The sequence below is a fragment of the Camellia sinensis genome, chromosome 5 (assembly GCF_055761805.1).
Source record: "Camellia sinensis isolate YWXY chromosome 5, ASM5576180v1, whole genome shotgun sequence".
Classification (NCBI taxonomy): domain Eukaryota; kingdom Viridiplantae; phylum Streptophyta; class Magnoliopsida; order Ericales; family Theaceae; genus Camellia; species Camellia sinensis.
Genome location: NC_138965.1, coordinates 148,575,149 through 148,647,237, shown reverse-complemented (window position 1 = coordinate 148,647,237; position 72,089 = coordinate 148,575,149). Strand labels below are relative to the sequence as shown.

Below are 72,089 nucleotides of genomic sequence, written 5' to 3'. Positions count from 1 at the left end.
TAAAAAATTAAAAAAAAAAAAAACTAAAAACCAAACCGGAGCTTTGACTTTCACCCTCATTTGCTTAAGTGGAATTTCGCTTTGGAGACAGCCACGTGGGGCTGCCACCCTTTGCTATCACCTGTCTTCTCTTGGGCAGAGAGGGCACTCACTTCATTTCTTTCATTTATTAACAATGTAGGCCTCTTTTGCCAAACAAGTTGAAAATAACAACAATATTAGGGGTTATAATTTTTATGGTCATAATAGTTTAAAATTATTAAAATAATATCGTTTTGGTATATTTTATACCCAAAACGATATCGTTTTAACAGTTTTGAGTCATTGTGGCTACAAAATTGTGGCCCTCAAACATTTCTTTAAAAATAATTTTTTTATTTTTTATTTTTTTAAATTATATTATTTCTTTATTTGTTTATACTTTTTAAATTTTTTTTTTTAAAAAAAAAACTAATTTTAACTTACTCCTCAAAACAATTCATAATTGTATGAATCATTCATTAATTTTTTTTTTTTTTTGTCACATGAAAACAAAAGAATTTTTTTTATGTTTTTTTACTAAAATGTTTAATAGGTTAAAGCAAAACATGTTACACAGAGATATAAGTCAGATTTTCTTTTCTACCTTTATAATATAAGGAAGTATATCGATGTTAAAAATATTTTACAACTAATTAATTTATTTCTTACCAAATTTTATCATTTTTAGTAAAAAATAAAATTAAGAGAATTTTATTTTTAATTATTTTTCATAATTTCTCACTTACTTATCCATTTATCTATCTTCTATATCTTATATCTATCTATCTATCTATCTATCTATCTTCTATACTATCATAAAATGAATATTTTTTAGTGATATCGTGAAGCCTTCTCTCTCCTTATGCTGTCAGCTGTAAAAAAAAAAATTATTTAAAAAAAAAAAATAATTTAGAAGAATGGGACTCAAACTTGTACACCTTTGTATACCATTGACGGTGTATTGAAGCCTAGATAGATGGGAGGAGTCAAATTTTGAGCATCAGACGTAGGGATAGTCATTCATCGGACTAAGTCGGTGCTACTTAATAAGAAGTTTTGTATCTATTTAAGCCTATTTGACCTAAATATTGGACCTATGTAATTAACCCAAGCCTAACTCTAAATAAATTATAATTTTCAAGTCCGTACATTGGGTCATATACATAAGCTATAAAAAAAAAAAATTTAAACATCTTAGTATCTGTTAGTTTTTCATAAATAGACAAAGACCTGCAACTAACCATTAAAGATTTAATACCATACTAATTAAAATGTTACAAAGTTTTTTAAACTAAACAAACCTTTAGTTTCATAAGTTCAAATTTTTTTAAATCAAACAATTAGTAGTACATCAAACTAAAAAAAAAAAAATTCATAGTTTAAATTTCAAATTTCTTCAAACATTTTTGCGTGAATGTTTTCAACAAAACAACTATCTCTTGAACATCTTATAAATTACATGGACAACAATAAAAGAGTATATATATTTTCAATATATTATATTAATTAATTAATTAAATTAAATATGTAGCAAGCCAGGTCGAACCAGTCTGGGCTAAAAATATATAATTCTTAAACCCAACCCATTAATCAATCGGACTAAAAATATCAACTCAATCCAATCTTATGGACTAAAATAATATTTCCAAACCTTAAAAAAATAAGGTTGGACTAGGCAGGGCTAGCGGGTCGATGCCCACCCCTACTTAGACCTTACACATTCTCTTACTACTTAAATGACACACAATATATAGTCAATATTTTATTTCATTTTTACTTATTTAAATTGCACACATGTCGCATGTGTCAACTGCTATAAACCAAATATGTAAAAAGAGTTTTTCTTTACATCATTTCTTATTATTTTTTCACCCAATCACACCACCAAACGGAGTGTAAATTATTTTTGTCAAAAGATATATGAAGTAATAATCATGAAAGAAAAATGCTAGGGTTATTAATACATTTATTAACAATTTTATTAACACACTCACAAGTTAACGTGGGTCTCATATTAAGGCTTCGTTTAGGAATAAATTATTTTAATAACTTTTAATTTTTTTTATAAAAAAACATACAGAAAAATAAAGAGAATAATATGACAATTTATAATAACTTTTTAACTTTTTAATTAAAATAATTACCCCCAAATAAGGCATAAGTGATGAAAGAACTTATCAAAATGAGGGTCTTAAAATGTGTTAATAACCGAGCATCGTTATCATGAAATGGATGCGCGTTTGGCTGAACCATTTTGGTTGTATGTTTATGATGATGTACGTTTGAGTAGCAGGTTGGTTGGTTCAAATATAGAAGTTTATGTTGTGTTTGACACTCCCAGTTGTTGGTTCACACCCTCATCATGTTTGATTTTGAATTTTCAAATAAAATTTTTAAATTTTTTATTTTTCATATTTTGTCACTTTTAATATTAAAAAAAACATATTTTGATCGACATTTTTTAATATTTTAAAGACATCTAAAAATAAGTAAAATATTAAAAAAAATACTTAAAAATTAAAAAAAAACACACACACAAATATACTGATGAATATTAAATAAAAATAAGCAAATGCTAACAGGTGTATTTTGAAAATTAAAAACAAAAATCTCTCAAATCAATTAAGAGTGATAAACTGGTGAAAATAAATGACTTGTGTTTTCTCCCTAGAAATTCAATACACAACCTCACCCTCTAAATTCATAACAAATTATTATTTCTTTCGTTTAAGAAATGGGTTAACTTTTTGACTTTTTGAATTTTTTGACTATTTTAGCCTAGGGTTAAAAAGCTTGATTTGAGAAAGACTTTTATGCTTTCATAATGCATAGCTTTTATTATGATGTTTCTTTCTCCTTTCGGTGCTCTTCTCTATAAATGAGAATCGTCACTCTTGTAAACTACACGCTGAATATAACAAACACTTCATTTAGTCTCTTTCTTTTTCTCTCTCTCTTTACCAATCTTACATGGTATTAGAGCCCAGTTATACACTTCTGGCATTTTTCGTTTTTGGTGCTTAGTCTCGTATACAGTGGCACTACACCAAATAGCTCGAAATCACCTCACGCTTCCAACAGCACCACGCCTGTCACCAGAAACGCCGTCACGCGCCTCCACGCATCACCTTTGTGTTCGGCGCGTCTCAGCTTCCGCCGCCACTCGCGCATGCACCTTCACGTGCCCTCCGTTGCCTGCTCACATCAGTGTCTGACGTCAGCCCTGCTCATTCTTATACCGCGACTGCTGCTGTGCACCTCACGTGCACTGTTCCGCTATTGTACACCCGCATGTGCCAGTGTGCCCCCGTACGCCGCGCGTGCGCTAGTCTGCTACGGTGCGCGCCCTTCCTGCTATTGTGCTCCTCACTACAACCTGTTATCGTGCGCCGCTGACATCATTTTTGCCTCTACTGATGTCATCTCTGCATAACACACATTTCCTAGCTATTTTCGACCTTCCGGACTCACTGGTACACTCTGTTTTACCTAATTTTGCTCCTATAGGTCCGTTCCTATTTATTTAGCCCTACTCAACTATTATTATGGATCGTCATGATGCCTCCCATCTAATTTTTGTTATTCTCAATGGTTCCAACTATGTTTTATGGGCCCAAGTCATGTCTTCCTTTCTTAAAGAAAAGAAGCTCTAGCACATTATCACTGGGGATGTGACCCAATCGGTGAAAGACACTAATGCGACTATTACTGCTATTGCTGCTACTGTTGTAACATATGAAGATCGACTTGAGGAATGGGATAGTAAGAACTACCAGATCATTACCTGGTTTCGAAATACCTCTGTTTCCTCTATCAGTCTTCAGTTTGGTCGTTTTCAGCTTGACTCTGTAACCACATCTGCAAAAGACATTTGGGATTTTTTGAAAGAACGATACCAGACTACCGGTCTTGCCCATCAACATTAACTTTAGAGCCAACTTCACCACATGCGCCAAGAATCTAGTCAATCTATTAATGACTTTCTTTCTCAAATGTATTCTGTTTGGGACTAGCTTGCTCTCTCAGAACTAGCATGGCCTGACTGAGAAGATGCTTCTTTATTTACTACCTATCGTAATCAGCAACGGTTGGTTCATTTTCTCATGGCTCTTACTCCCTCTTTTGAGCCCGTGCGTGCCTCTCTTCTTCATCGCCTTCCGTTGCCCACTCTTGAACAAGCTATTTCTAAGCTGCTATCTGAGGAGACTCATCTTGGTACTCTCCAAACTCATCATGTGGACTCTGTTCTTGCCACTCCTCAGTCCCGGCCATCATTTATCCAGCGGACCACTGCTTGTCTCTATTGTCAGAATCGGGGCCTTCCTTTAACATATCTCCTGGTCCATTGTCCCGTCAGATCCTGCCGATACTACAACAAACTTGCTCCTGGTAATCTGCAACAGGATTGTTTTCGTAATTCATCCCGATCATCCTCCACTAGCCACTCCTCTCGCGGTGGTTCTTCCCGGGGGAGCTCTCATCATTCCGAGAATCAATCTCATCGCACTGCTGTTGCTGCCTCTAAGGATTTCTCTGAGTCACCTACTTCTTCGACCTCTCTTTTTTCTCAAACTGATGTAGAGGCCATGTTCAAACAACTTCTCTCCACCTCTGGTACACCTCCTTCTACTGCTTTGTCTGTGATCCTAGGTAACTCTTCTTGGTATTTTGACTTTGCCTGTTGTAATCATATGACCTCCAGTTCTACTATATTTTCTTTCATATCTTCATCTACTCATATTCCCTCAATTCATACTGCTGATGGTTCTCTCATGTCTGTCCGTCATGTTGGTACTGTTTCCACATCTTCTTTATCTTTACCTCAAGTTTATTATATCCCTGCTCTCACCTTAAACCTTATTTCTATTGGTCAATTATGTGAGCTTGGTCTAACAGTCACATTTTCTGCTACTGATTGTTTGGTGTAAGACCCTCAGACGGAACAGACTATTGGGATCAGCCGTAAACACAGACGTCTCTATGAACTCATTCACTTTCATGTTCCTGACTCTCCTCAGATCGTTGCTCCTGCATCTGCTTCCTCATTATCTCCTTTTCATCTTTAGCATTGTCGCTTAGGGCATATTTCTGTTAGTCGCTTAAAGTTTTTGGTTTCTAGTGGCCAATTGGGTCGTGTAATTCCAGATATTTTCGATTGTATACTCTGTCAACTTGCAAAATAACCTGCTTTATCATTCAATAAAAGTACTTCTGTTTCCCATGCATCTTTTGATCTTATACATTCGGATATTTGGGGCCCATCCCCTACTACTACTATGGAGGGATCTCATTATTTTGTTGTTTTTATTGATGATTTTTCCCGGTTTACTTGGCTTTTTCTCATGAAAACTTGGTCTGAGCTTAAACACCTTTATTATAGATTTGCCAAAATGGTCTACACCCAATTTTCAAAAACCATCAAACTTTTTCGCTCTGACAATGCTATGGAATATCGAGATTCCGATTTTCTTTCCTTTCTTCAGAGTTATGGTACACAGCCTCATCGTTCTTGTGCTGGCACGCCCCAACAAAATGGCAGTGTTGAAAGGAAACATCGGCATATTCTTGACACTACTTGCGCTTCCCTTCTCTCTTGTTCCTGCCCTGAAAACTTTTGGGGGGAAGCTACCCTTACTGTTGTATACACTATCAATTGTGCTCCTACCCCTGTAATCAATAATCAAACTCCCTTTGAATGTCCGCGTGGGACTCCCCCTCCATACACCAATCTTCGGGTTTTTTGGCTCTGCCTGCTTTATTCTGCTTCAATCCCATGAACACACCAAGCTTGAACCTCGTTCTTATCTTTGCTGCTTTCTTGGGTATGGAATTGAACATAAAGACTTTCACTGTTGAGATCCTCTCTCTAAGCGTCTTCGTATCTCCCGACATGTCATTTTTTGGGAGCACAAAATGTTTTCCTCCCTATCCTCCTTTCACTTACCCGCACTTTCCACTAATGTCCTGTTTACTAATCCTTCCATAGATCTCTTCTCTGATGACTTTGATACAGGTTCCTCCTTCATCGAGACGCCCTTGTTGACTTCTGATTCCATCCAGACTGCTCTCCCTGAAGGCCCACCTCTCATTGCGCCACCTCGTTCTTCTCCTCCTTCTCCATTGGCTCTTCCTCCTATCAATCCTCCTACGGGTCGATCACACCGGTTAACTCAACCATCTATCCATCTTCGTGATTATATTGTTGGGTCTACTGCCTTTTCTACTTATGAACCTACCTTCTATCATGAGGCTTGTACTAATCCTCTTTGGCAACAAGCTATGACTAATGAACTCCAAGCTTTGGAGAAAACTCATACTTGGGATCTTGTTGATCTTCCTTCTAGCAAGACTGCGATTGGCTGCAAATGGATTTACAAAATCAAGACTCATTCTGATGGCTCTATTGAACGCTACAAAGCTCGTCTTGTTGCCAAGGGTTTCAACCAGGAATATAGTATTGATTATGAGGAGACCTTCTCCTCTGTTGCTCGGCTTACCTCTGTTCACAGTTTGCTTGCTGTTGCTGCTGCTCAACACTGGGAGCTCTTTCAGATGGATGTCAAAATGCTTTCCTCAATGGTAATCTTTTTGAGGAGGTCTACATGCAACCTCCACCTGGGTCCACTTTTCCACCTCATAAGGTTTGCAAACTACAGCGTGCCCTCTATGGCCTCAAGCAAGCACCCTGCGCTTGGTTTGCTAAGTTTAGTTCTACCATTCATGACTTCAGATTCACCTCTAGCTCCTATGACTCTGCTTTATTTATACGGACTACTCCTCGTGGTACCACTCTTCTCCTTCTTTATGTGGATGAAATGATTATCACTGGTAATGATGCAGCAGGTATTTTCCACCTAAAACATTTTCTCCACCGTCAGTTTGAGATAAAGGACCTTGGCACTCTAAACTACTTCTTAGGCCTTGAAGTCTCCCATGATTCTACTGGTTCCTATTTGTCCCATGCCAAATATGCATCTGATCTTTAGGGCCGTGCTAGTCTTACTGATTGCAAAACTACCTCTACTCCAGTTGAGCCTCAGCTCCGTCTCATTCCTCTCGATGGGGATCTCCTTTCATATGCTACTCTTTATCTCCAAATATGCATCTGATCTTTAGGCCCGTGCTAGTCTTACTGATTGCAAAACTACCTCTACTCCAGTTGAGCCTCAGCTCCGTCTCATTCCTCTCGATGGGGATCTCCTTTCATATGCTACTCTTTATCTCCAACTCGTCGGTAGTCTTGTCTATCTCACCGTGACTCGTCCTAACATTGCCTATGCTGTTCACATTGTTAGTCAGTACATGTCGGCTCCTCGCACTCCCCATTATACTATTCTACTCCGTATCCTTCGCTACCTCAAAGGCACTCTGTTCCATGGCCTCCACTACTCTGCTTCCTCCTCTCTTGAATTGTGTGCTTTTTCTGATGCTGATTGGGCTGGGGATCCTACGGATCGACGCTCCACCACGGGTTTCTGTTTCTTCTTAGGGGATTCTCTTCTTACTTGGCGTAGCAAGAAACAATCCTTTACTGCCCGCTCTAGTACCGAAGCTGAATACCGAGCTCTTGTTGATATTACTCAGGAAGTTCTTTGGCTTCACTGGCTCTTTGCTGATATGGGTGTTTCTTCTTCTGGCACTACCTCTCTCTATTGTGACAATCAGAGTGCCATTCAGATTGCTCACAATGATGTTTTTCATGATCGCACCAAGCATATTGAGATTGATTGTCATTTGATTCGACATCATGTTGCACGTGGTACTGTTCATCTTCTCCCTATTGCTTCTGCCGATCAACCTGTTGATATTTTTACCAAGGCTCATCCTCCTAGGCACTTCAGTGATCTTGTTTCCAAACTCAACTTGGTGGATGCCTACCCTCCTTGAGTTTGCAGGGGGCTGTTAGTATACATAATATACATTAGATATATGCTGTAAAGGAATACATTAGACATATGCTGTAAAGGGAACAACACTAACACACACTTTCATTATTATGCTTTCATAGTGGATAGCTTTCATTATGATGCTCTTTCTCCTTTCGGTGCTCTTCTCTATAAATGAGAATCATCAATCTTGTAAACTACACACTCCATTCAGTCTCTCTCTACCAATCTTACAATGTTCACAGTTAATTGCTTTTCGTTTATAGAATGCATTAAAAAGGATTATGTTTGATTTAGGTAAAAACAAAAATAAAAAACATGTTTGGTGCACGCATTGTTTTGAAAATAAATGCGGGAGTGGTCGGAGGTGGTGGCCAAAAGGAGTTGTCGACAGCCCGAGATGGTTTCCAGTGGGAGGTGGTTGCCCACCACAGGAAGTGAAGGCTTGAAGAGGTCATATGTGACAGTGACCGGAGGAAGTCATCAATGATGGTGGCTGGATATGACGACCGGTGGTGGTGATGAGCACTAAGTGGTGACCGAAGGGAGCAGGAGAAGCAAGGAGTGTATTTGATTTCTAAACCGAGTGTAACCAATTACAATTTTTTAAAACAAAAATAAACAACAAACAAGTTTTTGTTTATAGTTTTTGTACGGGCACGAAATATTCTTCCCGTATAATCCTGTTGATCAAGTCTGTGCTCCTCCGTACGTCGTCGCTTTACTCCCTGAAAACACAAACATGAGCTAGCCGGCTGGTGTGTGCCGGATACCTCTCCGATTCCTAAGTCAGCAAAATAGACAAATAGACAAAAAGCTCTGTGTGTTCAGGAATCAAAGTTATGTTACCTCTCTATAGGTGATGTTATGGGCTTTTATAGGTTCCGCGTGGCACAATCCAAGTAGGCCTCTTACTCCTCCATATAAAGTCCTCCTAGGAATCACATTCTTGAAAGATAATGCTTATCCTTCAATACCCCCCTCACTGCTTAAACCAAGTGAGATGGTTTTACCATGGTTGGATGTCAATACGACCGAGCTAACATGACCATGTTAAAGCCGCAGACTAGACTGAGCTCCAGCTAGCTTGGTTCTTTCTTTTACTGCGTGTACCTCGGTTTGACATACTCTAACTGTGGTGTTTACTTACTACCGTGCTAACCATAGTAAACCCCCGACCAAGCTAATGATAGCTAGGTCCACCGCAAGAAGCCCAAATACTTTGGTTCTGAATACCATGACCGAGATAACTACCTTTACTCCGTCTAGTGACTTTAATCACACTTGGACCGTGGTAACACTTGCCAATCCCTTTTCATACTTGGACCGAACTAACTATGGCGCGCTAAGACCGCGCTAACCAAAGCGAGGTCCACCATGAGAAGCCATCATATCTTGGCTCCAAATACTACGACCAAGCTAACTATGGCGCGCTACGACCGCGGTGACCGTCATTACACTTGGACAGAGCTAACACTTGCGATCCACTTGCTAAGCTCTTTTTACCTCGGCTGACACCTTTACCTCGGCTGACCCTTTACCACAGCTGATATCTTTACCTCAGCTAACATTGCGGTCAACCAAGTTACTTCGACTCTTCTCTCTGTTTGACTACCTTGCTTGGTAGCTCGGCCATAGCGTTGACCGCCACTAGGAAGTAGCTAAGTCCCGTAGCTAGGTCCCGTGGCTAGGTCTCATAGCTAGGCCGCGTAGCTAGGTCCAATAACTTGGTCCCGTAGCTAGGTCTTGTAGCTCGGTCTCGTAGCTAGGTCCGGTAGCTAGGTCCAATAGCTTGGTTCTGTAGCTAGGTTCTATAGCTAGGTCCCGTAGATAGGTCCTATAAACATCTTTGACCGCCACTCTAACCTAGCTCGGTCCAATTTGGCTACACAAATTATCCTCTCAATTGCCCCTTAATTCCATCTGCGTAGCATGATTTGGGATTACCTGTTAACAGCCGAGCTAAAAACTTCAACCCTTCAACCGAGCAATAACTTGGGGTGAAACCAACTCTCTGACTTAGTCAAAATCGAACTAAGAATGCCGCACCATAAGCTTCAACCGAGCCACGAATCCCTCGTTCCACTTAGCCGAGAGAGGACTCCATTTATTTCGCATTTGTTACTTTTAGCACGGTCCAATGATCCGTGCTTAATATTTTTCCTTTTCACTTTGCAGATTGACTAGGTTGGCCAGGCACACCTTTGCATGCTCAACCATTATACTGAAAAGGCCCAACGAAAGACAACCGAACTTCAGACCGAAATAATCCGCCTTACCGAGCTAGTCAAATAAGCGGAAGCAGATAAGCAAAAGGCCCTAGTCGAACGGAAAGACAAGTACCTATATCTTGCAATGTGAGGCTGCCAAAGACCTCTTCTTCAAGTGTAAGTGGAAAGCAGCTGTGGCGCAACTCGGTCATAGCCAAGAGACCGTGGTCTTCTTAAACCCTCCTCCATATTTTATACTGAGCTCCATGGTGGATTATGCAAATGCCATTCAGCAAAAATTTCTTCAAGCTGAGGAAGATGATGTATCCCAAGAGCCTGATAACAACGCCCAGCTCGGTCGCCAGTCCATCTCTCCAACTCCAGTGGTCTCTATCCCTCTTGCCTGTTGTGTCTGATGCGGTGTCTTCGATCGAGCTCAACCAAAGTGTGCTTGCCATAACCGAGCTACCTTTAGGTGAAGCCAGGGTTAAATTGGACGCCGATTTAGATGACCTCTTTGCATGACCATGTACTTTCTTTTCTTTGGATGCTAACTTTGGAAGCTTTTGTAACCGGGCTATGGCCCCTCCTTTTGTAATGCACTTTTGGAATGAAATCTTCAGTTTGGAATGAAATCTTCCATTTTCTCATCTTTCTGTTCGGTTTATACCTGTATCCATTATTCAACTATAATTTGTATGAAGTATAACAATTTCTTTCCGAGATAGTAATCTCGATCTCAACCTTGCAATCTACTTTTACCTGCCAACCACTCTTTAGCCTAGATCCTTATCTCGGCTGAAGAGTACCAAAAGTTGGTTATTCCAGCCAACCACTCTTCAGCCCAGATCCTTATCTCGGCTTAGGAGAGCTAAATGTTGGTTATTCTGGCCAACGTAGAGCTAAGCATTTGGTTATTCCTGCCAAACTTCTTGATTGCCCCCCAAGTCGGGCAAAGACTTGCTAGTCAAACCTGCCAACTTCCTTCAGCCTAGATATCCTTATCTCGGCTTAGGAGAGCTAAATGTTGGTTATCCTGGCCAACATAGAGCTAAGCGTTTGGTTATTCCTGCCAAACTTTTTGATTGCCCCCCAAGTCGGGCAAAGACTTGTTGGTCAAACCTGCCAACTTCCTGCAGCCTAGATATCCTTATCTCAGCTTAGGAGAGCTAAATGTTGGTTATTCCGACCAACATAGAGCTAAGCGTTTGGTTATTCCTGCCAAACTTCTTGATTGCCCCCCAAGTCGGGCAAAGACTTGTTGGTCAAACCTGCCAACTTCCTGCAGCCTAGATATCTTTATCTCAGCTTAGGAGAGCTAAATGTTGGTTATTCTGGCCAATATAGAGCTAAACGTTTGGTTATTCCTGCTAAACTTCTTAATTGCCCCCCAAGTCGGGCAAAGACTTGTTGGTCAAACCTGCCAACTTCCTGCAGTCTAGATATCCTTATCTCGGTTTAGGAGAGGTAAGTGTTGGTTTTTCCAGCCAACTCTGTTTTTAATGCCCCTAGCTCGCTAAAATAACTTTTACAAAAGAAAACAATATATGTTGAAAAGGAAACTACTTGTTTTATTGAGGAAAAGAAAAGTTACAAGTACTCTATAGGAAAGCTAAAAATAAAATAACTTGAGATTGGTAGTGTTCCACAGCTTGGGGATAACCTTGCTATTTCCATCTTCCAAGTGGTATGCCCCATTTCCTGCTAATCAACCACTTCGTATGGTCCTTCCCATTTGGGCCCTAGTCTTGCCATCTCCGGATGCCAAAGTGTTTCCCATTACTTTGCGCAGCACCCAATCTCCAATCTTAAATTGTCTTTTATTCAGCTGCCTTGCCAATATCTGTGAACAGCTCCTTACTCTCGAGTTTTTCCACCAGCTGTACATATCCTTTAGCAGCGCGGCTGCCATTTGCTGTGACGAAGCATTGTTTGGACATAATTTGGTCTCCAAAGACCTCTTCAATTACCCTGGCTTCGTTGGGGAACCGCAATACTTGATGGTAGGTTGAAGCTACCGATCGCATGGCGTGCAACCATGTCCTTCCCAATATTATGTTGTAAGAGGAAGGGACTTTCAATACCCAGAATTCCACTTGTTTTGTCATGGTTCCTGCCTTGACTGGAAGGATTATCTTGCCCACTGGCCACTCTGGCATTGAGTTGAATCCGATCAGGGGAGATGTTGCAGGTGCCAAGTCTTTGTCCTCCAGTTTCAATTGTTTGAAGGTTTCGTAATACATTATCTCACATCAGCTTCCTTGGTCGGTCAAAATCCATTTGATGTTGAAATTCTTGACGCATAGAGTGACGACCAGTGCATCATTGTGAGGGCAGTATATCCTTGCTAAGTCTTTGTCCGAAAAAGATATGACATTTGTGGGTTCTGTTCTCCCCTTTTTGACAGTAGGTTGTGCACTTAGTACCTCCTTTAAGTGCTCAGCCTTTTTGATCATCCCCCTGAGCTCACATACTCGCTCAGGTTCGAATACTCCATGTATTATGTTTATTACGCCTTGAGGTGGAGCGTCGACCGGCATCCCGTTTGGGTTGCTGTGGTTCTGGGGGGCTAGTTGTGTCCCTTCTTCTATGTATTGGTCCAGGTGCCCGGCTGCCACTAACTCCTCCAAATGCTGCCTTAATGGTGTGCAATTTTCAGTGTGGTGCCCCTTTTCATCATGGAAGGTGCACCACGACCTCTCGTCATAGTCTCTTTGCGTTTCTCCCAGTTTAGCAGGCCATCGGACGAAAGGTTCATTGCAAATCTCGCTGAGAATCCGATAGATCGATTTTTGAACACCGTAGTAATGGCAGTACGGGCTCTCAACCTCCTTTTGTCTTGGTCCTCTCTGTTGTCCCGCCTGCCTCGCCCGTTTCTGCTTGGACGTTTTACCGCGTTGACTTTTGCCGTAGTTTTTTTATCTGGTATTGCGGTTGTGCCAGATTTTGCTTTAGCGCGGTTGCCATCTTCCTTCACGCGAATATGTTGGTGTACTCTTTCCATCAAGGCTTTCATCGTATGGGGTGGCGTCATGGTGATTGAGTCCCTCAACTTGTTTCCGACTGGAAGACCTCTTTTGTATTGTGCGATGGCGAGATTGGTGGGGCAATCCCCAATCTGGTTGAAGGTCTCCCAGTAGGGACTATTGTAGGATCTTAACGTCACCTGGTCGATCTCCACTGACGTTTTGGTGTTTGTTCTGAACCTTGTTACGAACGCCTCTGCCAACTGTGCCTAGGAGGCGATGCTGCCTTCTGGTAGCCTTTTGAACCAGGTTAAACCTACGTCGCCAAGGCTAGATGGGAATAGGATGCACATTAAAGCTTCGTTTCGCTGGTATACAGCCATAACCTGGCGAAAGTGGCTCAAGTGTGAGTAGGGGTCCGTCTTCTCTTTATAAGTGGTGAATTTGGGCTGAGGGAAGCCAGAAGGTATGGGCGCGTTCTCAATTGCTGGAACGAACGGCGAGGTCTGCAGCCTTGCTAACGCTTTGTCCGTTGGTTCGTAAGCAGGGCGCAGTATTGGCATTCCTACCTCGACGATTCTATGCGTCCGAGGAGCCAATCGCCGAAGGGCTGAGACTCTGCGCGCCCTGGTATCCTCCTTCCATCGCGCCCTTTCCTCAAGCACAGTCCGCAAGCCAGATGGCCTGGGTAACTCCGTCTGCTTGGATACCGTCTGGTGCGTGCGCGAGGGCCGATGAATGCTTTCCTCAGTATATGACCTCTCAGTTCTCGGTCTCTCAGACCTGGAGTAATGAGTCCTGGAAGTCCTTGTTTGGGTATCGCCTGTTCTAAGGCTTCTACTTTCTACTTGCGATAGCGTGGTATGCCTACCACGATCTTCCGAGTGGCGAGGGGGCGTCTTGCTTTTGCGCCCCTCTCCTGTCGCCACCCATTTTTCTTTCATCTGGCGCTTCATTGATTCCATGTCCGCCGCCATCCTTCGTATAAACTCGTCTTGCTCCTTGACGCGATCCTCTAGAGCTTGAGGGTCGATCCTTCGCCTTTGTCTGTCAAGACTTAGTGAGCGAGAGCGGCGGGGGCTGTTAGTCCGCCTCCTCCCCCTTGCATCCCTCCGGGGGTTCTGCCGCTGTGGCTCCAAATCCGCCATGGGAGGGATGGTAGGCAAACCTTTGCACCTTCCACCTCCTTCTGGGGTTTGTCCGTCGATGGCGGACTGTGGCAAATCTTCATTGTGCGCCATTGCTTTTGATTAGCGAGTTTAACTGGATCAAGAGGTTTTGTTCTTGTCTGATATTTTCCACAAACGACGTCAATTGTATGGGCACGAAATATTCTTCCCGTATAATCCTGTTGATCAAGTCTGCGCTCCTCCGTACGTCGTCGCTTTACTCCCTGAAAACACAAACGTGAGCTAGTCGGCAGGTGTGTATCGGATACCTCTCCGATGCCTAAGTCAACAAAATAGACAAATAGACAAAAAACTCTGTGTGTTCGGGAATCAAAGTTGTGTTACCTTTCTATAGGTGATGTTATGGGCTTTTATAGGTTCCGCGTGACACAATCCAAGTAGGACTCTTACTCCTCCATATAGAGTCCTCCTAGGAATCACATTCCTGAAATATAATGCTTATCTTTCAACACTCCCCTCACTGCTTAAACCAAGTGAGATGGTTTTACCACGGTTGGATGTCAATACGACCGAGCTAACATGACCATGCTAAAGCCACAGACTAGACTGAGCTCCAGCTAGCTTGGTTCTTTCTTTCACTGCGTGTACCTCGGTTTGACATACTCTAACTGTGGTGTTTACTTATTACCGTGCTAACCATAGTAAACCCCCGACCAAGCTAACGATAGCTAGGTCCACCATAAGAAGCCCAAATGGTTCTGAATACCATGACCGAGATAACTACCTTTACTCCGTCTAGTGACTTTAATCACACTTGGACCGTGGTAACACTTGCCAATCCCTTTTCATACTTGGACCGAACTAACTATGGCGCGCTAAGACCGCGCTAACCAAAGCGAGGTCCACCATGAGAAGCCATCATATCTTGGCTCCAAATACTACGACCAAGCTAACTATGGCGCGCTACGACCGTAGTGACCGTCATTACACTTGGATAGAGCTAACACTTGCGATCCATTTGCTAAGCTCTTTTTACCTCGGCTGACCCTTTACCTCGGCTGATATCTTTACCTCGGCTAACATTGCGGTCAACCAAGTTACTTCGGCTCTTCTCTCCGTTTGACTACCTTGCTTGGTAGCTCGGCCATAGCGTTGACCGCCACTAGGAAGTAGCTAATTCCCGTAGCTAGGTCCCGTGGCTAGGTCTCATAGCTAGGCCACGTAGCTAGATCCAATAACTTGGTCCCGTAGCTCGGTCTTGTAGCTCGGTCTCGTAGCTAGGTCCTGTAGCTAGGTCCAACAGCTTGGTTCTGTAGTTAGGTCCCGTAGCTAAGTCCTGTAGATAGGTCCCATAGCTAAGTCCCGTAGATAGGTCCTATAAACATCTTTGACTGCCACTCCAACCTAGCTCGGCCCAATTTAGCTACACAAATCACCCTCTCAGTTTTCAAAACTTTTATAAACATAAACAAAAAAAATTGTAAACATAAATGTTATCAAACAGGTTAGTATTTTTGCTTACCGAGTTAGCTGCCATAAATCCCTAAAACAACCCCCCCCCCCCCCCCCCCCGCGCGACTATTCTTGGGAGTAATCTCTGCAATATACACAACTGCCTGTTTGGAAATGCAAGTCGCATTATGCTTTACATGGGTTATTCTCAGTAAATCAAATATGACAATAGTCACCATGCTTACCGCATATTGAAGAATCCCCAATCCAAATCCCATTGATAATCTTCCAAGGTCAAGTGACCAAGCACCCTTGCAAAAGCCATCAAACATTTTTTTTATATATATATATACTAGTAACGGTTGCACATGTTACGCGCGTGCAATTTATATCTAAATTTTTGGTGGTTTGCCGAATGAGATAAGGGTTGGTTTTGAAAACTGATTTGCAATTATTTACTGGATGTGAGATGTTGATTCATTCAATTAGCAATTTTATGGTTCATTTTTGGAAATCAAAATTGTGTTACAAAACTTCAAAAGTCTTTATGAATTGTGTGTGGTTTTCTATATACAAGAAGGCTATGCACACACACGAGACGGTTGTAATCGTCATCCGGGAAAATAAAACTAAATGTAGATGGAAGCGAAAAATATGATATATACATATATATAGATCAACCTAATTGCAAATAAAAAGCAGAAATGAAAGTAAAAATGCTTTGACTTGATTTGGATTGTGAAATTCGCTTAATTTATTTCATACAATGTTTTGATCCAGTAAGGAACATCCAATACATATAGTATCAGACAAGAATAAAATCAATTACATTGTAATGAACCCCCAATGTCCCACTTCAATGATCTTCAAATTTTAGCAAGGTCAATATCAGGTCTCTATGTATGTGCAACAAATTATAAGTTAATTAAATTTAAAAAAAAAAATCAATTGCACTCCATTTGTTTTGGTGAAAAACTTTTGAATAATGTTAGGAACTCCAAATATTTTATCAACATTTTTACCAAATGTTTCGCATAGGTATTACTCAAAACATTTTTAACATTTTTTAATATTTGGTAATGACCAAAAATGATAGTCAACGGAAAACATTTTTCATTGACTACAGAAAACAAGCTTTTTCCTAATTAAACTCTTACCAATGGCACCACACACCACCACCACCATTATCACAACTTCTAGCGTATTAATTTTAAGGTCTCGACTGAATATTGAAAAATGTTTTATGAAAAATATTTTCTACCAAAACAAACAAAGCCTTAGATTTCATTCTTTTTTCTTCTTGTTGTTGTTGTTCTTTTTTTTTTTTTTTTTTTGTCTTCTTCTTCTTTTTTTTTTTTTTTTTTTTTGAGAAGCAACAAAATAAATTTTATTAATAAGGAGAAAAGCAATAACAAAGGGAGGACAAGATGTACTCAAACAAAGATTCATTCCTTTTTCTTCAAAGAAATATTAATGGTCCTTTTGATGTGTAAGAGGATGTCTGAAAATGGGATGTACATTTGCAGCATAAAATAGTTAAATTTTGGGATAAAGATAGTGAAAAAACCTCGGCCAATAGTATTGCAAGCCACCCCACGGTGACAAATATGGCACCGAACCACATTGCCTGCATTACCAAATCAACACAAATTGAGAAAAATCAAAGAGATATGATTGAGATTAAAATGAAAATGCCAAACTAGACCTAAAGATATCCAGAGCATAAGCAAAAAAACTTACACCTCTCCGGCCAATGAGATCTGCTATTTTGCCACTTACAACTGCACCTAACATTCCTCCAACTGTCATTATTGAAGCAAAAACCGAATACTGCACAATGATAAGGAGATAAATTGAACAAGATCGGGCCAGCATAGAAATGAAAAGCACTTCACACTCTGTTGTAGGGGCGTAATACACTTTGGCCCGGTTGGGGTTGAGAAAAAATTTAACAGAACTCTTCAGTGTTGTTGGTTGAGGAGCCAGAACTGACCACATGTTACGGTTGAATTGTATCAATTTTTGGTTTAGTGTAAATGGGGGATTCACAAGAAGCTTTAAGGAACATGCCACATTGGTCATTTATCTTCTAATAATAATTCTAAAAATACACTATAAAGACCAAGTGTTCTATCTATTCTAGTATTCTACAATTTAAAAAAATATAGTATAAAGAATATAAAAATATTGACATTTAACCGAAAGAAAATGAGGAAAATAAATAAAAATTATAGACCAAGTGTTGGTTCAAGAAAGGAAAAATATAGAATAAAGAGCTTAAAAAACATATATATACTTGATTTGTATGATTTAACACTATAGTATTCAATTAAGGTGGAGGTGGGATGAATTTCACGATACTTGGTATAAGTTTATTTGTTTTGTGGATTTACACTATATTTGTTGGGGTAGATTACACTTTGCCCTTCCATCAAAAAAAAAAAAAAATTGCACTTTGCCTCCTTTATGTTTGGTTAGTTTCCTACTTTGGCCTTTAAAGTTTATTTTTTCTCACTTTGACCCTTCATGTTTCAAATTTTTCCCGGGTAAATTACACTTTGCCCCTTTCATGTTTGGCCACTTTCTCACTCTGGCTCTCAAAGTTTATTTTTTTCCTACTTTAACCCTTCATGTTTCAAGTTTTTCCCAGTGTACTCCTAAAGCTTACTTCTGTTAAAAATTAAATAAAAAATAACACATTAACAGTCACATGACATAAATTTTTTTTGTTATATATAACTCACACCTCTAACACAAACACAAACCTCAATATAATAATATATTTTCTATGTTATGCGACAGTTATCGTGTCACTTTCTATATAATTTTGAATAGAATTTAATTTTAGGAGTAAACTGGAAAAAAAACTTGAAATATAAAGGGCCAAAGTGAGAAAAAATAAACTTAGAGGGCCAAAGTGAGAAAGTGGCCAAACATAAAGGGGGCAAAGTGTAATTTATCCAAAAATATATTATTATATTGAGATTTGAGTTTGTGTTAGAAGTGTGAATTATATATAATAAAATATTTTTGTACCACGTGACTGTCAATGACTCATTTTCTGTCTAATTTTTAACATAAGTTAGTTTTAAGAGAAAACTGAGAAAAATTGAAACATAAAGGGCCAATGTGAAAAAAAAAAAAAACTTTAAAAGTCAGTCAAAAATGAGACAAACATGAAAGGGCAAAGTGTAATTTGTCCATAATTGTTGTCAAACTTGATTTCATGAATAGGCGTTATTTTAGTTTGGTCTTCCCCAAAAAATCACCAATTTTTCCCTAAACGCCATGCTAAAAGTATAAAACAACATAACTATTTTGAATGTTTCTTTCCCTCTAACCTTTTCAAGCAATCAAAAATTTGAAGATAAAAAATTGAAGAAAAGTTGCAATGACTTGGGGTTATGTAAAATTACTAACATGCCGTCTGAAAACCACAATTTACACGCCAAAGTACAACTCCAAAAGGTACTATTACTGACCTCTGTAGAAGAAAGGCCAAGATCTTCCATAATTCCAGACTCGGCAAAGGGAAACTATCTTTGGGACAAGCTCGGTTGACCGTTTTATAGTCGACACAAACTCGCCACTTTCCATTCTTCTTCGGCACCACAACTGTGTTGGAAATCCACCGAGGGTAGTGCACTTTCTGGATTGCTCGTGCCTCAAGCAGGTTCTTCACCTCCTCCGCAACTACCTCAGCGTGATGCAGTGCCGATCTCCTTGTTCGCTGGATGACTGGCTTTGCTCCAGGGAAGACGTTGAGGTGATGACAGATAAAACTTGGATCGAGGCCAGGCATGTCGTAAGGCGACCATGCGAAGACTTCGATGTTGGCCACCAAAAATTCAACCATTTCGGTTCTCTCTATGGCCGTGAGACTTGAGCCGAGCAAGAAGAACTTGTCCGGCTGTTCTGTATCAATTCGCACCTCAATCAATTCCTCAACTGCCTTGTCTTCGGCCTCGGTGCCCACATCATCCAAGACACCCAGGTCCTCCGGTCCCTCAATCATTTGAACGAATCCTTTGGCAGCCCGGCTGTCGTTGACCGCCACGAAGCACTGCTTGGACATGACCTGATCGCCCCAAATCTCCTCGATTGCCCCCATAGCCGAGGGGAATCTCATTACTTGGTGAAAAGTTGATGCCACGGCTTGCATGGCGTGTAGCCATCCCCTTCCAAGGATAAGGTTGTACGTCGAAGGCACTTGCAGCACCCAAAACTCAACTTGTTTGACCACGGATCCTGCTTTGACCGGCAGGATAATCTTTCCCAAAGGCCACTCTGGTTGCGAGTTGAATCCGACCAGTGGCGAAGTTGCCAGAGCCAAGTCTGTATCCCGGAGTTTAAGCTGCTTGAACGCATCATAGTACATGATCTCAACCGAGCTTCCCTGATCGATCAAGATCCGCTTAACATCAAAGTCCTTGACGCGTAGTGTTACTACTAGGGCATCGTTGTGCGGCGTCTGGATACGCTCTAGATCCCTTGAGGTGAAACTAATCACGTTTTTTTCTTCAGTCTTCCCCCTTTTGATGGCAGGCTGTACCGACAAAACTTCCCTCATATGCTCTGCCTTTTTTATCATGCCCCGGAGTTCGCAGACACGCTCCGGTTCCATGATGCCGTGGATGACATTAATAACTCCTTGTGGTGGTGCGTCTCGGTCATCATGTCCCCTGGGATCGACCGGAGCCTGATTCGGCTTCACGCCGCCATCAATGTAAAGGTCCAGATGCCCGGCCGCAACCAGCTCTTCCAAGTGTTGTCGCAAAGGCAAACAATCCTCCGTCCGGTGGTCTCTCTCCCGGTGGAACGTGCAACGATACCGCGGATTATAGCCCTTTTGTCCATCGCCCAACTTAGCAGGAAACCGGACATACTCCTCGTCTCGGATTTCACTAAGTATGCGATAGATTGGAATCTTGAAGACCGTGGTTATGCCAGTCCTTGCCTTCATCCTTCTGTTTGCGTCCGCTACATTATCTCGGGGGTAGTCATCCCGGTCATTACGACGTCCTCTACCCCGGTTCTTACGATTCGAACCACGGTCTGATTCCTCTGCTCGGTCACCTGAGCGACTGGACTCTTGCCCAACTGCGTGCACTTTGCCTGCTGTCTTCTTGTCTGTTGCTACTGGAGTGGCCTTCACGGTAGAGGCTGACGCGTCATCCTCTATTCGGATGTGCTCATTGATGCGCTGTATGAGCTGGCCCATGGAGGTCGACTGGTGCATGGTAAGTGAGTCCCGCAGTCTATGTCCGACCGGGAGACCACGCTTGTATTGCGTGATTGCAAGGTTGACCGGCAGTCCAAGATCTCGTTGAAGGTTTCCCAGTACCTTGAGTTGTATACCTTCAGTGTGTCGCTCGGTTCCATCTTGACACTTAGCAAATGATCGACTTCCTTTGGTGTCTTTATGATGGTTTTGAAGCGTGTAACAAACGCCTCGGCCAACTGATGCCACCGTTGTATGCTCCCTTCCGGCAACCTCTCGAACCACTTTAAGCCCAGCTCGCCTAAACTTGACGGGAAGATTAGGCACATAAGTCCGTCATTGCGCCTATGTCCGGCCATAACCTATCGGAAGTGGCTCACATGCATGTATGGATCGGTCTTTCCGTCGTAAAGTGTGAACTTAGGTTGGTGGAAGCCTACCGGAAGCGGCGTTGTTTCTATCTCCAGGGAAAAAGGGATGGCACTCAGCCTAGCCAAGTCCATATCTTCAAAGAGTGGCACTACTTGGCGGGGTGGAGGCATTCCGACCTCCTCGCTGGCGTGAACCCCGTATGAAAGCCGCTGGAAAGCAGGTATTCTCTAGGCCTCGCGCCGACGAGCTCGCTCCTTTAAGACTGCCCGTAAATCCTCTGACTGAGCGGAGTAAGAATACCTCGACGTCGTCGCCGGACGTGAGGGTTTGTAGGTGCTGTCTTGCGCGCTAGACTTTTCTGCATCCGCGTCGGAGTCACCAACCTGGTAACTTCTGGTAATAGATATGGACTGAGTACGTCGCTGACTGTGACCGTCTGAACGACGGGATGGGGTGCGCTCACTGTGGTCTCCCACTCCATCTACACCCTTCCCTTTGACATGCCGCTTCAGGTCCTCCATCTCCGCCGCCATTCGCCCGATGACAGCATCTTGGTCCCTCAACTTGCTCTCCAGTCGCCTGGCGTGTGAGTCTCTCCTCCGCCGGTGACCATCTGGACTCCGTGAATGTCCATGACTTCTTCCGCGCTTATCCCGCGCGTCTCCTAACTGTCCTCCGGTGGGTGTCCCCAAGTCCGTCATTGGATGGATGGCGAGAGGGCCTTCTCTCCTTCGGGTGAACTCGGGGGTAGCTCCATCTATGGCAAACAACGGAAACTCATCGTTGTTCGCCATAGACGGCGATCAGATGAACCTGGAAGACAAGGTTTTGTCTGTCAAGCTTCCCACAGACGGCGCCAATTGTACGGGGAGCAAATATTCCGGCAAGCCCGTACTCCTTTCTTCCGAGCTCCGTTTATGTCCGATCACCTGCGCTCAAAGAATGGTGAGCTACCCGGCGGTGTGTGGCCGGAAAAACCCTCCGACGATCAAGTTAGCACACACCTTAGGATAGAGAGAAAGAGAGAGAGAGAGGTGTTTTAGTGTAAGAAATTCCTTACAAAGTGTTCATCTGTCGCGTATGGGGGGTGCAGACATGCTTATATACCCTCTGCGACCAATATCCACTCCCAGTCATCTCCTGACACGTGGCTCTGCTATCCCATCTGTCAGCATAAACCTTGCTGAACATCACCTAATCTCAACTGCCTGACTTCACAGTTGGAGCTCGGCAGCCGAGCTGCTCTACCACGGCCATGCTATCCTTCATACCCAAGCACCTCACTGGATAAATACAAGGAGGACCGGGCTTGGCGGCATCTCGGCAGAGCCTAGCCCGAGCACCTCCTTTGGTCGGCCTTCCTGCCGGTCAAACAGTCTCCTCGGTTGACCATGCCTTTCCGGGCGCCGGTCACTCAGCCTATCTGGCTTCAGCCATCCCCTGATCAGGCAGCTCGGTCCAACCAAGCGCTATCTAGCCGAGCTCCTTTTCAGTCCAGGGCGGCTCACACTTGGCCCAAGTTCTGCCCGGCCCAAGTTCTGGCAGCCCATCTCTGGGCGGATAGTCGATCATCTCGGCCCCATACACCGTTGGGCTCTCAACCTGTTCGGCCGTTGTCTCGGCCCAACTCCAGATCGCAAATCACCCTCCCAATATATATATATATTTCTCATGTAAAATTCTTCAACTAAACCAAATATTTAAATCCATAAATTTTTCGTGGTATCACATTATTTTTCTTTAATTCTTGTCATCCAAAACAACAATTATGAAAAGGAGATACAAGCTACAACTTTCACTTGAGCCCCATAACTCCGAATACTATATTTATGGTATCAATTGTCAAAGCAACCATTAGTCATCAGGTTTTAAAGTTCTGTAACTAATTTCATTTATAATTAGATGACAAAAAACCCTATCCCTATTAGATCATATTTACACAAAAAAAAAACTACAGATTAAATGGGGTATTGTGTACATCAATCTTGCACTCCTTAGATCCTGCTGTAGCAGAAGTCTTGTGTACTGGCTCGTCTTTTAGATTTTCTTTTTTCATCAGTTGACAGCAAACTGCTTTAGAAGAAGCAACTGAAGCTTCTGAAACCAAAGGAATTGGCATGTTGGCTTCCAAAAGCTTGACAATTTGGTCCATAGTTGGCCTAGCATGCAAATGTGGATGACAAGCATGAACAGCTATGACTACACATTGCTCCATTGCCTCCGGCAACCCCACCCCGGGCATATTTTCTTCGATGATATCCATTGCTCTCCCTTTCCTCACCAACGACCAAGCCCAATCCGTCAAGTGGGAGGTCTTCCCCCCATCTCCTGAGATGACTGCTTTCTTTCCACTCAGAAGTTCAAGCAGAACCACCCCAAAGATGAAAACATCGCTTCCTTCTGTTAGTTTCCCATACAACGTGTACTCTGGGGCAAGATATCCCAGAGTCCCTGCCACCCTGGTGCTAAGATGTGTTGCCACGTTTGAATTAAACTTTGCTAGGCCAAAATCTACTACTCTCGGTTCAAAGGTCTCATCTAATAATATGTTGTTAGCTTTGATATGTCGGTGGATAATAGCTGGTTGTGTCCCGCGGTGTAAGTAGGCCAACCCACGTGCTGTTCCAAGCGCAATTTTTTGGCGATTAGGCCAACTAAGCCTCTTATGGGGCAGTGAATCCGGTCCAAAAAGATGATCATAGAGGCTTCCATTACACATCAAATCGCACACGATCATCCTCTAGTGGCCTTGCAGAGGATCGATTGCAGTGCAATATCCTCTAAAGGTGACGAGGTTGACGTACGTGACACTGGCAATGACCTCCACTTCGTGCGCAAAAGTCCTGTCCCCGGCCAACGAGCAGTTCTTGATCTGTTTCACTGCAACTTCGGACCCATCTTGCAATGTTCCCCGATAGACATACCCATATTGCCCTTTCCCAATGATATTCTGCCTTGAGAAATTCATCGTGGCACTCTTGATTTCCTCAAACTTGTACTTAACTAAATTGCTACTTCCCTTAATGAATTCAACGCACGAGACAAAATTAGTAGCTATTTTCCCATTACTTCTCTTTTCTTCCTCAATTTTCTTGTGTCGTCTCAACAACAAAGCAACCGCCATAATTGCACCACAAATCCCAACAAACAAACCCATCATGGCTCCAGAAATCGCAAAAATGTGTGGGGGACTATTGGGAGTCGATGAGGGCAAAAGATGCAACGAAAACAAACACTTCGCAGTGTACTTATCAATTGGTCCAACTTGATTAACAAAAGCAGCAGTATAGATGTATGGATACCTGGTACAATCTGAGAAATTCCCATTTTCAGGGCCTCCAAGGTAAACTTGGAGACTCGTCAAACTACTAGTACACAATGAACAATGAGAGAAATTCTGAAGCGACCCATTACAGTGAGTCCTCACTTGGTCTAATTCTGGCTCTGGAATCAACTTCTCGAATTGTGATCTCATTGTGACATTTTTACAAGCTTGTGATATCCAATCTGGATGGTACCCACAAGATGATTTGATGTCGAAATCGTGAACCAGTCGGCTGATTAGGGATCGATACAAAACCCAACAAGCCTCGGATGTAGCTGAAGGGGGGAGAAAGTGGCCGTGGGTTCGGAGATACTCGGATCGAATCAATCGCATTCTTTGGTGGAGATAATGACAGTGGGTTTGAACGTCGACGAAGGAGGAGCGAAAGCCAGAGAGTTTTTGGAGGAGATTGAAATTCAGGGGACAGGAAGAGGAATTGGTGATTTCATGGGAATTTGAAGTGGAAAAAGTTGAACCAGAGAGCAAGAACAGTGAAAATACAATGAAAATGGAGGAAGAGAGGGACATTTGGAGAATTGGGTAGCATGAGAGAGAGAGAGAGAGAGAGGGTGTTCTTCAGTAGGAGTTGGGTATTTGACAGTTGTGAGGGGTTAAGCGGTAGGTGAACGTTTGAAGGAGTCAAATAACTAACTTTTAAAAATGGGTAGGTTTTGAATGTGAGTGAATAGAATATGTACTTAGATACAACCTGTTTTATTTGGAGTTTGCATGGTTTGATGACAGACTCTTAACCATATGATTAGTCACACTAATTAAAATATCATGCAAATTGTCATGTCTTGCCTATCAAAACAATTATTCAGCTTTATATGGCATTATTACATTTTAATAATATTCTAAATACGGTTATACTACGTAGCTCGAAATTGGCCCAAATTCAAAACGACGTCGTTTCATCGTTTTAATTTTTTTTTTTTTCAATAACTGGCAGAAGAAGAAAAATAAAAAAAGAAGAAGAACAAAGAAGAAGAAGAAGAAGAAGAAGAAAGAAGAGAAGAGGTGAGTAGCATAGAGAGAGAGAGAGAGAGAGAGAGAATCATCATCATCAACCAAACACATCATCATCATCATCACATCTGAAATGTTGAAATGGTATATATAGAAACTACCACATCTCCTGCAATGGTATAGTTTCTAAACCCACCATAGAGATCAACAAAAAAAAAAAAATTTGTAAAAATCTGAAAAAAAAAAAAAAAAAAACTTCAACACATCCTCCTCATACTCAGATCAAAGGGGAAGATCAGAGATCAGAGGCCAGGCTGCGACGATCGGAGGCGGAGGCGGAGGCGTCGATCGACCCTCTTTCTCAATTCCCTCTTCCCCTCTTTTCTCTTTTTCTTTCTCTTTCTCTTCTTCTCTCTTCTCTCTGCTCTCTCTGTTTCAAACATAAGGAGGGAAAAAAAAAAAATTCCAAAACGACGTCGTTTTAGGCAGTCAAACCATTCAGGGCAGAGAGATTCGAGTTACGAATGATTATCCTTCTAAATAATACGTAAAGACAAATACTTTTTAAGTTAAACTTAACATAGGATACTTAAAATCTAACTCTAAACATGTTTATACATGTAGCCAAACATAACCCATACATAAACATGTATGGAGTTGAATTTTAGAAATTCTATGACCTCGTTTGGTATAGCGATTAAAATAAATTATAAATTATAACTTAACAGATTATAGATTGTAACTTTAATTAGAAGCTGTTAATTTGTTTAGTGTAACTGTTAGATTATAGATTTAAGTTGCTGAGTAGTATTTATTAAATAAGCTGTGAAATAGTTTTTTCAATTAACTTTTATTTTTTGTTATTCACTACTTGTCTACATTTCTCATAAAAAAAATAATAATAATCTGTAGTTCATTTGGGTCTTTTTCTATTTTTAAAAAAATAAAAAAATCTAAGAGTATAACCGTAAATTAACATATCCACAATAGAAACTGATAATCAGAAGCAAGGATGAGCAGCTTCTCAAAATCAGTTTTTTTGAATTAAAATAAATTGTTAGATTTAGAAACTGTTTGAAATAAGTTTAACCAAACAGTCCAAAATAACTTTTCTAAAGCTAAAAGTTATAAGTTGGCTCAAAAAAGTCCAAACAAACGCCCCCTATGTTAGGTTTAACTTAAGGAGTGTTTGACTCTATATATTGATTGTAATATCATATACACGCATATTACATCATTAATTGATGTGAATTTTAAGTGAGAATGATGAGATATACGTGTATCACACACTGTACTATATCTCGTATGAGGATTTTAATTTTTAACCAAAAAGTCATTATAAGTTGTCAAATTACTTTTTATTTTTTTGCACACATTTTTATAAAAAGTTAAAAAGCCAACTAAAATAGTCAATTCCCAAACGGGGCCTAAGAGTTCTTTTGGTAGGTGACTTTTTTAGTATTTTTGAGTTAAAATATGAGGTGAAAAAAAATTGAAGTATTTAAGAAGGATGCTTGGGCGAATAGTCCATTTTAATATTTTCTTTGTGTAAAAATCTAGGCGCTAATTTATCATGTCCATAGATGTCACGACCCAAACCCATCCCTAAAGGTTTAGCATCGTAACCGGCCGGTAATCCGGGATTACCAAGGGCCTACTTAACAGTAATAACAATTATACAATAGGAAGGGCCAACGGAAGCCTGTAAATATTAAAATACAATGTCCAAAGAGCTGTGAGGACTTAAATGCACAAATAACTTATATATATACATATCAATAAAGACATAAGTCCAAGTCCAAGTCCATATTCAATATATATGTAAAAACTGAAGTCCAAAACACGTCTAAGTACAAAATAAAAGACATGTCGGGGAATTAAATCCCAAAACCAAAACAACTTAGGAAACATTCATTTGAGGTGGATTTAGACCACCTAAAACAAAGCCTTGACAATAACGGTTTGGAACCTCGTGGTGAGGCACAGTAAGTTGGTTTGACAAAACGAAATCAGGCTGATGCCGCTAACTTTGCTCCAGTGCCTGACCACCTACATATATACAATAAACTGTGAGTCAAAACCCAGTGAATAACAACTGTGTAAAGGGGTTATGAATGATATCCTTATAGTCTTTAAAACAATCGATTAGCATTAGAACATTTTCAATCTACATCATTTGTCAATCAATCATTCAATTCGATCCATCATATTCATTAGGTCATATGTGGTACATCCAATAGCAACAATACACTAAGTCTTAAAAGATCGAACAATCAATTGATGGCCATCATACAATAACAATAGTTCCAAGATTTGGAACTGACAGAGACCTCTGTAACAATAACGATATCAATAATAATAACAATTACAATACGCTATGGATGCCACGAATACAATTCAAAATAGGATCATAATTCAATCGATAAAAAGTATCATTTCAGAAAGCAATATGATTTATCAATCTGAAAATAGATGAGATTGAACATATATTTACAACATTGTTACTCACAGTGAGCTCCTTGGTACACGTATTAATGGTTCGACGTCCGATCTAAACAAATAAAGTCAAGCACAACACAATTACAATTACACTCTACAATCTATTTAATTCGATTAACTGTTTGTCTTTTGGTTCCTCTCATTTGATTTTAATTTTTCATTTGGTTATTCCTATTTATTTTTCTTCCATTCCTTTTAAATATGGATAACTAGTATTAGGATTATTAAGTTCACTAATTACACAATTAAGCCTAAATTAGGCTTATACACATTAAATTACAATTATTCAGTCATGTTTAAATTACTGAATCAGAAACTCATAAATATGCACATTTTGCAATTTCAACTCCATTTTCGAGCAAATCAAGGCCCAAATAATTAATCTTCACATTTATTTCTATAATCTTAAGCCTAACTCAATTTCAATTGAATTTAATTAATTCTCAATTAAGGCTTAATTTGACTGCATCTACTTTTATGAACCTAAATCAAAATTTTAATTGAATTCTTATAAGGCTCTAAATATCAAATTAAACCCAAACACACCTTAACGAATCAAATAAAATCAATTTTCAATTAAACTTCTGAAATGACTCTAAAAATTCCAATTAGCATATCCATATATTCAATTTCAGTTTCTGAATCCATTTAGGCCGTCAATTTTCAGTATCTAGATGGCTTAATACAATAATGAAACCCACAAAGTGCTCAATTCTAATTTAATTTCTACAATTGAATTTAATTCAATTTCTTCACCCTTTTTACTGATTTCTTTGAAATTACATGAAATTGATTCTTAGCTCTTTTCTGTTCTTCTTTAAATCATGAAATTAAAGTCATAAACTCCTTAGAGAATCGTTCACATGTATGAAATTAACATCAAAATTATTAGTTTCATATTCTTATAAATTTTCTTCATACCAAACTCCAAATTCAAACTCATAAATCTTTGAAATACGGCTTGTCTAAAAATATACAAACTCTTAAATAATTAAGAAAACTTGATCATTTTTAACACTACAAGAAAAATCACCTTTGGTGACTAAATTTTTAGTCGCCAAAGGTCCATTTTTAGTCGCCAAAAGTCGCCTTTTTACCTTCCCCGACTAAATTTTTTAGTCACCGGTTTTGTCGCGAATAAACGGTCGCAGAAGGTTTTGGCGACTGAAAAGGTTTTAGTCGGCAAAAAGACAGGTCTTTAGCGACCAAAGTTTTGGTCGCCAATACTCAATTCCACTGTTTGAAATTATACATTTGGCTACTAATCTTTTAGTCGCCAATAGTTGATGGAACGCCGACCAAACTATTTAGTCGCCAAAACAAATACTTTTGGCGACCAATAGTTTAGTCGCCAAAGGTTGTTCGGTGGAAAAAAAAAAAGAAGCTAACTTTTCTACTTTTTCTGAGATTTGAACCACCAACCTTTCACCTTCTAAACCTTTAGCAACACACTCCTTCCACTATACCACCACAACATCACATGAATATATATGCAATATATATTATTTATATACTATATTGACCTGTATTAATATAAAACTATATATATAAATATAATTATTTTTATGCAATATAATTTATGTAAAAAATAAATTATTTACTAAAAAAAATTGAAGCCACTTTTGGCGACTAAACAATAATGTAATTTAGGGCTACTAAAACATTTTTTAGTCGCTAAAAAATAAGTTCCGGCTGAAAGTAGCATTTTTGGCGACTAAACCTGTTTTTAGTCGCCAAAAACGTCCCCTTTTGGCTACTAAACTGAATTTTAGTCGCCAATTGCCTGTTTTTAGCTACTAAATTTTTTTTAGTAGCCAAAAAGCTTCACTTTCAGCGACCAAACTGTTTTTAGTCGCCAAAACACGTATAATCGGCGACCAAACTGTTTTTTAGTCGCCAAAACCTATACTTTTGGCTACTAAATTATTTTAGTCGCCAAAAACCGTCACTTTTGGCTACTAAAAAAACTTTCGTCGCTAAAACCCATACATTCGGTGACTAAATCTGTTTTTAGTCGCCAATAACTATATATTTGGCTACTAAACTCTTTTAGTCGCCAAAAGTCTTTACTTGTGGCTACTAATTCCATTTTAGTCGCCAATTGTGCTACTTTCAGCGATGAAAATTTGGTTTTTAGTCGCCAAAACTGCTTTTCCTTGTAGTGTAAACCATTTACATCAAAATTCCTTTAATATAAAAATTAAGTTCATTCTTCATATACTCATAATTGTTTCCAAAATTTAGTTCTTGTTTCATCAAGACATGGAATCAATTCTTAGAAATCTTTAATGCATGTACAATTAGTGTATCAAAATTTGTAGAATTTGTTCTTGCATGTAGGAATTAGGCTCAAACCCATGTGAGATATTCCAAAATTAAACCCAAAAATGATGAAATTACAAATTATATTCCATGAACATCCATGTAGCTCAATTTCCTACTTTAAATCCAATTTCTCACAAATTCCATGAAGTAATCTTAAACTCTTCTTAATTTCAAGTGTAATGTGAAGATTCTACATGATTTGAGCATAAATTTCTTACCTTGAACTTCAATTTCAGATGTAATGTGTTGATTTCCTCTAATTCCCTTTGTTATTCCTTCAATTTCCATCACTATGTGGGCTCCCTTACTGTACCTTTGAGCTCTCAAACTCACTCTCTTTCTAAGCTTATTTCCAGCAGAAAATGGGCTCAAGAATGAGCTCTCTCTCTCCTTGTTGATTCACATATTACATATACACACTTCACTTCTTAATAAGGCCCCACGTGTGCACACACTTGCACCTCTTCTTTGAGCTCCAACACAATACTCTCGGGCACACACATGGATTTCTCTGCACACACACATACCCATAATTCTAGTTTGTTCCATAATTTAATTCATGCCTAGGATTAATTTATTTAAGCATCACTTAATCTTAATAAATTTTGATTAACATAAAATTAGTTAATTGTAACTAATCTCAAATCCCACATTATTTAATTAGTCTAATTGACTTCCATTAGAGCCAAATTAAATATATTTAAATTTATCAACCTGAATCAATTTTTTTTTTTTTGAAATCAAACTTCCAAAAAGCTTCAAATATTAAATTAAACTTATTTCCATCCTCAATCTTGGTTTCTCACATCATTAAGGCCTTCAATTTTAGATCGAACCCAAAATCTCCACCAATAAATTACATAATCAATTGAACACCTCATAAACAAATTTAATTCATAATAATCTTAATTCCGAATTTGTATAACTTAATTAACTCCAACTCGAACCCAATTAATTAAATCTCAATTTTATAAATCCGAAACGGTTCAATACCCGATATTATGTTTGGTAACGTTTACGTTTTCAGTTTATATTTACAAAAATTTTATAAACTGGTTTTTGTTTATTTTTAGAAAAACATAAACAACAAACGTGTTTGGTAATTGACAAAATGTTTAAAAAAATTTTAAAATATAAAAAATAGTGAGAAATGGCAAGTGGCGGTGGAAAACGGTGGTAAAAAGTGGTGACGGTGGGTGGGGGGTAACTGGTGGTGGTGGGTGGTAGCGGGTGGGTGGTGGTGGTGGATGGGTGGGTGACGGTAGCGGGTGGTGGGTGGTAGCGAGTGAGTGGTGATGGTGGTGGTGGCGGTGGTGGCGGGTGGTGGGTGATGGCGGCAGGTGGGTGGCAGATGGCGGGTGGTGGTGGGTAGTGGTGGGTGGGTGGTGGTGGCGGTTAGGTGGGTGACGATGGCGGGTGGGTGGGTGACGGTGGAGGGGTGGGTGGTAGCGAGTGGGTGGTGGTGGTGGTGGTGGCGAATGATGGGTGGTAGTGGTAGGTGGGTGGCGGATGGCGAGTGGGTGGTGATGGTAGATGGGTGGGTGACGGTGGTGGGTGGTGGGTGGTAGCGAGTGAGTGGTGGTGGTGATGGCGGTGGCGGTGGCGGTGACAGGTGGTAGGTGTTGGTGGCAGGTAAGTGGCAGATGGCGAGTGGTGGTGGTGGGTGGGTAGGTGACGGTGGCGGGTGATAGGTGGTAGCGAGTGGATGGCGGTGGATGGTGGGTGGCGGGTGGCTGGTGGTGGTGGATGGTGGTGGCAGGTGGGTGGTGAGTGGTGGTGGCAAGTAGGTGGCGGGTGGTGGTGGCGGGCGGTCGATGGTAGTGGCGGGTGGTAGGTGGTGGCAGGTGGATGGCATGTGGGTGGTGGGTGGTGGTGGTAGCGAGGGGTGGGTAGTGGTGGCAAGTGGGTGGCAGGTGGGTGGGTGGTGGTGGCGGGTGGTGGGTGGTAGTGGTGGTAGGTGGTGGGGGGGTGGTGGGTGGTGGTGGCGGAAGACGGTGGTGGAAAATAGTGGCGGGTGGTGGCTAGTGTTTGGTGGTAAAAAAAAAACTGAAAACTCAAAATGGAAACACATTTTTTGTGTTTTCATTTTTTGGCCAAATTTATAAACTGAGACCACTGATTTATAAATCAAAAATTTTACCAAACAAGTTTTTATTTGAATTTTTAAAATTTTTGTAAATATAAACTGAAAACGTAAGTGTTACCAAACGGCAAATAATTCAATTCACCATGTGTACTATCTTGAGCCATTTAGGTTTTTAATTTCTAATTCTAAAATAAATCTTAGTAGAACCACATACGAATTACCCTTCATAATTTTTATAAAATCCCAGATTAAATTAAAATAATTGACAATTAAATTTCAAAATATCCTTAATTAATTAAGTACTAATCATTATACGTGGTGGGGTCATTACAATAGAGATAAGACTATGCAAAATGACTAAAATATCTATACTATTATATGTGTAAGCACATGACTTAGTGTCTAATAGTGTGGTGGCTTTTCCATTTGTCACGTGACAAATTTTTCTATCCTAAAATAATAAAAAAAATATTATTTAAAGGCATGATCAAGATTTGAACCCAAGATTTTGGATTTCATTAAGAACACTCTTACCATTTAAACAACATATATATATATATATATTATGATATTACTTTTTTTTATTATTTATTTTTATATTTACTTATCTGAATTGTATAAACATTGCGTGTGCGACCCACTAGTCCATATATATATATATATATATTATTTCCAAATCAAACCAATTTCCAAATCAAACCAAACCTAACCTCTATTCTCTCTTTATCACCGCCTCTCTTCTTTATCTTTCTCTCTTTCGCGCGCGTCCCTCTCATGGCAGCGAGAGATACATTGCTCTATCTTCTCTCTCTCTTTTCTTCTCACCCACCATTGTCGAACCCACCACCACTGCATCGATATACCATCACCGATCTCTCTTTTCTCCTCACCTTCGCTACACCGCCGCTTCAACTTCCCTCCTAGCACTGCCGACAACCCCACCACCACCACCATGAGCCCATCGCATGACCCTTTAGTCGCCAATATCGAGCAAATATGATCTGCGATCTGTAGGTCTGAGATTTGAACCCAAAAATCTACATCTGCAGTCAATCTCCGTCGCCTCACGGTGGTTCTCAGCGTCGACTCCATATTCCATTCAATGGCGTTGCTCTCAATCTCTTGTTCAATCTCAGTTTCACGGTGGTTCTCCCATATATCTATACTAGCGTATGCCCATGCCTAAAGGCACGGTGTAAATAATATTAAGATTAAAAGGCCGTTATAAAAATATATTCAACAGACCGTACTCTACAATTCTAAACAAATCAAACATAAAAAAAAATTAAATATCAAATAATGCACACCAGCCAGTGCTCTGCAATTTAAAAGAAATTAAAATTAAAATACACACCAGTTACTGTACTTTATAATTCCAAACAAATCAAATATAAAAATAAAATTAAATATCAAATAATGCACATCAGCCAATGCTCTACAATTTAAAAGAAATTAAAATTAAAATGCAAACCAGTTAGTGCTACTGCTGCCAATCAAATCTGTAAGAGAAATTAGAACCGGTGAATCAAATCTATAGATGGTATGTAGCTTCACAACAAAATTCATCCTATGACATCTGGTAACCACAAAATTTAGAAAATATAACGCACACACATCTATTCTATCATTGAACAAAATTGTTTTCATCTCCAAATGCAAGATGCCTACTTTTTGTAGAGTATTGTTGTGTGATTACCAATTTTTACACCAAATTTATATATCATTTTGACATGTAATCACAGAATTAGTGCATCAGTAGACACCTTTCATGCATTAAAATACACATATGCATGGCATATAAGATGCCTCCTCAGATGATGGAACCTAACTGTATAGAGATAACTTGAAAATGGAGCCTAATAGCAAGAGGAACAATACATTATTTAACTGTATAGTATAGAGAAAAATTGACATTTTTTTCACTATCATATTCCATATCAGTTTAGGTGTTTTCTTTTGTCTAACATTAACAATTCATTATTTAAAAGAAATACAAATAAAACAAAAATGATTGCCTACAGAAAATATAAGGCACAATAAATATGATAAATGGACCACCCCAAAACAACTGAGATTAATGAGTGATCAAAAATATCATAAATGTAGAACTATTTCTAGAATTGGGTAATCATACTATTCAAGATAATATTGTGCAACTGATTTAGCTACTTCTATTCAAATCAATCACAGGGACAATGGGTTACGTTTGTCAGACCCACATTTGAATCCCTGATATAAAATATATATGGTTACAGAGAAATTTTCAAGTGTTAATCCAACTAAAATCTATCAAAAGCAGCAGTTGCAATAGCTGATCATTACATAGCCACACTACACACCACAAAAGAAATTCAACACTAAAAAGAGTTAGAAGTATGGACCCTACCTTAGGCTGAAGATTGGTTATTGTGGACCTCAGCACAGTGATCTTCTTCATCTGGCAAATACCAGTGGGGGAATTGAACAAAAAGAGCGAAAAAACGTAAGGAACATCCAATCTAAAGATGAAATACTTACCAAAAAAAATCTAAAGATGAAACAGAAGTTAACAGGTAACTTTCACTGGACATACCCTGAACAAAAGCAGGGGTATATAATATTTATTTGCCAAATGTTGATCAGCAGATTTCTACTATATAGCACAAAGAATCCCAAAGATGATGTCAAATTTTTATCGAAGGAAAATAAATTACATACATAGTCAATAAAAAACTGAAACAAAGAATAGTACGGGATGTTAGTTGAAAAACAACTATAGGAGGCATTGCAGTTGCTTTGATAGGCTGCATACTCCTAACAATACATTTTTTGTATGGTTTGGACCAAATCATTCTGTGTTCAACACAATATAAGCAAACACTACTCAACTGCGGAAAGAGGAAATAGTGGATTACTCAACTGTAAGGAAGATGGCTTGCCATGAACAACAATACCAAAAATGCTTGATTGAAACTTTGCAGAATTCAGATTGCGATTGAAAGACGACACTTGAAACAAAATAAAACAATAATAATAACAACAATGAGAACAATTTCCATGTCGCACATTGCAATCCATGAGTAGTGAAAACTAAATGACATAATGTGGAAACAAAATTAGAACAAAAATAAATAAATAAATAAAAATAAAAAATACACATACAACAAAATTAAAAAAACAAAGAAAGTTCTAAGGTTGAGAATTTAACTGAAAAAAAAAAAACATTACCAACATCTCAATAAATAAACATTACCAACATCTTAATAAACATTACCAAAAAGGGATATGTTAGAATTAGGTCATGGTATTTGACAATAAATAAATAACTAAATAAATAAATAAATTTAAAAAATAAAAAATAAAGTGAGAAGTTAAGTTTTCAATAACCTAATTGATGTTTTCATGATTTTCAAAATAGGAAAAATCAGCTCATGAAATAAAATTAATTCTAACATATCTAAACAACCAAATAAGCATCAAAGAAAAATGAAAAAGTTGAACAACACCACGATGAACATAATCCACAACTACCTCTTTGGTAGCAAATGAATAACATCTCAACGCGGATACTGCAGGCTGCTGTATCCTCTGCAAGGATTGTTCTAAAATCTGAAATTAAATACTATCTATTAGATGCAAAAAAAATCTTCCTTTTTCAAAATCAAAACATACGATTGAAAGACCTACCGGAACAGGAAATCCTCCAGCTCCAAGTTTTTGCCTTGCAATCCCCCACATCCTCATAAATGAACTAAATACATACATACATAGTCCACATACACAAAGAAACCATAAAATTAAGCAGATAATATCTCCAAATCAGAGGCAAAACAAAATATTATAAATAGTTCAAACCCGAATTGCAACAGACGGAAAATAGTCAATCAAAAAAAAAATAAAAAAATTTGTTTTAAATTTTTTATCATAGACCACCGTTAAAGCAATCTTATTCATACAGGACTCAATCAAAGATAGTCAGTTAAACACCAGAATCGATCAAAATCATTCAAACAGATCCAGTAGGTAATCCATAAAGTAAACCACGCAGCAATAATATATAACAAATGTAAGTACATCCAATTCGAGAGAGTAAAGTTCGTACGATCGGAATTAAATAAATAAATTAGAACAAAAGAAAGTTCTAAGGTTGAGAATTAGAACAAAAATAAATAAATAAATAAAAATGAAAAATACACATACAACAGAATTAAAAAAACAAAGAAAGTTCTAAGGTTGAGAATTTAACTGAAAAAAAAAAAAAATTACCAACATCTCAATAAATAAACATTACCAACATCTCAATAAACATTACCAAAAAGGGATATGTTAGAATCAGGTCATGGTATTTGACAATAAATAAATAACTATATAAATAAATAAATTTAAAAAATAAAATGAGAAGTTAAGTTTTCAATAACCTAATTGATGTTTTCATGATTTTCAAAATAGGAAAAATCAGCTCATGAAATAAAATTAATTCTAACATATCTAAACAACCAAATAAGCATCAAAGAAAAATGAAAAAATTGAACAACAACACGATGAACATAATCCACAACTACCTCTTTGGTAGCAGATGAATAACATCTCAACGCGGATACTGCAGGCTGCTGTATCCTTTGCAAGGATTGTTCTAAAATCTGAAATTAAATACTATCTATTAGATGCAAAAAAAATCTTCCTTTTTCAAAATCAAAACATACGATTGAAAGACCTACCGGAACAGGAAATCCTCCAGCTCCAAGTTTTTGCCTTGCAATCCCCCACATCCTCACAAATGAACTAAATACATACATACATAGTCCACATACACAAAGAAACCATAAAATTAAGCAGATAATATCTCCAAATCAGAGGCAAAACAGAATATTATACATAGTTCAAACCCGAATTGTAACAGACGGAAAATAGTCAATCAAAAAAAAAAAAAATTTGTTTTAAATTTTTTATCATAGACCACCGTTAAAGCAATCCTATTCATACAAGACTCAATCAAAGATAGTCAGTTAAACACCAGAATCGATCAAAATCATTCAAACAGATTCAGTAGGTAATCCATAAAGTAAACCACGCAGCAATAATATATAACAAATGTAAGTACATCCAATTCGAGAGAGTAAAGTTCGTACAATCGGAATTAAATAAATAAATTAGAACAAAAGAAAGTTCTAAGGTTGAGAATTAGAACAAAAATAAATTAATAAATAAATAAAAATAAAAAATACACATACAACATAATTTAAAAAATAAAGAAAGTTCTAAGGTTGAGAATTTAACTGAAAAAAAAAAAACATTACCATTAAGAAACCATTATACTATTTACCCCAATCTATTATATAGATATTTTGGACATTTTCAAAAACGTTTCTCCCATATTATATATATATATATATATATATATATATATATATATATATATATATATATATATTGTATTACAAAAAACTAATTATTAAAAACCCAAAGAGAATAATAATAATAATAATAATAATAATCATAAAGAAAAAGAAAAAAGAGATGATAGAAAAATAGAAGGCCCAGCCTTATTAATGATGTGGCTGGCAACCTATTATTGCATTTCTAATTAGATTTCTACTTGCTCAATCTATCATGGAAAAGAATCAGGCAGATGAGAAAAAGAAATCAATAAGAGAGAAGAAAAAAAATTAAAATAATTACCCTGAATTTCTATTGAATTCCCAGTTACTAACATGCAATGGACTACAGTTACTGTTGCAGCTTGGGAGCCACACCACATGACATCGCACAAACTACTTTTTGTTCGGCTAGGACTTTTATCAAATACTTGGTGACCACCATCACAACCACCACTTCCAACTCACATATCACAACCATCACCTTCCACCCCCACAACTGCCATCACCACCAGCCTACCACTACCACAAACTCACCCCCACTCATTAAGAAACCATTATACTATTTACCCCCATCTATCAAAAACAAAATCAAAAACATCAAATATATTTCTTATTCTTGGCTGCAGTGGAGCAAGGGACCCCGATTTATGCTTGGAATAAAGCATTCTATGAGGAAGATAACCACAACATGAACAGATTTGGTAGAAATTACAAATATATATAACCCGTAAACAAAACCCTAAAATAACCTGTTTGAATCAGAACAAGCATGAGAGAGAAATTAGTCAAAAAGAAAAAGAGAGAGAGAAGGGGGAGAGGCAGAAATCGAGTGGAAAGGCTCAATCTTACCTTGCGAGAGCAGCGTCGGTAGCGTGGATAGTGAAGGGAGTCGAGTTCGAAGGGTTGTAAGGGAAGGAGGAGTAGCGTAGCGAAGAGGGAGGTGGTTATCTAAAGGTTGGGTTTTTGCTGAATTCAGTCTTCCTGTTCAATGGCTATGGTGATGAGCAGTAGTGAGAACGTGGGAGAGAGGGAGTTGCAGAGGCGTGTTGTTTGGGGACGTGGGAGAGAGGGAGAGATGAGCTCAAACGGGCGAGAACTAAATGTACCTAGACCATTGATCTAAATGTATATGGACTTAGGACCGTTAAAATCAATTGTATCTCTCATACATTTAGATACAATTGATTTTAACGGTCCTAAGTCCATATACATTTAGATCAATGGTCTAGGTACATTTAGTTCCCGCCCGTTTGAGCTCATCTCTCCCTCTCTCCCACGTCCCCAAACAACACGCCTCTGCAACTCCCTCTCTCCCACGTTCTCACTACTGCTCATCACCACAACCATTGAACAGGAAAACTGAATTCAGCAAAAACCCAACCTTTCGATAACCACTCTCCCTCTTTGCTACGCTACTCCTCCTTCCCTTACAACCCTTCGAACTCGACTCTCTTCGCTATCCACGCTACCAACGCTGCTCTCGCATGGTAAGATTGAGCCTTTCCACTCGATTTCTGCCTCTCCCCCTTCTCTCTCTCTTTTTCTTTTTGACTAATTTCTCTCTCATGCTTGTTCTGATTCAAACAGGTTATTTTAGGATTTTGTTTACGGGTTATATATATTTGTAATTTCTACCAAATCTGTTCATGTTGTGGTTATCTTCCTCATAGAATGCTCTATTCCAAGCATAAATCGGGGTCTCTTGCTCCACTGCAGCCAAGAATAAGAAATATATTTGATGTTTTTGATTTTGTTTTGATAGATGGGGGTAAATAGTATAATGGTTTCTTAATGAGTGGGGGTGAGTTTGTGGTAGTGGTAGGCTGGTGGTGATGGTAGTTGTGGGGGTGGAAGGTGATGGTTGTGATATGTGCGTTGGAAGTGGTGGTTGTGATGGTGATCACCAAGTATTTGATAAAAGTCCTAGCCGGACAAAAAGTAGTTTGTGCGATGTCATGTGGTGTGGCTCCCAAGCTGCAACAGTAACTGTGGTCCATTGCATGTTAGTAACTGGGAATTCAATAGAAATTCAGGGTAATTATTTTACTTTTTTTTCTTCTCTCTTATTGATTTCTTTTTCTCATCTGCCTGATTCTTTTCCATGATAGATTGACCAAGTAGAAATCTAATTAGAAATGCAATAATAGGTTGCCAGCCACATCATTAATAAGGCTGGGCCTTCTATTTTTCTATCATCTCTTTTTTCTTTTTCTTTATGATTATTATTATTATTATTATTATTATTATTATTATTATTATTATTATTATTATTCTCTTTGGGTTTTTAATAATTAGTTTTCTGTAATACAATATATATATATATATATATATATATATATAATATGGGAGAAACGTTTTTGAAAATGTCCAAAATATCTATATAATAGATTGGGGTAAATAGTATAATGGTTTCTTAATGGTAATGTTTTTTTTTTTTTTCAGTTAAATTCTCAACCTTAGAACTTTCTTTATTTTTTAAATTATGTTGTATGTGTATTTTTTATTTTTATTTATTTATTAATTTATTTTTGTTCTAATTCTCAACCTTAGAACTTTCTTTTGTTCTAATTTATTTATTTAATTCCGATTGTACGAACTTTACTCTCTCGAATTGGATGTACTTACATTTGTTATATATTATTGCTGCGTGGTTTACTTTATGGATTACCTACTAGATCTGTTTGAATGATTTTGATCGATTCTGGTGTTTAACTGACTATCTTTGATTGAGTCCTGTATGAATAGGATTGCTTTAACGGTGGTCTATGATAAAAAATTTAAAACAAATTTTTTTATTTATTTTTTTTGATTGACTATTTTCCGTCTGTTGCAATTTAGGTTTGAAGTATGTATAATATTTTGTTTTGCCTCTGATTTGGAGATATTATCTGCTTAATTTTATGGTTTCTTTGTGTATGTGGACTATGTATGTATGTATTTAGTTCATTTGTGAGGATGTGGGGGATTGCAAGGCAAAAACTTGGAGCTGGAGGATTTTCTGTTCCGGTAGGTCTTTCAATCATATGTTTTGATTTTGAAAAAGGAAGATTTTTTTTGCATCTAATAGATAGTATTTAATTTCAGATTTTAGAACAATCCTTGCAGAGGATACAGCAGCCTGCAGTATCCGCGTTGAGATGTTATTCATCTGCTACCAAAGAGGTAGTTGTGGATTATGTTCATCGTGTTGTTGTTCAATTTTTTCATTTTTCTTTGATGCTTATTTGGTTGTTTAGATATTTTAGAATTAATTTTATTTCATGAGCTGATTTTTCCTATTTTGAAAATCATGAAAACATCAATTAGGTTATTGAAAACTTAACTTCTCACTTTATTTTTTAAATTTATTTATTTATATAGTTATTTATTTATTGTCAAATACCATGACCTGATTCTAACATATCCCTTTTTGGTAATGTTTATTGAGATGTTGGTAATGTTTATTTATTGAGATGTTGGTAATTTTATTTTATTTTTTTCAGTTAAATTCTCAACCTTAGAACTTTCTTTGTTTTTTAAATTCTGTTGTATGTGTATTTTTCATTTTTATTTATTTATTTATTTATTTTTGTTCTAATTCTCAACCTTAGAACTTTCTTTTGTTCTAATTTATTTATTTAATTCCGATCGTACGAACTTTACTCTCTCGAATTGGATGTACTTACATTTGTTATATATTATTGCTGCGTGGTTTACTTTATGGATTACCTACTGGATCTGTTTGAATGATTTTGATCGATTCTGGTGTTTAACTGACTATCTTTGATTGAGTCCTGTATGAATAGGATTGCTTTAACGGTGGTCTATGATAAAAAATTTAAAACAATTTTTTTTTTTTTGATTGACTATTTTCCGTCCGTTGCAATTCGGGTTTGAACTATGTATAATATTTTGTTTTGCCTCTGATTTGGAGATATTATCTGCTTAATTTTATGGCTTCTTTGTGTATGTGGACTATGTATGTATGTATTTAGTTCATTTGTCAGGATGTGGGGGATTGCAAGGCAAAAACTTGGAGCTGGAGGATTTCCTGTTCCAGTAGGTCTTTCAATCATATGTTTTGATTTTGAAAAAGGAAGATTTTTTTTGCATCTAATAGATAGTATTTAATTTCAGATTTTAGAACAATCCTTGCAGAGGATACAGCAGCATGCAGTATCCGCGTTGAGATGTTATTCATCTGCTACCAAAGAGGTAGTTGTGGATTATGTTCATCGTGTTGTTGTTCAATTTTTTCATTTTTCTTTGATGCTTATTTGGTTGTTCAGATATGTTAGAATTAATTTTATTTCATGAGCTGATTTTTCCTATTTTGAAAATCATGAAAACATCAATTAGGTTATTGAAAACTTAACTTCTCACTTTATTTTTTAAATTTATTTATTTATATAGTTATTTATTTATTGTCAAATACCATGACCTGATTCTAACATATCCCTTTTTGGTAATGTTTATTTATTGAGATGTTGGTAATTTTTTTTTTTCCAGTTAAATTCTCAACCTTAGAACTTTCTTTGTTTTTTTAATTCTGTTGTATGTGTATTTTTCATTTTTATTTATTTATTTATTTTTGTTCTAATTCTCAACCTTAGAACTTTCTTTTGTTCTAATTTATTTATTTTATTCCGATCGTACGAACTTTACTTTCTCGAATTGGATGTACTTACATTTGTTATATATTATTGCTGCGTGGTTTACTTTATGGATTACCTACTGGATCTGTTTGAATGATTTTGATCGATTCTGGTGTTTAACTGACTATCTTTCATTGAGTCCTGTATGAATAGGATTGCTTTAACGGTGGTCTATGATAAAAAAATTTAAAACAAATTTTTTTATTGACTATTTTCCGTCTGTTGCAATTCGGGTTTGAACTATGTATAATATTTTGTTTTGCCTCTGATTTGGAGATATTATCTGCTTAATTTTATGGTTTCTTTGTGTATGTGGACTATGTATGTATGTATTTAGTTCATTTGTGAGGATGTGGGGGATTGCAAGGCAAAAACTTGGAGCTGGAGGATTTCCTGTTCCGGTAGGTCTTTCAATCGTATGTTTTGATTTTGAAAAAGGAAGTTTTTTTTTTGCATCTAATAGATAGTATTTAATTTCAGATTTTAGAACAATCCTTGCAGAGGATACAGCAGCCTGCAGTATCCGCGTTGAGATGTTATTTATCTGCTACCAAAGAGGTAGTTGTGGATTATGTTCATCGTGTTGTTGTTCAATTTTTTCATTTTTCTTTGATGCTTATTTGGTTGTTTAGATATGTTAGAATTAATTTTATTTCATGAGCTGATTTTTCCTATTTTGAAAATCATGAAAACATCAATTAGGTTATTGAAAACTTAACTTCTCACTTTATTTTTTAAATTTATTTATTTATACAGTTATTTATTTATTATCAAATACCATGACCTGATTCTAACATATCCCTTTTTGGTAATGTTTATTGAGATGTTGGTAATGTTTATTTATTGAGATGTTGGTAATTTTTTTCTTTTTTTTCAGTTAAATTCTCAACCTTAGAACTTTCTTTGTTTTTTAAATTCTGTTGTATGTGTATTTTTCATTTTTATTTATTTATTTATTTTTGTTCTAATTCTCAACCTTAGAACTTTCTTTTGTTCTAATTTATTTATTTAATTCCGATCGTACGAACTTTACTCTCTCGAATTGGATGTACTTACATTTGTTATATATTATTGTTGCGTGGTTTACTTTATGGATTACCTACTGGATCTGTTTGAATGATTTTGATCGATTCTGGTGTTTAACTGACTATCTTTGATTGAGTCCTGTATGAATAGGATTGCTTTAACGATGGTCTATTATAAAAAATTTAAAACAATTTTTCTTTTTTTTTTTTTGATTGACTATTTTCCGTCTGTTGCAATTCGGGTTTGAACTATGTATAATATTTTGTTTTGCCTCTGATTTGGAGATATTATCTGCTTAATTTTATGGTTTCTTTGTGTATGTGGACTATGTATGTATGTATTTAGTTCATTTGTCAGGATGTGGGGGATTGCAAGGCAAAAACTTGGAGCTGGAGGATTTCTTGTTCCGGTAGGTCTTTCAATCGTATGTTTTGATTTTGAAAAAGGAAGATTTTTTTTGCATCTAATAGATAGTATTTAATTTCAGATTTTAGAACAATCCTTGCAGAGGATACAGCAGCCTGCAGTATCCGCGTTGAGATGTTATTCATCTGCTACCAAAGAGGTAGTTGTGGATTATGTTCATCGTGTTGTTGTTAAATTTTTTCATTTTTCTTTGATGCTTATTTGGTTGTTTAGACATGTTAGAATTAATTTTATTTCATGAGCTGATTTTTCCTATTTTGAAAATCATGAAAACATCAATTAGGTTATTGAAAACTTAACCTCTCACTTTATTTTTTATTTTTTAAATTTATTTATTTATTTAGTTATTTATTTATTGTCAAATACCATAACCTAATTCTAACATATCCCTTTTTGGTAATGTTTATTAAGATGTTGGTAATGTTTATTTATTGAGATGTTGGTAATGTTTTTTTTTTTTTTCAGTTAAATTCTCAACCTTAGAACTTTCTTTGTTTTTTTAATTTTGTTGTATGTGTATTTTTTATTTTTATTTATTTATTTATTTTTGTTCTAATTTTGTTTCCACATTATGTCATTTAGTTTTCACTACTCATGGATTGCAATGTGCGACATGGAAATTGTTCTCATTGTTGTTATTATTATTGTTTTATTTTGTTTCAAGTGTCGTCTTTCAATCGCAATCTGAATTCTGCAAAGTTTCAATCAAGCATTTTTGGTATTGTTGTTCATGGCAAGCCATCTTCCTTACAGTTGAGTAATCCACTATTTCCTCTTTCCGCAGTTGAGTAGTGTTTGCTTATATTGTGATGAACACAGAATGATTTGGTCCAAACCATACAAAAAATGTATTGCTAGGAGTATGCAGCCTATCAAAGCAACTGCAATGCCTCCTATAGTTGTTTTTCAACCAACATCCCGTACTATTCTTTGTTTCAGTTTTTTATTGACTATGTATGAAATTTATTTTCCTTCGACAAAAATTTGACATCATCTTTGGGATTCTTTGTGCTATATAGTAGAAATTTGCTGATCAACATTTGGTAAATAAATATTATATACCCCTGCTTTTGTTCAGGGTATGTCCAGTGAAATTTACCTGTTAACTTCTGTTTCATCTTTAGATTTTTTTTGGTAAGTATTTCATCTTTAGATTGGATGTTCCTTACGTTTTTTCGCTCTTTTTGTTCAATTCCCCCACTGGTATTTGCCAGATGAAGAAGATCACTGTGCTGAGGTCCACAATAACCAATCTTCAGCCTAAGGTAGGGTCCATACTTCTAACTCTTTTTAGTGTTGAATTTCTTTTGTGGTGTGTAGTGTGGCTATGTAATGATTAGCTGTTGCAACTGCTGCTTTTGATAGATCTTAGTTGGATTAACACTTGAAAATTTCTCTGTAACCATATATATTCTATATCAGGGATTCAAATGTGGGTCTGACAAACGTAACCCATTGTCCCTGTGATTGATTTGAATAGAAGTAGCTAAATCAGTTGCACAATATTATCTTGAATAGTATGATTACCCAATTCTAGAAATAGTTCTACATTTATGATATTTTTGATCACTCATTAATCTCAGTTGTTTTGGGGTGGTCCATTTATCATATTTATTGTGCCTTATATTTTCTGTAGGCAATCATTTTTGTTTTATTTGTATTTCTTTTAAATAATGTATTGTTAATGTTAGACAAAAGAAAACACTTAAACTGATATGGAATATGATAGTGAAAAAAATGTCAATTTTTCTCTATACTATACAGTTAAATAATGTATTGTTCCTCTTGCTATTAGGCTCCATTTTCAAGTTATCTCTATACAGTTAGGTTCCATCATCTGAGGAGGCATCTTATATGCCATGCATATGTGTATTTTAATGCATGAAAGGTGTCTACTGATGCACTAATTCTGTGATTACATGTCAAAATGATATATAAATTTGGTGTAAAAATTGGTAATCACACAACAATACTCTACAAAAAGTAGGCATCTTGCATTGGGAGATGAAAACAATTTTGTTCAATGATAGAATAGATGTGCGTGCGTTATATTTTCTAAATTTTGTGGTTACCAGATGTCATAGGATGAATTTTGTTGTGAAGCTACATACCATCTATAGATATGATTCACCGGTTCTAATTTCTCTTAGAGATTTGATTGGCAGCAGTAGCACTAACTGGTTTGCATTTTAATTTTAATTTCTTTTAAATTGTAGAGCATTGGCTGATGTGCATTATTTGATATTTAATTTTATTTTTATATTTGATTTGTTTGGAATTATAGAGTACAGTAACTGGTGTGTATTTTAATTTTAATTTCTTTTAAATTGCAGAGCACTGGCTGGTGTGTATTATTTGATATTTAATTTTTTTTTTATGTTTGATTTGTTTAGAATTGTAGAGTACAGTCTGTTAAATATATTTTTATAACTGCATTTTAATCTTAATATTATTTACACCGTGCCTTTAGGCATGGGCATACGCTAGTATATAAATATCCCAAGAGTTATGATCCTTACATGTGTTATATATATATATATATACTAGTTTAAAAATATTACAGTATGTTTAAGTTTCGTACTTTGATAATTTTTTAAAAATTAGAATATTTTTCTATAAAATTAAATAAAATAAATCATTTGATATATGATAGAATTATGTGGTATGATATGTATCACTTTTTGATTTGTTATACACTTAGTGATGCAGACTTCAATTCTATTACCAGCATTTCAAGTGAATTTATGAGCCCTTAATATTTCTTCTGAATTTATAAAAAAAAAAAAAAATTATGATTTGTAGTTTTTCTCAACAAATAAATATAAAACAAATACTAAGATAATTCTCCCATTTAAAAAAACTATTAAGATAATTTACTGAACTAATAAAGAAGCAGAAGGAAATACATATATATACAAATGACTAATTTTATTAATGCATAAATCATACTCTCATAAAAAATGACCAATTTTATTAATAAGTAAATCATTAAGTAAGTTAACATTTTTTAATGATATGAAAAATATTTTTCAGTTAACCGTTTTGTTAATAAATAAAATATTAAGTCAATTACTAGTTTTTAATAATATGAGAAATATTTTTCAATAAACAATTTTGATAATTCATTATTGTATAGGAGAATAATTATTTTTTTTCCTAAGTATCGTGTTAAATTAAAATTTATAACAAGCGATAGTTGTAATTTATAGTATTATGAGACCGATTCATATCTTAAACAAATCTTATGGGTGTATTTGTAATTTTTTACAAAATAAAAAATTTTATTTCATAATTGACCAAGAATATTTGCTTGATTACAGAAAAACCTGTTTCATAATTGACTAAGAATATTTGCGTAATTACTAAAAACTTGTTTCATAATTGGCTAATAATGTTTACGTAATTATGAAAAAAAATCACTCAACATATAGATGGGTCGTTGAACACACCAAAATTAAATACTAAACTATACCAAATTCTATCAGAATAATGGCAAGTCCAGGTATCGATCCACAGGGACTATTGTGAAATTAAACTAATTTAATTGTTAAATTCCTAAATTAATTTTGATAAAAAGATTGAATGATCATAACCTAATTTAATAACAAATAAATTAAACTAAGGAATTAAATTATCAATAATAAATGAAATTGGATTTACTAAATTGGGGAAAAATCCTAGGGTTGAGAATTCACCACTAACCACATAATTAGGGTTTCCAATTGAAATTAATTATGCTATGGTTTGAACGAATTAATGCTTCACAACTACAAGCTCAAAGCATTTAACAAGAAGATCATCACATTCAATGTACGAGCACGAACCATCTCAAGTAATACGAATCGTTCACTCTAAACTAGGGTAGTGATACGACTCGTTCCTCGTAGCATAGTTCGTCCCATACCTTGAATGTGAAGGAATAGAAAACTCATGTATGGATAATATTCAACAATCACAGAAAGTTAAATATTTGAAAAGATAATGAAGATCATATATAAAGAATTTCTAAAACACCATACAATGGTTCAAACCTTACATAATATAAAATCAAAAAAAGAAAACTACATAATTACATGGCTAGGGTTTCATCAAAACCCTAGAAAAGAAAACTAGCCACTCATGGAGGAGTGGAAGGAAGTAGAAGGAGAAGGAATCACCATGGGAGACATCCTTGAAGCTTTTTGTTTCTTCCTCTTTTGCAAACCCTAGCCTCCCTCTTTAGGTCCAAACAATTTCAGAACCCTAATCCAGCATTTTTCTCTTCTTTTTATCCTGTCAATCTTGTCCAAACAGGTTTAAAACGTCGGTTTGACTTTCCCAGAAAAAGTCAACGCACGTGCGGGAAAGTCAACGCACGTGCGGAAAAAGTCAACGCACGTGCGGAAAAAGTCAACTCTGCCAAATTCTGTCTTTTTGCTCATTTTATGCTCCGACGATGTATAACCTGATTGACACTCAACACACATAAAATATACAGTTTGACCAGCAAGTGAAGTTAAGAGATTCTAATTAACGGCCTCAATGATGTACATTTCGGCCTTAATCACCACCATTAGTAAATTATTCAAAATAAAAGGACAAAATTGGGGGGAAAAAATGATGAACCTCAAGCAGATAAGCGATTCTTATATATATCTATAAAGCGAATTACACTAACAGTCTTTATAGTTTAAGACCCGTATCACTTTTATCATTGACTTTTCAATTGTGACACATTTGAATCTAAATTTTGAATATTGTTCCAAATAAAGATAATTGAAGATACTATTGCTCAATTTCAAGGACAAAGTCATTAATTTGATAAAATATAAACTAATTTGACAAAAATAAATATCAAAAAAATATTTTTGAATATTTAAAAATTATTTTTACCCATCAAACATAAAATTATGTAAAATTGATAAATCTTTTACACATTTATTTATTTATTTTACCAAATTATTTTTTATTATGTGTTTGGATAATGGTCATGTAACGGGTGATTGTTAGGCTTTTAATATGTAATCGATATATTTAATGTATGAAATGTTTTTAGTTTTGAATTTTTTTGATTTAATGGATTGGTTTAATAATGATATCAAAGTTGTCATCATATTTGACTTTTGGAAAAATAAAAAATAATTTCATGAAAATAAAAACAACCACCCATTACTTTTGCATGATCATCATTCAAACACATAATAATATTTAATTTGGTAAAAATAAATAAATAAATGTGTAAAAGATTTATCAATTTTACATAATTTTATCTTTGGTGGGTAGAAATAATTTTTAAAAATTTAAAATTATTTTTTTGACATTTATATTTGTTAAATTAGTTTATATTATATCAAATTGACAACTTTGCCATTGAAATTGAGCAATGGTATATTCAATTGTCCTTATTGGGAATAAAATTCAAAATTCAGGATCAAATGTATCACAATTAAAAAGTCATGAACCAATATGACATAAGTCCCAAATTATAGGAATCTTTAGTGTAATTCACCCATATATATATATATATATGTGTGTGTGTGTGTGTGTGTGTGTGTATATATGTGTTTTTCTTCTATCTGTTGCTGTTTTTGTTGAAGGCTCAGATTGAGAAACTGTGCTTGAGATCCAAATTCCGTTCTGTGTGTGTTGTTTTTTCTTTTTTGTGTTTGTTCAAAAAAAAATTGTTTTGTTGTTGATGCTTTTTTTTTTGTTAGATAGTAAGTTTTTGTTGTTGGTGGTGATGATGATGATGAAGAACAGTGGCTTAATTATTTCAATGCCAAAGATTTGCATTTCAACGGATAATGGATAATACTTTGTCCATTATTGTAACAGATCGGGTTGGTTTGGCTTTGTATACAAATAAATTTGAATAGAAGAATTTAAATAAATTTGTATAGGGAAAAAAATTAAACAAATAGAAGAATTTCAAGAAAAAAATTGAATAGATAAGAAAATTTGAACATATAAAAAATTTAAGCAAAAAATTTGGACTGATAGAAAATTTATACAGATAAAATTTGGATAGATAGAAAATATTAAATAGATAGATATAAATTTGAATAGATAGTCAAAAAATTTGAACAGATCAAATTTTTTTTTTTGAATAGATAGAAACAAAATTGAACAGATAGACAAAAAAATTTGAACAGATAGGTATTAATTTGAACAGATAGTCAACGAAAAGTTAACAAATAAAAAAAAGCAACAAATAAATTAGGGGATAAAATTGAAACGAAATATTCTTTCAGATTTCTCATCAAACTATTATACAAAAGGTGGATCCCTTACCAATAAAAAATATTCATTGAATCTATTGCCTTAGACAATTGCTAAAGTGGATTTTTCACCAATTTACTCATTTTTACTTTTTAGTCTTTTATTAAAAAAATGCAAAAAAATAATAAAAATGAAAAATGAAATTTTTACTCTCTCTTTTTTTTTCTTTTTCTTTTTCTATGACTTCTTAATTTTTTTAACTAAATTGTTAAACCTATAAAGTATTATTCACAGATGCATTGACAAAGACTGACTTCGTAAATTTTGGCTTTACCCATCTATATAAAAATAATTAAATAAATAAATAAAAGAATTGACCTTAATGACAAAATTAAAAAAATAATACAAAATAGTTTTCTTTTTTTTACAAAACTTTATTTTGAGTATTTTAAGTTTTTGTAGATGGGAGTGTATTTTAAGTTGAAAAAACAAACAAGTTAAAATTTCTAGTTTATTTTGCCCAGCATACACGGCTTCGTAGATGATTGGTGTTGTTTGGCGACATCTACCATCCGAATAGCTAATAAGACAATTATAAGTGTAATGTTATATAATATATATATATATATATATATATATCTAATTTTCCTGTATTATGACATTTTAAGTTCCTTTCATTTCAAAATAATATACTCATCTTTTTATTTATAATTTTCAAAATAAAAATAAAAATAAACACTGTTATCATATCATTATAATAATTTTTCTATATAAAATTTGTGTTTATATAACAATTTTCAAATAAAAAATGTTTCATAAGGTAATTGTACCCAATAAATGGAGCCTATTTAGTTGGCTAAAATCTTTTCACCACAGAATTCCTTCCTAAAGTTACTATTAAAATGTTATATATGAATTATAAATTGATAATACCAATAATTCCACGCGTAATGTCTTGATTTTGAAATCAATTTTATAGAAAAGATTTCTGAGAGGGTAATTTTGGTAAAAATTGGGCCGAGCTATGAGATGGTCATTATGGCCCAAAGCACGAAGGGCTGGGTGAAAAGGCCGTAAAGTTACTTCGGCCCAAGAGAGGTAAATATTACTCCGGCCCAAGAGAGAAATAAAGTTACTCCGGTCCGAAAGCGACTTGGAGCTAGGTCGGTCTCAAAGTTAGTCCGGTCATGGCGTATTGTGGATAAAACGGATAGAACCTTGCTACTCGGTAGCTCGGTCTAACTATGCCATGGTTTGTGCACGAGAGAACCGAGATAAAGAAGAGAAGGAAGAACCGAACTCAGGATAGTACGGCTTACTCTGTGGCTCAACATAGCCATGATTACTTCGGTCATTTGGGAGTCCGGCCATGGTAATAACCATCTCACTTGGTTTAAGCAGTGAGGGGGGTGTTGGAAGATAAGGATTATCCTTCAGGAGGTTAAATCCTAGGATGACTCTGCATGGAGGAATAGAAGTCCTACTAGGATTGTGCCACACGAAACCTATAAAAGCTCACAAACATCACCTTTGGAGAAGTAACACACAACTTTGCTTTCTGAATACACAAAGCTTTTGTCTAATTGTCAAGCTTACTGACTTAGGCATCGGAGAGGTTTCCGGCACACACTCGCCGGCTAGCTCACGTTTGTGTTTTCAGGTGATAAAGCGACGACGTACGGAGGAGAGTAGACTTGGTCAACAGGATTATACGAGAAAGTTTATTTTTTTCCCGTACAATTGGCGCCGTCTGTGGGAATTGCAGACAGAACAGAACCTCTTGACTAAAGCTTCTCCTCTTTACAAACAATGGCGCACATTGAAGAATTGCCACATTCCGCCATCGACGGGCAAACCCCAGATGGGGGAACGAGGCGTGAAGGATTACCTTCTATCCCTCCCATAGCAGATTTGGAGCCCCAACGACATAACCCCAGGAGAGATACTAGGGGAAGACGGACTCACAGCCCCCGTCAATCTCGCTCGCAAAGTCCTGACAGGCAAAGACGGAGGATTGATCCTCAAGCTCTGGAAAATCGCGTGAAGGAGCAAGACGAATTGATAAGGAAGATGGCGGCCGACATGGAGGTGTTGAAGCGCCAGATGAAGAATAAAGAAGTGGCGACAGGAGAGGGGCGCAAAAACAAGACGCCCCCTCACCACTCAGAAAATCGTAGTAGGAATACCACACCCTCGCAAGGAGAGAGTAGAAGCCTCAGGACAGGCGATACTCAATCCTGGTCTTCCAGAACTCGTCACTCCAGGTCTGAAAGGATGAGATTTGAAAGATCATACACTGAAGGAAGCACGTATTGGCCCTCACATACGCACCAAACCAGATCTAGACAAACGGAGTTACCCAGATCATCCGACTTACGAACTGTGCTCGAAGAAAAAGCACGATGCAAGGAGGATACAGAGTTTCTGCCTTACAACGGTTGGCTCCTCGGACGCATGGAAGAGTCGAGGTTGGAATGCCAATACCGCGCCCTGCCTACGAACCAATGGACAAAGCATTAGCAAGGCTGCAGACTTCGCCGTTTGTTCCGGCGATTGAAAACGCGCCCCTGCCATCAGGCTTCCTTCAGCCCAAATTCACTACATATGAAGGGAAGACGGACCCCTACTCACACTTGAGCCACTTTCGCCAAGTCATGGCTGTATACAGGCGAAACGAGACCTTAATGTGCATACTCTTCCCATCTAGCCTTGGAAATCTAGGCTTGACTTGGTTCGAGAAACTTCCAGAAGGCAGCATAGCCTCTTGGGCGCAATTGGCAGAAGCGTTCGTAACGAGGTTCCGAACGAACACCAAAACCCCGGTGGAGATTGACCAATTGCTCTCCATCAACATGGGCGATAAAAAGACCCTAAGATCCTACAACAGTCGTTACTGGGAGACATTCAATCAGATTGGGGACTGCCCCACTAATCTCGCCATTACACAGTATAAAAGAGGCCTTCCAGTCGGGAACAGATTAAGGGACTCGATCACCATGACACCACCCCTCACCATGGAAGCCTTGATGGAAAGAGTGCATCAGCACATTAGGGTAGAAGAGGATGGCGCACGCGCCAAAGCAAATCCTGGGGCGCCTACAGTACCAGAAAAGAAGACCTCAGCAAAGGTCAACACGGTAGATCGAAGTAACAGAAATGAACGTGGCAGACGAGATAACAGAGAAGACCCGGATAAAAGATGGTTGAGAATCCACACTGCCATAACCACGGTGTTCAAGAAACTAATATATCGGATTCTGAGCGAAATAAGAGATGAGCCTTTCGTCAAGTGGCCAGCCAAGCTGGGAGAAGCACAGAAAGACTACGACGAAAGATCACGGTGCACCTTCCATAAAGAAAAGGGGCACCGCACTGAGAATTGCACACCATTGAGACAGCACCTAGAGGAGTTGGTGGCAGCAGGACACTTGGATAAGTACATTGAAGGAAGGACGCAACCAGCCCTCCAGGATCACAATAGGCCCAACGGGATGCCAGTCGACGCCCCACCTCAAGGCGTTATCAATGTGATACATGGGGTCTTTAAACCTGAGCGTGTATGGGAGCTCAGAGGATCAATCAAAAAGGCTGAACACTTAAGAGAGGTGCTAAGTGCCCAACCTGCCACCAAGAAGGGGAAGACAGAGGCAACAAACGTCATGTCTTTTTCGGATAAAGACTTAGAACGGATATATTGCCCTCACAATGATGCCCTGGTCGTCACTCTCTGAGTCAAGGATTTTGACGTGAAGCGGATTCTGATTGACCAGGGTAGTACATGTGAAATCATGTACTACGAAACATTTAAACAACTGAAGCTACAAGACAAAGACTTGGCGCCTGCTGTATCTCCCCTAATTGGATTCAACTCCATGCCAGAATGGCCCGTCGGCAAAATAATTCTTCCAGTTAGAGCAGGAAGCGTGACGAAACAAGTGGAGTTCTGGGTATTGAAGGTCCCCTCCACTTACAACATCATTTTGGGCAGGACATGGCTGCATGCCATGCGATCGGTGGCGTCATCCTACCACCAAGTAATGAGGTTTCCCAATGACACCGGTGTAATTGAAGAAGTTTATGGAGATCAGATCATGTCAAAGCAATGTTTCGTCACGGTGAATGGCAGCCGCGCTGCCAAAGGATACGTTCATTCGGTGGAAGAACTTGAAAATAATGAGCTATTTGCAGATGTCGGCAAAGCGGCAGATCAGAAAGCAGTGGAGGACTTGGTGGAGGTAAAAATAGATGAAAAGAACCCGGATAAGTTCTTTCTGCTCGGTTCGTCGTTGTCCAGCACTGAAAGATTAGAGGTCTTGGAATTCTTAACCTCTAACATCGAAGTGTTCGCCTGGACACCCTACGACATGCCAGGCATTGATCCAAACTTCATCTGTCACCAACTCAATGTCCACCCATCCGCCAGACCAGTCATTCAGCGCACACGCAGATCGGCACTTCACCATGCCGAAATAGTGGCAGAAGAAGTAGGTAACCTGCTGGAGGCAGGAGCAATTAGAGAGGTGCACTACCCAAAATGGATCTCCAACACGGTCGTAGTGCCAAAGAAGAATGGCAAATGGCGTGTCTGCGTCGACTACAAAACAGTCAACAAGGCGTGCCCAAAAGACAGCTTTCCTCTACCATGAATAGATCAACTGGTAGACCTAACGGCGGGGCACAACCGACTTAGCTTTCTGGATGCATACAGAGGCTACCACCAAATCGCCATGCATGAACCAGACCAGGAGGTCATATCCTTTACAACTCCAAGAGGACTATACTGTTACACGGTCATGCCCTTTGGCCTGAAGAACGCAGGGGCAACATTCCAGCGAATGGTCACCAAGATGTTTGAACCATTGTTAGGAAGAACGATGGAGGCTTACATCGACGACATGGTGGTCAAAAGTAAGGATGAAAATGACCATCTCAAGGACCTAGGCGAGATGTTTGATATCCTGAAGAAGCACAAGTTGCACCTCAACGCATCTAAGTGTGCATTCGGTATAGGATCTGGCAAATTCTTGGGCTTCCTTGTGACCAACCGGGGTATAGAAGCAGACCCTTCCCAAATCAAAGCAATTCAGGATTTGGAGAGACCAAACTCAGTAAAAGAAGTACAACATCTCACCGACATGGCGGCCGCGCTCAATCGGTTCATAAGCCGATCATCAGACAGACTACGACCATTCTTTCAAGCTTTAAAAGCCAAGTTCGAATGGGACGAAGAATGCGACCAAGCACTGGAAAGCCTGAAACAATACATGTCCTCTCCACCATTACTGGTCACCCCAATATCAGGAGAAGAACTCTTCCTATACCTTGCAGTCTCTCAGTACGTAATTAGCGCAGTGTTGGTCCATGCGGAAGGAATTCAACATCTGCCCATCTATTATGTCAGCAAGACATTGCTAGGAGCCGAAACAAGGTACTTGCCATTGGAAAAACTTGCATTGGCCTTAATGATGGCCTCCAGGAAATTGGCACACTACTTTCACGCCCACACCATAGTTGTCCTCACAGCTTTTTCACTAAAAGCTTTGTTTGAGAGGGCGAACTTTTCTGGGCGAATCTTGAAGTGGGCAGTAGAGTTGGGACAATTCGACATCAAGTTCCAACCCAGGACCGCAGTAAAGGCCCAATCTTTGGCAGACTTCGTCGCAGAGTTTACTCCTGGAAGTCATCATATCTGCCCAGTCGACCTAACTGACACAACCGAACTAGGGATGGAAGATGACGCTAGAATAGCGTAATCCCTAGTAGAAGGTACTCAGTCAGACTCCAAGGCAGACCAGACTAAAGATAGCAAGGAAGAAACAAACCAAGCTTCAACAAACCAAGACTCACCAACAAATAAAGACTTGGTTCAATCAGATAGCGAGGGGCAAACAGCAAGCATAGACCTTGAAGAAAACACCAGTAACATTCTTGACCCCACGACATCATCTGACCCCTCCACTTGCTGGAAATTGTTCGTTGGTAAGATGTGGAAGCTCTTTGTGGATGGAGCATCCAACCGGCATGGTGCAGGACTTGGCATAGTCCTCATCTCACCAGACGGCCTGGCTGTGGAGCAAGCAATCAACTTTGGCTTCCCAGCATCAAACAACGAAGCAGAATATGAAGCGCTTCTAGCAGGACTCAGATCAGCATACCACATGAAGGCCACCGAATTAATGGTCTACAGTGACTCACAGCTGGTGGTAAACCAAATTTCTAACGACTATGAAGCAAAGGATGATAGGATGGTCAAGTACCAAGAATTGGTCAGAACAGAAATCAATAAATTTGAAGTAGTAAGGATAGAGCAGATAGGCAGGGAGGAGAACCGTAGAGCAGACGAACTAGCAGGCTTCGCCTCAATGGCAGACACCTCCATCCCTCATCCACTACTGATTGACTACCTACTTAGACCAAGTATTGAGGACCCCGAAACAAAAGAGGTATGTTGCACAGAACTAAGCCCCTCATGGATGGATCCCATCATACTATTCTTGAAAGACAGCGTCCTACCAGAAGAAAAGAAAGAAGCCAACAAAATTAGAGCAAAGTCACAGCGATTTTGGCTCTCCCCATCTTGGGCATTATACAAAAAAGTCGTTCTCAGGACCCTATCTAAAGTGTGTCCACCCTAGCAAAGTGGAAGCATTCTTGTACGAGATACACGAAGGGGTGTGTGGAAGTCATCAAGGCGGAAGATCGCTAGCTTACAGGGCTATTTCACAAGGATACTAGTGGCCATACATGTAGGCAGACTCAGAGAAATATGTGAAGAAGTGTGAGAAATGCCAAAAATTCGCACACCAAATACATCAACCAGCAAGAGAACTCCTACCATTAACTAGCCCACGGCCTTTTGCAATGTGGGGCTTGGACATAGTAGGACCACTTCCAACAGCACCCAGCAACAGAAAGTTCTTTCTCGCAGCAACAGACTACTTCACAAAGTGGGTGGAAGCAGAAGCATTGGCATCGATCAAGGAAAGAGATGTGAAGAAATTCGTCTGGAAAAACATCATCACTCGGTTTGGCAAACCAAAAGCCCTTATCTCAGACAATGGCACTCAGTTCGACGGCAGTATCTTCAGAGGCTTTTGTGAAGAATACAAAATAGAGTTCTATAATTCTACACCGGCATATCCCCAAGCAAATGGACAGGCAGAAGCTTCAAACAAAGTAGTTTTGGATGGACTGAAGAAAAGGTTAGAGAAGGCAAAAGGCAAGTGGGTGGAAGAACTTCCTCATGTTTTATGGGCTTACCGCACCACACCTCGACGATCAACAGGAGAAACACCATTCTCCTTAGCCTACGGAATGGAAGCAGTGATCCTACTGAAAGTTGGCCTCCCCACAATTCGAAGCGAAAATTTTGATCCCGACTTGAATGGAGAAGCCATAACATTGGAGCTCGACCTTACGGAAGAAAGAAGAGAAAGAGCACTGGTCCACATTGCCTCATACCAACAAGAGTTATCCAGGAAATACAACAAAACAGTACATCCAAGACAATTCAAGATCGGAGATTGGGTACTACGCAAAGTGATGGGAAACACCTTAATACCAGGAGATGGCAAGCTAGGGCCTAATTGGGAAGGTCCTTACAAAGTGGTTGGGTTAGCAAGCAAAGGGGCATACCACCTAGAAGACAAGGACGGCAAAGCAATCCCTAGACCATGGAACACTGCCAATCTCAAGTTATTCTATTTTTAGCTTTCAAACACGTGTAATTTTTTCTTTCCTCAATAAAACAAATCGATTCTTTTCAGCATAAGTTGTTCTCTGTAAAAGATAGCTTTAGTGAAGTTAGGAACATTGCAAACATTATTCTAAGTTGGCTGGAAAAACTAACTAACTTAGAGGTTGGCTGGATTAAACCAACACCCTTCCTAAGCCCAGGATAAGGATCCAGGCTGCAGGACGTTTGGTCGGAATAACCAAACATTATTCTAAGTTAGCTGGAAAAACTAACTTAGAGGTTGGCTGGATTAAACCAACTCTGTACTCTTTAGCCGAAGTAAGGGTATGGCTGAAGAAGTGGTTGGCTGGATTAAACCAACTCTTTTGTACTCTTCAGCCGAAGTAAGGGTATGGCTGACGAGTGGTTGGCTGGATTAAACCAACTCTTTGTACTCTTTAGCCGAAGTAAGGGTATGGCTGAAGAGTGGTTGGCTGGATTAAACCAACTCTTTGTACTCTTCAGCCGAAGCAAGGGTATGGCTGAAGAGTGGTTGGCTGGATTAAACCAACTCTTTGTACTCTTCAGCCGAAGCAAGGGTATGGCTGAAGAGTGGTTGGCTGGATGAAACCAACTCTTTGTACCTTCAGCCGAAGCAAGGGTATGGCTGAAGAGTGGTTGGCTAGATTAAACCAACTCTTTGTACTCTTCAACCGAAGCAACGTATGGCTGAAGAGTGGTTAGCTAGATTAAACCAACTCTTTGTACTCTTCAGCCGAAGTAAGGGTATGGCTGAAGAGTGGTTGGCTGGATTAAACCAACTCTTTGTACTCTTCAGCCGAAGCAAGGGTATGGCTGAAGAGTGGTTGGTTGGATTAAACCAACTCTTTGCACTCTTCAGCCGAAGTAAGGGTATGGCTGAAGAGTGGTTGGCTGGATTAAACCACTCTTTGTACTCTTCAGCCGAAATAAGGGTATGGCTGAAAAGTGGTTGGTTGGATTTTAACTCTTTGTACTCTTCAGCCGAAGTAAATATGTCGGCTAAAGAGTGGTTGGCTTGTGAGCATAGTTAGATTGACCAGCTAAAACCGAGATAACAGTTAGAAGTAAAAAGATCATGGAAAAATTAGTACAAACATACAGATCAACTGAAGTAAGAGTTCAAGAAAATTTTCATTCATCAAAAAGAAAATACAAAGGAGGGGCCATAGCCCGGTTACAAGATTAAAGAAGTAACAAAAAAGAAAAGTACAAAATCAACTGAAAAGGTCTTCAATCTCGGCGTCAATGTCAACTTGAACACCGGTTACAGATGGAAGATCAGTCTCAGTAGCAACTGGCAGAACGATATCAGTCGATGGCTCAACAGTCAGGTCTTCGACCGTTGCCTCCAACCGAGCTGATTGATCGTTGACTTGCTCGTTGACTACCGGAATAACAGTTTGTTCATTTTCATCGTCTTCATCATCTGAATCCTGTAAAAATTGTTCTTGGACCGAAGCAGCATATTACGCAAGCGAGGCCGGAATGAAGTACTGAGGAGCATTGTAGACCTCGGTTTCAGGCCCATAGCCGAGCTGCTCCACAGTACTTCTCCAGCCGCACTTGAAGAACAAATCCTTTGCCCCCTCGCATTGCGGAATGTATAGGCCGTCCGCCTCTTTGAAACCTTAGGCGTTGGCATCACCGACCTTCTTCTTGAGATCAGCTATTTCGGCGTCTTTTTTGCCTTCGAGTTTGACCAACTCGCGCAAGTACTTGTCTTTCACCGTTGCGGCAATTTTTTGTTTTTCAGCTTCAGCCGAGCTAACAAGTCCAATCAAGCGACCATTCTCGAACTGTAGCTCGGCTATCTGTTTTTTGGCTTGCTCAAGCTAGGATGTCTTTGCCTCGGCTTCCGCCACTGCTTGTCTCGTTGTTTTTCGGAGCTCCAACACTTTCTTATGTGCAAGATTGTTCTTCTGAATGGCCTGCAAAAGGGTAGTAACTCTCTTTAGCCAGACTGACAGTTGGGAAAAGTTAGACAAAGAAAAGGGAGAGCCACTTAACAGGATCATTGATTTGGTTGAAGACCGGATGGCCTTCAGCTCGGTGTTTAGTTGCTTGTTGTGGTGCTCCATATCTTTCGAAAGGCAAACACTCTTGGCTAGATTGAAAACCATCAAGTGATCCTTCTCAGCAACGACCGAGTCAGTCTCCTAGATATTTCGGTCTTGAAAGGTGAGATTTGGAGCCCATTTGGAGGAGTCAGCTCGATCAGATTGCTCCGGTTGAAGGATGGCTTGAGGACTTGATGGAGGGATGGATTCGTCCTCATCCACAAGTTGTTGTTTGGTCGGGGTAGATCGGGCGCGCTTAGAAGGGCGTGATGAAGAAGGCTGTTGAGAAGGGAGGGCCACAACAGCAGGCTGCGTTTGGCTTGGTGGCGGTACTTCGGGTCTGTTAGTTTCGGTTAGAAGCGCCCTTACTCTGTTCCTTTTAGCCATTTCCTCTTCAGCAGTTAGTGGGATTAGTCTGATTTCTGGCAAGGTTGGGTTCGGTTCTGGGGCCTCCTCAAGCAGAAAGTTGGTCACTCTTGCTTTTCGGCGGCCGCTGTATCGGTAGGTCGGCTCGAACTTTAATAGCTTAGCCCAACTACGTTCTGGATACCGTAGTGCGGCGCGCAAAGTCGCTAGATTGGGGTAGCTACATAAAGAATAGAGGTGGGCAGAATCTGTGAAAGAAGACAGCTGTTAGTTCGGCTGAAAGATGGACAAACCGAAATATAAAATAGCACGCAAGAAAACCGAAGTAAATTTACCAGGTTCTCCTTTTTTCCAGTTTATACGTCGGCCAGGAATCTGGGCTTGATGATCCTCAAAATTCCCAGACACCCAGAAAAAATCGTCGTCGTTTAAGTCTTTATCCGGTGTGTTTTTGATTATTTTCTCACGACGGCGGCGTATTCTGAGATAGTATACCCAGCCGTCTTCCTTCGAACCAATGGAGTATTGGTGAAAGATTTCGGCCAGACCAAGGTTGAGACCGGCTTGCTGGTTTAGTTCGGCTATTCCCATTATTATGCGGTATGAATTGGTGGATAGTTGGGTAGGGCATAATCTAGTTTGCTTAAGAAACTCGCAAATTAAAGGTTGGACTGGAAATCGTAGTTCGGTTTCAATTATGGATAAGAGGATGAAGGGGACAAAGCCTTCGTTACCCTAAGGAATGACATCTTTTTCAGCTAAAATCAGGTGGACGTCATCGGGTATATTGCAGTCTTTTCTGAATTCGGCTAGGCCGCCCGGAGTGTCTACTAGATACCTATACTTCCCCATTTATTGTATAATTTACGAATAAATTAAGTTCGGTCCAAAAATTGTTCTCAGTAGCTCGGTTGAGCGCGCAGAGGAGTGCTTGGGCAACCTAAGTCTGCAAAGTAGAAAACAAAGGGGTTAAGCACAGATCATCGGACCGTGCTACAAAATAAAAGTACAAAAAATAGGAGCCCTACATCGGCTATGTGGATGCTACAAGTTCAAACTCGGTTTCTGCAAGGTGATTTGTAGCTCGGTTTGAGCAGGGCTTTGCTAGTTCGAACTCGGCAAGCGTCTAGATATATCGGTTGAGGAAACGGTTCTGTTTGACCGGTTGATCGCCTAGGGGCAGCTTTCTGAGTTCCATCTAAAAAACTAAAAAAGCTGGTTTAGCCCCAAAGGCCTAGATCGGTTGGAGTTCAGGTATCTCGGTATACTAAGTGCAAACCTAGTTCGGTTGGTTACCTCGGCTAAGGTCTAGCAAGAAGTGGTTTGACTTATTCAAAGCTACTGGTGTAAACATGAAGTGTTAGTCCGGTTGTACGCTGACTAGACTTTTACCTAGCTTAAAACAGTATCCTAGTTCGGTTGCATCATGATTTTGGATCGAAAACCAGTTTTCTACAAGATATTTCATATAGTCATATGTTTTATGGTTAAGTTTTTTCCATAAGAGTACTGAGAAAAGCAAAATGGAAGAAAATGTTTTGCAAAAACACAGAAAATAGAGCACAGAAAGCAACATATGAAAGCAAAGTAAAGGTGTAATACTAACCAGAAGAAGAAGCAAGAAACTGAAGATGGAGGCAAAATGCAGCAAAACACGAGCTCAGAAAATGAACAAGCAATGGAGGCTGAGAGAGAGAAGTTGTAAAGTGTGTTGAAATGATGAGACTCGTTTTAGGTAAAGGGAAAAAAAGGGCGGGACTGTTCAAATTTCACGAAGTACGAAGACGGCGTGACAGCCGTCCTCAATCAATCAGTGCGTACCACGTGTCCCAGGAAGGAGAAACGATTCAGTTGCTGTGATTGAGGAGACGTTTTGACCGAACAAGCAGAGCCCGGTGTAAAATTAGCTCGGCTGGAAAGGCTAAGGGTTTTAGCTCGGCTGGAAAGGCTTAAAAAACTTCAGCCCGGTTGATAGACAGGTAATCCCAATCATGCTGTGCAGAATGGAATTAAGGGGCAATTGAGAGGGTAATTTTGGTAAAAATTGGGCCGAGCTATGAGATGGTCATTATGGCCCAAAGCACGAAGGGCTGGGTGAAAAGGCCATAAAGTTACTCCAACTCAAGAGAGGTAAATATTACTCCGGCCCAAGAGAGAAATAAAGTTACTCCGGTCCGGAAGCGACTTGGAGCTAGGCCGGTCTCAAAGTTAGTCTGGTCATGGCGTATTGTGGATAAAACGGATAGAACCTTGCTACTCGGTAGCTCGGTCTAACTATGCCATGGTTTGTGCACGAGAGAACCGAGATAAAGAGGAGAAGGAAGAACCGAACTCAGGATAGTACGGCTTACTCTGTGGCTCAGCATAGCCATGATTACTTCGGTCATGTGGGAGTCCTGCCATGGTAATAACCATCTCACTTGGTTTAAGCAGTGAGGGGGGTGTTAAAGGATAAGGATTATCCTTCAGGAGGTTAAATCCTAGGAGGACTTTGCATGGAGGAATAGAAGTCCTACTAGGATTGTGCCACACGAAACCTATAAAAGCTCACAAACATCACCTTTGGAGAGGTAACACACAACTTTGCTTTCTGAATACGCAGAGCTTTTGTCTAATTGTCAAGCTTACTGACTTAGGCATCGGAGAGGTTTCCGGCACACACCCGCCGACTAGCTCACGTTTGTGTTTTCAGGTGATAAAGCGACGACGTACAGAGGAGAGTAGACTTGGTCAACAGGATTATACGAGAAAGTTTATTTCTTTCCCGTACAATTTCCATGTCAACGGATAATGGATAATACTTTGTCCATTATTGTAACATATAGGGTTGGTTTAGCTTTGTATATAAATAAATTTGAATAGAAGAATTTAAATAAATTTGTATATGCAAAAAATTAAACAGATAGAAGAATTTCAAGAGAAAAATTGAACAGATAGAAAATTTATACAGATAAAATTTGGATAAATAGAAAAAATTTAAATAGATAGATATAAATTTAAATAGATAGTCAAAAAAATTGAATAGATAGAAATTTTTTTGAATAAATAGAAAAAAATTTGAAGAGACAGACAAAAAATTTGAACAAATAGACATGAATTTGAACAAATAGTCAACGAAAAGTTAACAGATAAAAAAAGTCAACAGATAAATTAAAGGATAAAGTTGGAAACAAAATGTTCTTTTAGATTTCTCACCAAACTATTTTATAAAAGATGAAACTCTCACCAATAAAAAATATTCACTGAACCTATTGTCTCAGACAATTGCTAGAGTGAATTTTTCATCAATTTACTCATTTTTACTTTTTAGTCTTTTATTAAAAAAATGCAAAAAATAATAAAAATAAAAATGAAATTTTAACTCTTTTTTATTTATTTATTTTATGATTTCTTAATTTTTTTAACTAAATTGTTAAACCTATAGGCCATGTTTGATTCATAAGACTAATAGTAAAGGTATTAATAATCCCATCAAATTAGTGTGGTATTCACTATCCAATTGGATTAGTATGATAAATTATCCCCTTATCCATTGTTTGATTTACATTGGATAAGAAAATATATGAATGTAGAATTACAACTATATTTATCTTTTTTTCCAATCTTACCTTCCATCAATGTTTGTTCACAATTTTTACTTTATCGAAATTTCTTCATAAACGTGGTTTTGAAAAAAAATTATAAATAAATAAAAATAAAAATAAAAATACAAAATACAAATGCCATGTTTGGTTTGTTTTTTATTTATTTTTAAATATAAATTAATTTAATAAAATAAATATCAAAAAATATTTTTTAATTTTTAAAAATTATTTTTAGCCTTCTAAAATATAAAATTACTAGTGTATGCCCGTGCCTAAAGGCACGGTGTAATCAAAATACAGTTGTAATTTATATGTATTATGTTAAAATTTGTGGAGTTTGAAGCATTTTTTTATTCTTCTTAAAGAATTTTCAACAATTTTACTTGTACGACACGTTCTATGAAGCTCAATTAAAATAACAACTCCCCCCTAACCTTAATACAAATTAAGGAATAAACATTTAAAATTTATAATGTTCAGTAAAATTGCAAATCAAAATAGTAAAATGTAAAGTAAAAAAATAAAAATTTATAACCCGTGCCTAAAGGCACTCTCAATAATTTTTGTGGTACCTCACACTCTAAAAAACTCAATTAAAATAAATCAATTTAGAATGACAACAATTTCATTGCACTATAGAACTCAATTAAAATAGATCAATTCAAAATGACAACAATTTCACTGCACTATAGAACTCAATTATAACAAATCAATTCAAAATGACATACTTCACGCATAAGAAGAATGGTGAATGAACATTTTGGTACAAAATAATAATCATTATAGCTTAGTTAAAAACAAAAAAACTAATCATCCAGTCAAGAATGAAAGACCAATCATTAACACACATAGAAAAAAGTAACACAACCACAACGTTTCTAATACTGATCAGTCACTTGATTTGTTATAATTGAGTTCTAAAAAAAATCATAACAGGAAAACTCATTCAAAATATTTATGAGAAATAGGAAAACCAATAATTATAAATTAAGAGAAATTGAACAATTTTTTTTTTCTAATATAACTCTTCTTGATAAAAGCACCAGTGTCTTCCCCAATTTACCTGCAATTATCAAACTAAATACCAACAATTATCACATTCACACTTCAACAATTTTTTCATGATCAAAATACATGATTCCTCATAGAAGGCTAAAAAAAAACCTGTTTAAAAAAAAAATTACCATTAAAACAATGTAACACTTGAGAAAATCCAAACAATCCAAACTGACTATTGCCAACAAAAGTTAAGAGGCAAAACAAACTATTGTATTAAAACTAAAAAGATTGAACACCTAGTCAAGGTTCCTCACCTTTGCATTGAGTTGCAATGGAGTATCATAGAACTAAATAGGAAAAGCAATATAAAGTACTGCACTTCCTTCTATGTAGTGTTAAAAAAAGGACAATGCTTCCAAATGCCTTGGAGAATTACCAAATGCATCCATCACTACAATATGTGAATTAGTATTATAAAAGATTGATTCAATTCGTTCGACCTCCTTGATTTGAAGAACCTTTACAGTTTGTTCACATAATGCCACATAAGAAAAGTTAATTTAAGTAAGCATGTTAAATAAATATATAGGCATTGAAGTAATAGTTAATTAAACAAAATTATTGACTACATTATTGTAACAACCCTCATGCTGTTTACTGATTAATGACTGATTGATTACCGATAATCACCGATTACTGCTAAACGGAACTGATAATGACTGATAACTGACTGATAATTGAACTGATTAAAGTACTGAACGGACTGACCGAAATTTAAACTGAATTAAATGAATACATCTGTTTGAATTGCATTCTATCTGTTTGACTGTATGATTATCTGTTCATGCTTATATGTTTAAACTGCTAATTGAAGGCCTTATCGGCGACCGAATCCGGAATTGGTCAGTGTTTTATGATCCTCATAATTAATGTAATTTTATGGTATAATTATCTGAAAACCGATTAGGTATGATTAAATTAGATTAAAATAAGCCAATTAAAGAGTTTGACGTAATTACACATTTGCCATCTAGTGGGGCCTTTGTTTACTCATATTTGAGCCTTGTGTATGCCTTATCAAAACATTTCTTCAGCCATATTTTGAGCACACCACCGAACTAGAGAGAGAGGAAGTGAGAGAGTGGAATTGTTCTAGAGAATTGGCTTGAAAGGCTTGAAGAGATCATAGGAGATTTGCCTAATTGGACTCCTAAACCTTGAATACAAGCTCTAGGTAAGGATTTTATCTTCTCATTCTTGTGTTTGAACGGGTTCTTGCATGGTTCATGTCTAGTTGTAGAGCTAAGTCATGAATTGGTTCATTAATGGTGAATTGAAGCTCATTTCATGCATGCATGTTTGAATTAATGAGTTTTGAGTTGAATTCACGGTATAATGGTGCATGCATGTTCATAATTTTGTCATACTCCATGAGTTCATCTTGTTTTTGAAGGTTTGAGCTCTTTTGAAACAGCATTAAAGCTTTGAAAATGATTTGAGATCATGCATGTTGCATGTTCATATTGTTCTTGAAATTGGTTTGAAATTGGGTTTGAATAAAACACCCTTGGGCTTTGATCTCTCAAATTGAGTTTTGAATCATGTTTAACTATGAGTTTACATGTGTTTTCTGGAAATTTAGCCCAAGAGGTCGAGTTTTGATGCTTTTGAACTTGGTTTTGAGCTTGGAGGTGCAATCTGGGTTTTCCAGATTTCGCACTTCCGCTCGAGCGGGGGAAATGCCGCTCGAGCGTGGAATCCGAGCATCCAGCATCTCTCTGCACTATTTTACAGTCCGCTCGAGCGGAGGATTGGGCGCTCGAGCGGAGTCTTGTCTCAAGCTCGAGCGGGCATCGAGCGGAGATTTCACCCATCTAGTACTTTTACAGTACGCTCGAGCGGGTAAGTTTACGCTCGAGCGTGTACCTTTGTTGCATGACCGCTCGAGCGGGGAAACTTGCGCTCGAGCGGGACTCTGTTTTTCTGAAAATGCTTTTAATGTACATCTTTGCATCCTCATCCCATTCTAGGCATTCTTAGGCCTAGTTTAAGGCATCTTGTTGAGGATATAGATGTAAAACACACCGAGGCATTAGGAATTAAGTTATTACCGTTCCCAATTGGGTAGCTTAGTGTGTGTTCAATCTGTTAACTGTGTAGGGTTGGCGACTGGGGAGACACGCTCTAGCATACTGTAGCCCAAACTCTGTGAGTAACAATTGTGTAAAGATATGTTCAACTGATATCTTTTGAATACTGAACTGAACTGTTTACTGAACTGGTATTACTGAATGAATGTATGTCCTTTATTTCTGAACTGTACTGTGGCATCCTTAGTACCTACTGTTTACTGTTACTGTTACTGTTACAGAGATCTCTGTCGGTTCCCTCGTGGAACCACTACTGTTTACTGACTGATGGCCATCATTACGGTTCGGTCTTTCAAGACCTACTGTTACTGTTATGCTAATGGATGTACCACATATGACTGTTTACTGTACTGAACAACTGAAATACTGATTGAATTGAACTGTTTTCATTACTGTAAGGACATTCATTCTAAACCCCTTTACGCTTTATGTTATTCACTGGGCTTTAGCTCACTGCTCATATATATATGTAGGTGTACAGGCACCAGATCGGAGCTAGGAGCGTCAGGGTAACTCCAGTTTTGTCAAGCCAGCCTTTGTGCCTCACTGCGAGGTTCCGAGTTGCCATGCTATGGCTTGGGGGTGTTTTGTTTGTTCTCCCCCGCCTGTCTTCATACTGTCTAACTGTTCTGTATAGACTGAATGTTTACCGTACTGTTATCAAGGGATTAGGTCCCTGTACTGTGTGATTGTAAATTCTGTATAGACTGTACTGTTTGTGTATGTATGAATGCATGAAAAATCTTTTGGCATACAGACTGTCACAGCTCATTGGACATTGTTTAATTACTGTATTGGCTTCCGCCAGGCCCTGTACTCTGTTTTACTGTATTACTGTTAAGCAGGCCTTCGGTAATCTCGGATTACTGGCCGATTACGGTGCTAAACCCATAGGGCCGGGTTTGGGTCGTGACAGAGTGGTATCAGAGCGATACTTACCACGAGTTATACCGCACACACGTGTCCAGATGAGCTATAGGGTGTCCTAGAAACGTAATTAGGACATCTCATGAGCATGATAAGTGTGTGGTTATGTTATGACTGAATACATACTAATGTGGTAAACTGTTAAACAAATGACTGCTTATGTTTAAAACTGTTATAACTGCTTATAGCGAAATGGACAATGCAAATGAACCTGAGTCCTCATCTACTGAGGCAAGAATGGAAAGAATGGAAAGAATGATGGAATTGATAACTGCTAGACTTGAACAACAACAGAACTAACCGCCCCCACCTCCTCCTGCTCCGGTACAGCCAGAACCTAATGTGGATGTGAATGATGGGGATATAATTGCTCTTACCCAGAAGTTCAGCAAAATGAAACCGCCATCCTTTCAGGGAGGCCTTGAACCGTTAAAAGCTGAAGCTTGGATTCTGGAAACAGAAAAACTATTTGAAGTGTTCCCGTGCTCAGAAGCGAATAAAGTACTGTTAGCTACCTTCACCTTACAAGAAGAAGCTAGAAGGTGGTGGATGTTGATCCGTGATACAAATACTGTTATGACTTGGGCTCAGTTCAAGGAGTCCTTCTTTGAAAAGTATTTCCCTCAGTGTGTTAGGGATAGAAAAGTGACTGAATTTGAACAACTGAAGCAGGGCACAATGACTGTTGCGGAATATGAGACGAAATTCACTGAAATTGCCCGTTATGCACCGCATATGGTGGATACTGAGTATAAGAAGGCCAGGAAATTCGAAGGTGTCCTTAATGTGGCAATCCTTGATCGAATAAACGTCTTGAAACTACCGACTTTTGTGGGTGTTCTCGACCGGGCATTGATGGCCGAGTCGAACATTGCAGCGGTGAAACAATCTGAAACACCAACAACCGAATGGCATGGTAAAAGGCAGGGTTTCAAATTCAAGAAAGGCAAGCACAACCCAGCCAACAAGAAATAGAATACGGGGTCGACAACTAGCCCCAGCCAAGGGAGTGGGTTCATACCACCCTGTCCTAAGTGTGGCAAGAAGCACAAGGGGGTCTGCTACAGAATATCTGGAGCCTGTTACAGGTGTGGCAAGGTGGGCCACATGGTTAAGGACTGCCCCTCTGCTCCACAAGCCAGTAGTAAAGCTGCACCAAGCGCAGCAGCATCAACTGTAGCACCAAAGCCTAACCCCAGGGCTACCGGGAAAGAGCCCATGAGGCAGGGCCGAGTGTTCGCCCTAGTACCGGGAGACGTGCAAAATACTGAGACCGTTGTGTCAGGTATTCTCTCTATTTGTACACAAAATGCATATGTATTGATTGATTCGGGGTCTACACATTCTTATGTATCGCATGCTTTCTCACGAAAATTGAATAGACCCTTAGAACCTATGAACTATCTGCTAGCCGTATCATCACCCGTAGGAGGGTCCATGACATGTGCTTATATGTACCCCGCATGTGAAATCCTTGTTGGGGGTATGCATCTGTTTATTGATTTACTGCCATTGAACATTGATCATTTTGACGTAATATTGGGGATGGATTGGTTACAAAAATATCATGCCACTATTGACTGTGTGACCAAGCAAGTTGTTTTCCGTCCACCTGGTTTGCCTGAATTTGTGTTTAATGGGAGTGGAGTAGTACCTCCTCCGTATTTGATTTCGTCAGTGAAAGCTGTTAAATTAATTAGGAAGGGGTGTAAAGGGTATCTGTGTTCTGTGCTGACTGCGTCTACTGATGATAGTGTTAAAATTGATGTGAATTGTGTTCCTATAGTCAGGGAATTTCCAGATGTTTTTCCAGATAATCTTCCAGGAGACTTGACGGACAGGGAGATTGAATTTACCGTTGATGTGATTCTCGGAACACAACCAGTTTCTAAAGCTCCTTACCGAATGGCTCCAACTGAACTGAAAGAACTGAAAGTGCAATTGCAAGAACTGTTAGACAAAAAGTTCATCAGACCTAGCACTTCACCATGGGGTGCACCTGTCTTGTTCGTAAAGAAGAAAGACGGCTCACTGAGACTGTGTATAGACTATCGTGAACTGAATAAGGTAACTGTAAAGAATAAATACCCATTACTGCGCATTGATGATTTATTTGATCAGTTACAGGGTGCACAAGTGTTTTCTAAGATTGATCTCAGATCAGGGTATCATCAACTGAAGGTTAAACCGGAAGACATTGATAAAACTGCTTTTAGAACGAGGTATGGCCATTATGAATTTTTAGTTATGCCTTTTGGAGTCACGAATGCCCCTGCTGCATTTATGGACCTTATGAACAGAATCTTTAAACCGTACCTTGATGACTTCATTGTAGTGTTTATTGATGACATATTGATTTACTCCAAGAGTAAAGAAGAACATGAACATCATCTGAGACTTGCCCTACAAACCTTAAGAGAACAGAAACTGTATGCTAAACTGTCTAAATGTGAATTTTGGCTTGACCATGTTATGTTTTTGGGGCATGTTGCTAGCAAAGATGGGATTTCTGTTGATCCGCAGAAAATTGAAGCTGTAGTGAACTGGCCTAGACCAACAAATGTGACTGAGGTCCGAAGCTTTTTGGGATTGGCTGGATATTACAGAAGATTTGTCAAAGATTTCTCCAAAATTGCTTTACCGTTGACTCAACTGACTCAGAAGGGGATACCATTTGACTGGACTGACCAAAGCGAATCTGCTTTCCAGGAGTTGAAAACTCGACTTGTGACTGCACCAGTTTTGACTTTACCCTCAGGTACGGATGGTTATACTGTATTTAGTGATGCTTCTCATAAGGGTTTGGGATGTGTTTTAATGCAGAATGGGAAGGTTATTGCTTATGCTTCCCGACAACTGAGACCGCACGAAAAAAACTACCCGACCCATGATCTGGAACTTGCTGCAGTAGTATTTGCACTGAAAAACTGGCGTCACTATCTGTACGGGGTGACATGTGAAGTATACACCGACCATAAGAGTTTAAAGTATTTCTTCACACAGAAAGAACTGAACATGAGACAGCGGAGATGGCTAGAACTGATTAAAGATTATGACCTACAGATACTGTACCATCCGGGAAAAGCCAATACCGTTGCCGATGCATTGAGCCGGAAATCGATTGGAAATCTAAGCATGTTTGCTCACCGGACAGAAAGAGTTGCTTTGTGACCTTGAAAAATCTGAAATTGAAATTGTTTTACGAGAACAAGGTGGAACCTTAGCTGCTATTTCTGCTCAACCGGCACTGATTGAAGAAATTAAAGAGAAACAGCAACTGGATGACTTCTTGAAGAAGATCATCGAAGAAAGAGAATCTAAACCGAGACCGGGATTCAAATTTGAGAACAATGTACTGAAATTTCATGAAAGACTGTGTGTACCGAATGATACTGAACTGAAAAGAAGAGTTCTGCAAGAGGGCCACAACTCAAGATTTTCTATTTACCCGGGAAATACGAAAATGTACCAAGATCTGAAACCGAATTTCTGGTGGCCGGGAATGAAGAAAGAAATTGCTGACTTTGTGTCCAAATGTCTTCATTGCCAACAAGTCAAAGCTGAACATCAACGACCCGCAGGCTTATTGCAGCCTTTATCCATACCAGAGTGGAAATGGGAGCATATCACCATGGATTTTATTGTGGGATTACCTCGCTCCAGAAAAGGTATGGATTCAATTTGGGTTATTGTTGATAGACTAACCAAATCTACTCACTTCTTACCTGTCAAGACGATTTATAATGCGGACAAATTGGCTGTCATCTATATTGATGAAATTGTTAGACTGCATGGAGTGCCTGTGTCTATTGTTTCTGACAGGGATTCGAAGTTTACATCGAGGTTTTGGCAAAGCCTACAGACGGCACTGGGTACTGAACTGAGACTGAGTAGTGCCTATCATCCTCAGACAGATGGCCAATCGGAAAGGACCATCCAAACTCTGGAGGATTTACTGAGAATGTGTGTCCTTGATTTTCAGGGAGATTGGGAAAGTCATCTGCCATTAGTTGAATTCGCCTACAACAATAGCTACCATTCGAGTATTGGTATGGCGCCTTTCGAGGCATTGTATGGCAGAAAATGTAGATCTCCGATTTGCTGGGCAGAAGTCGGAGATGGGCCTTTGCTTGGGCCCGAGATTGTGTATGAAACAACAGAAAAAGTGAAACTGATACAACAAAGA

At 38.2% G+C, this 72,089-nt stretch overlaps 1 protein-coding gene, 2 long non-coding RNA genes and 1 pseudogene across 3 annotated transcripts; 1 reads left to right on the top strand and 3 right to left on the bottom strand.

Annotated features, from left to right (window-relative positions):
* Positions 1-15,653: 15,653 nt before the first annotated feature.
* LOC145791771 (sugar transporter ESL1-like) lies at positions 15,654-19,187 on the bottom strand. The gene is made up of 5 exons (XM_082872210.1): positions 19,148-19,187; positions 17,406-17,495; positions 17,233-17,292; positions 15,822-15,976; positions 15,654-15,666 (listed from the first exon to the last, which is right to left on the bottom strand). Exons 1-5 carry the CDS (start codon positions 19,175-19,177, stop codon positions 15,654-15,656), a joined length of 348 nt encoding a protein of 115 aa, XP_082728336.1. The 5' UTR covers positions 19,178-19,187.
* Positions 19,188-23,209: 4,022 nt separating this feature from the next.
* Positions 23,210-25,111, bottom strand: LOC145791770 (putative LRR receptor-like serine/threonine-protein kinase RKF3 pseudogene; annotated as a pseudogene).
* An 11,732-nt stretch (positions 25,112-36,843) lies between these two features.
* On the bottom strand, positions 36,844-38,986 carry LOC145790916 (uncharacterized). Its single transcript, XR_014330294.1, has 3 exons — positions 38,669-38,986; positions 37,160-37,223; positions 36,844-37,081 (listed from the first exon to the last, which is right to left on the bottom strand). It is a non-coding gene; the product is annotated as an uncharacterized LOC145790916 (long non-coding RNA).
* A 4,498-nt stretch (positions 38,987-43,484) lies between these two features.
* LOC145790915 (uncharacterized) lies at positions 43,485-45,118 on the top strand. The gene is made up of 2 exons (XR_014330293.1): positions 43,485-44,044; positions 44,690-45,118. It is a non-coding gene; the product is annotated as an uncharacterized LOC145790915 (long non-coding RNA).
* Positions 45,119-72,089: the final 26,971 nt, after the last annotated feature.

Coding starts and splice junctions, on each gene's coding strand:
- LOC145791771 (XM_082872210.1), bottom strand. CDS start 19,177: ATGGAAGATCTTGGCCTTTCTTCTACAGAG. Junction 17,293..17,405: donor ATCTCATTGGCCGGAGAGGT/GTAAGTTTTTTT, acceptor TTGGTAATGCAG/GCAATGTGGTTCGGTGCCAT. Junction 15,977..17,232: donor TTGCAATACTATTGGCCGAG/GTTTTTTCACTA, acceptor GGCTTTTGCAAG/GGTGCTTGGTCACTTGACCT.